Here is a 71,916-nt window from a genome sequence, read left to right as displayed (position 1 = left end):
GATGCCTATGGGAAGCCCACAAAAAAGACATGCTGTTATCCTCAGCAACTGGTATTCAGATGCATCCTGACTCTGATCCTGGAGGTAGCATATAGCCATCATGACTAGTAGCCATTGAAAGCCTTCTCCTCCATGAATGTGTTTAATCCCCTTTTAAAGCCATCTAAGTTGGTGGCTAGCACCACATCCTGTGGAAGCAAGACTGAAGCCTTCTGAAGCCTTCTTGAAACTCTGTGATAGATAGCCTTATCATAAAAGATATTTTCAATTCTTCAGGACAATATTTTTTAAGAAAACAAATTTTGCGCTCCCTTCATACTTGCTCAGCCATTTGTTTTTCCATATCTTCCTCTCCAACGATCTGGATAAAATGAATTTTTCACTTCCCATGCTAACAAAATGCTTCGTTCAAATCCATTGTGAGGCCACATCTTGGAAGGTAGCAGCATTCTTTTATGACTCTGTGAAAAAGAATGGAAGAAAAACAAACAATAAAGGTTACAGATGACATTTCATTCTCAGATATCCCTCCAAAAATCTGCTGAACATTAAAATTAATAGATATCAACTACCATAACATGATAAGAATGGTCCGAGACTTACAAGAATAAAAATGACATGCTTCCTCCAAAGTATGTCCTATATAATTTTCCAAATTAAAATTTTTATTTTCCACTGGAATGGTTGACTTTGATTTGTTTACTTTCCAGCCTTTCGTTTAGGCCATGAAATAATCATAATATATTTCATTCTTTACTGATACTTTGTGGCATGATCGTATGTATTTTTCATCCTGTATCTCAGCAACAGACAGCATGCTTTACATGATTAAAGGTTCCAGTTCAATCCCCAACTTCTCTAGTTAAGGGCCCTTATGTGATGTGTCTGGGAAAGATGGCTTGAGTCCTTAAAGAGCAGCTATCTGTCAGAAAAGATAGTGCTGCGTTGGGTGGACCAATGGCCTTACTCAGAATAAGGCAACTTAAAATATTTATATGGCCAGAACCTATACCAATACAACAGGGATGGAGAACAACAAGCCCACAGGCTGAATGCTGCAGCTGGGCGTTCCCCATTGGCCCAGCAGGCCTCTTTTTGCCATTATATCCCAGGCGATTAACCTTTAAATACCCAGCAAAGAACTGAGGTGTGCATTTGGCAGCCCAGAATGCTGTTGCAATGAACTGAGGTATGCATTGCAGGCTTGAGAGGTGTTGCCCTGGGGCTTAGAGAGACTTAGAGAGCAACCCTATGCATGTTTAGACAGAAAAAAGGTCCTACAACTCCCAGTATTCCCCAGCCAGCAAAGCCCTTTTCACTCAGCTCCTCTTCCACATATATACTGAATATACTTCCGCATATATACTGAGAGGAGGAGCAGAAGCTGGCCTCACCCTCGACCTTTGTGCAAATGTGCAGGAGGTTTCTACATGCACGGTCGGGGTTCCCCATTGCATGAAGGAGCAGCCTACAACTGTTCCTAGATATAATATTGAGCATATACTTTCATAAGGAACATGGAAGCTGCCTTATATCAGCTCATGGCCTGCCCAAGACAGTTCGCTGCTTGAGGTGAAGAACAAGATGGAGCCCCCTTTACGTATACAAAGATTGGAGTGAATGGTTTCTCAGCACTGGTGATGGGACAGTGTCCTCCCCTGCACCTGATGGCAGCAGGCTAGCTTAGGGGGCACTGGGCAGGTTGTATGGCGCACTCTCTACTTTAGAAGCTTGCTGCCACCTCCCAGAATGTGCTGCCTGAGGCAACTGCTTTACTCTGCCTGGTGGTAGGGCTGGCCCTATACCAGGTCAGAATATTAGTTGATCTAAGCCAGTATTATCTACATGAGATGGCAACGACTCTCCAGGGTCTCAGTCGTTCATGTCTGTGTGAAGGTTGGAGGAAGGGCCGGCAAGCATGATACTGCCCCCTTCCATGCTTTCAGTGCATGTATATGTGCAGGGGGAAGTGGGAAAGGGTTGCAGGAAGGATTATATTTGGAAATACGGGTACATTGCTTCAAACATGAAGTAATAAATCACAGAATTCTCAAGAGGTATGGCTTTTAATATGTGTTCAAACTAGGATTAGTTTTGGTATGTTGGTTTAGCTTTGTCTGTGAGGTTTACTTACACCTTTTAATGTTCTGTAAAGCAGAATCTTGCTTTTCATATCTGTCTTCAAACATAGCACACAAGACAGGCATTTCACAGCTGAAGGATGCTTTCCACCACAGAGAGAAATAATAAGCACAGCTTTTAATGCTATAAACTTTTGGATGAATATGTGTGCCAAAATGTTGTTGTTCAGTCGTTAAGTTGTGTCCGACTCTTCGTGACCCCATGGACCATAGCACGCCAGGCCTTCCTGTCCTCCGCTCTCTCCCGGAGTGTGCTCAAGTTCATATTCATTGCGTCGGTGATGCTATCTAGCCATCTCATCCTCTGCCACCCCCTTCTCCTTTTGCCTTCAGTCTTTCCCAGCATCAGGGTCTTTTCCAGGGAGTTTTCTCTTCGCATTAGGTGGCCAAAATATTGGAGCTTCATCTTCAGTATCTGTCCTTCCAATGAGCACTCAGGGTTGATTTCCTTTAGGATGGACTGATTTGACCTGCTTGCAGTCCAGGGGACTCGTAAGAGTCTTCTCCAGCACCACAGTTTGGTGCCAAAATAGGTTCTCATTAAAAATGTGCCACGTATTTGTACTTCCTGGGCAAGATACCTGATTTACACCATCACAATTTGAAGCACTTCCTAAAAGGGTCCACCACTCCTGCACAGGGGGATTGTTGCTGTCAATCTAAATCTCACCAGGAGGCTGTCTGATCATGGCAATGGGGTCGCATTAACCTCCCACACCATGAAACCACCAAAATCCTGATCAATCAAAAATACTAGGTGCAAATTATATCCTGTAATTATAATATAGAGGCAGTGATGTGTTGTGACAGCCCAATGAATGTCATGGCAGGCATGGCGTTCCACGTTGGCCCTATTAAAGCAGCCTCTGTGCGAATGTTGAGATTCCCCATAACAATAACCCCAGTGGTTGTTGATACCATGACTAAAACTACTTCTGTCAGCTTTGGTAGGAAGACTGAAGGGCAGTGGGTTGCTGGTATACCAGCAGAATCTCCAGTCTCAGGCTTAGCACCTGGTACTCAAGATCAGAATAGCAAGGGAAGGGACATGGATTCCCTAGAGATGGGAATCCACCACCGTCACAACTCTCCAGTCTAAGTTGCTGTGGCACAGGCTATCCCAGGGGACAAAACTAAAAGAGATCAACTTCCCCCAGCTATCCACCCAGACCTCAATACTATATTCCATTTCAGCCCCCTCATTCACAACCAGGTTATGGATGGTAGATGTTTTATTATGGACTGACTTGGTATTATAAAGCAGCATCTCAAGACCCTAGGTAACAGGGCAACCCAAATCTGTTGGATAAGGAGAGGACTGGAAAAGTGGATAACTCTTAGACCATGGAATCATGGAATAGTAGGGTTGGAAGGGGCCTACAAGACCACTGAGTCCACCCCCCTGCTCAATGCAGGAATCCAAGTCAGAGCATCCCCGACAGAAGGCTGTTCAGCCTCGTCTTGAATGCCTCCAGTGTGGGAGAGCCCACCACCTCCCTAGGGAATTGGTTCCATTGTTGTACTGCTCTAACAGTCAGGAAGTTTTTCCTGATGTTCAGCCGGAATCTGGCTCCCTGTAACTTGAGTCCATTATTCCATGTCCTGCATTCTGGGATGATCGAGATCCTGGCCTTCCTCTCTGTGACAACCTTTCAAGTACTTGAAGAGCGCTATCATATCTCCTCTCAGTCTTCTCTTCTCAAGGCTAAACATGCCCAGTTCTTTCAGTCTCTCCTCACAGGGCTTTGTTTCCAGTCCCCTGATCATCTTCGTTGCCCTCCTCTGAACCCTCTCCAGCTTATCTGCATCCTTCTTAAAGTGTGGTGCTGAGAACTGGACACAGTACTCCAGATGAGGCCTAACCAGTGCTGATACCTAACTAGTACTTCCCAGGATTTGGAAACTATGCTTCTATTAATGCAGCTCAAAATAACATTTGCCTTTTTTGCAGCCACATCACATTGTTGGCTCATATTCGGCTTGTGATCGACAACGATTCCAAGATCCTTCTCACTTGTAGTGTTGTTGAGCCACGTATCCCCCATCTTGTAACTGTGCATTTGGTTTCTTTTTCCTAGGTGCAGGACTTGGCATTTATCCCTATTAAATGTCATTCTGTTGTTTTCTGCCCAGCGCTCCAGTCTATCCAGATCGCTTTGAATGTTGTTTCTGTCTTCCAAAGTATTCGCCATCCCGCCCAATTTTGTGTCATCTGCAAATTTGATCAGCATTCCCTGCACCTCCTCCGCCAAGTCATTAATAAAGATGTTGAAGAGCACTGGGCCCAGGACTGAGCCCTGCGGTACCCCACTCATTACCTCTCCCCAGTTTGAGAAGGTCCCATTGATAACCACTCTTTGAGTCCGATTCTGTAGCCAACCGTGGATCCACCAGATCGTTGTTTCATGTAGCCCACTTTGAGCTAGTTTGCTCATCAGGATATCATGGGGCACTTTGTCGAAAGCTTTGCTGAAGTCGAGGTAGATGTCTCTCTGCCCTTCTCCTCACCTGGCTCATCCAATCTGTTCCGGCCATTACTTCTGTCATGACCTTGAGACTGTAAGGGCACAATCCTATAGAGATAGACAGGCGCCTCCAACCTCCCCTGAAGTCAGAGGCAACTGCCTATCCAATGCAGGGCGGAAGCAGAGCGGAGGAGAGGATCTCCTCCGTGCTGCAGCCACCCTGCACTTTCGTGCATCTAAGTGCGGCTTCAGGGAGGGGGCAGGAATGGGGCTGGAGACCACATAGGAAGCTGCCTAAAAGAGCTTCCGTAGTCTCCTCCCATCCCTGCCCCTAGGAGTGCCCGTTTTTCACCCTCCGTGCTCCATGTTATGAGCATGGAGGTGGCAATGCGGTTCTCTCCACGTGAGCTATAAGGGGGCGCAGGAGAGGGCGTAGAGTGTGGTTTCCTGGCTATGAACTCATAGCACTGTCTACGTGCTACGCAGCTGGGAAACCGAAAAATCCTGTCTTCCCCCAGATGCTGTCTAGGGGACGTAGGATTGCTCTCTAAAAGAAGTAGGACAAATGAAGTGCTACATGTTCTGAAAATTATTACTATTTTGAACATGAGAAACAAGCAAAAGGAAAAAAGGGTTCGTTTGCAAATTTTACCTGAAAAAGCCATTACTTTAAAAATACAAAAATAGACACCCAAGAAAAGTATCCTTAATGAATATTAGTTCAACCAGTTTAGATTAGAGAATGGTTTTCTCACTGAGTTTTGGACCTCCCTCACTGGAAATGTTAAAGTTCAACCATACAAATTACCACTCCAATATACAGAACAGAAACTATTTTTGCTTGTGTCAAAAAGATGGATTAAGTAATTTAATGGGTTTCCCCCCTATCCTTAATATCTACCATTATGATCCTGCAATCACATAAATGTTATAGTCAAAGATGCTGTACTGAATCATAGAATCATAGAATAGTAGGATTAACTCTGTGCTGGTGGGTGGGGGGGTATTCGGTGGTCCAACACACCCAGTTTGTGATACTGTTCTCGTTACCTCTAGGTTCCACATTGTAATTGCTTGTATTGTGGAAATCAGTTTCTTCTTTCCCCATTGCAATGGTCTGAACAGCCCCATAGGCTGTGCTTCTCTGCAGCCTGTAATTTTAGTAGCCACAAAGACTACATGATGGATGCATTTTCTTTTTTGTTTTTTTACAAATCGATTTCCACAAAAAATGGAAAACATTGATGATATCACTGATATTCAGGACAAAAGCTGCCCATCAAGGCATGGATATTAGAGAAAAATAGATTTCTTTTCATCCTAGAAGCCTTGGCACTCTTGTTTAATGTACTCTTCTTCTGGCATCTTGTGTCTTCCTAAGATACTTGCCATTTGAGCAACTTGCTGTCTAACGATCTTTACCTTATGACCTTCAGTGAACGGTTGCCCATATGCTGCAGGAGATATTAACAGAAAATATGAACATATGACTTTCATCCTCATTTTAGCTTAGTACATTCTAGTTAACCTCTGCCTGTTTCCAGCACCCACCAATTCTTCATTAGCTGTTGTTCTACAACTTAATATTTGCAAGCCAGTGACAAAGAAAATTAGACTTTGCTCACTTGCATTTCAGCATCTCAGTCACTATCTCTCTCAGAAGAAGTAAGGAGAGAAAACAATGGCTTTAATAAGAGCCATTGTTTCAATGGAAGAGCTAGTTAGTTTTTGAAAATCATATTCTGGTTTATGATGCTGAAATGAATGCAGATGAAGGGGAATAATTTGAGAAATAGAATTCTGACCAATTAATAATAATGCTAACCCAGAGATACTAGATTCAGAGGAAATAAACTTAAATATAATCTAAGGTTGCCCATGCCTTGATTGGGGAACCTTTTGTTTGGAAATGCTGACATGAAAATAAAGTAAACACTTTAAAATTATAATCTGAAGCTTAAACTGTTCATTGTTAAGAGATGATGTTCAAAGACCCTTTTCAGGGTAATGATTTCTGGCAAACTCATGAGGTTTCTAGATATGAAAATAATGGTCAGTGCCCAGAAATTGTAGGAAATGTAACATCCTCTTCTCTGTCTTGACTTCTCTTCTCCTTCTGGAAAGGTAGAAAGATCTTCTGGGCAAAATTTTTTATTTAAAGACATGCTCCTGTCAGGAACTGTTGACCACTGTCCCATGTGGTGAGCCGTATCACTGTAGTTTCTCAGTAAAGTGTCAGGACTGACTCTGCCTGGGGCTCCTTCACACTGGGCTTTTATCCTGCAATTGACGTTGCTCCTTCACACGGACGTTTGCGGGCTCTCTACATGACGCAGTGATCATACCAAGCATCTCCTGCACTAAATGCCCTTTGTTCCATTTTAAAATAGATCTTGAATAACAAGCTCTCAAATTACCCGTTGTGTTCCCCTTCAGTTCCCTCTGTCAAAAGAGTTAAAGCGGCAAGAAGAGGAGCGAGATCAGTGAAAGATCATGGAAGACCCAGATACGGGGAGAAGGGGGGGAAGGAAGCACTTGAAAAAGGGAGTCGTCATGATCCTGCATTTAAAACGGAAGCAGAAAGCCCTGTTTGAAATGCAGGATTTCAGGCTGGAGTAGAGATGCCCCTAGACTGGCCATTGGCTCCTCCTGGGCAGGAAGAAGTATAAAGGGACTTGAGCAACAAAGTCTACCTGAGTTCTGGTGTGTTTTTATTTATTTTATTTATTAAATTTCTTAATCACCCATCTGGCCGGTCACCCGGCCACTCTTGTGTTACTGGTCTTGCTCTTTGGTCTATACTCCTGGCTTGTTCTCTGGTTTTGCATTCTGGTTTGCCCTCCAATTGCTCTTTTGTGCTGACTTTCTGCAGACTGCTGCACGCTACATCCCCGCTCTGACAGCTCCTTAACATTCTTCAACATCCTTAGGAATTTTTTGAAATGTTTTTTCTTGCTAAGCTTTTCAGAATTGTATGAGTATGTTGTGCTCTTATGAATAATATATTATATTGTGTAAATATTATTTATTTCATTTGATTTCTATACCGCTCAATAGCCGAAGCTGTCTGGGCGGTTCACAAAAATTAAAACCAAAGTGCACACAATAAAACAATACAAAATATATAAAACATTAAAACCACAGTAAACAATACAACAAGAATAAAACCAGAATAAAACCTAGCAGCAGTGCAGGGACTTAAAATACAGATTTAAAACAGCAAAGCTAAAAGTCTAAAGAGCTAAAATGCTGAAATGCCTGGGAAAATAGAAAAGTCCAAAGGTTCTTGCACACAATAGCAGGCTGTGCATAGCTTACAGTCTGTAAAGATGTGAGCATATTTATGGCCCTTCCCCAACAAACACAAGTGGATGGGTGATACTGTGCACTTTAACAAGGCCAGTCACCTGTTGGGGGTGGGGGAAAGGGAATGGTGTGTGTGTGTGTGTGTGTGTGTGTTGGACTCTGGTTCTGCACTGCCCAGCCAAAAGAGGCCAACATACATTTCCAAATAGAATTGGAAATATATAACTATTCAGTAAACCAGACATCTAAGTTTGGGGCCAGAAATTCAACCAAAGCAGAAGTCTCTACTCAGAAGAAATGGTTGAAACTTGAGCCTGAATTCTTTCCTGTTAACAAGGCAAGGATGGGGATTATATGGTATGAGGCTTCTTCTCCCTCAAATGTCACCACCAGCAGCCATTCCGGTAAGCTGTCCTGATGGAAATGAGAGCAGGAAGCAGGGCTATTCCACCAGCCTAGCTGAATGACTTAATCCCCCACTTCCTTCCCTATTCCTTCTTCCTTCTGTGATGTGTCCTTTTAGATTGGAAGCCTACTGGCAGGGACTGTCCTGTTTTACTAATTATATGTAAGCCACTCTGGGAGCCTTTTTGGCTGGAATAAAAGTATTTTAAACAAATAACTAATAATAAATAAACAGGGGGATCCCAAATCCACATTTGCCTCCTAAATCCATGTAGCCATTCCCCCACTCCCCTCATTCTCTTCACAACCCCTCCCTCTGGAGGAGGGATTGCAGAGCAGAACTGATGGGCAGGGGAAGGAGTTAGCACTTCCTCTGGCCCACTGATTCCCCCTGCAAATGACACCCCTATACTAACATTAACCAGCAAATAGTGAAACTGTTATTCCAGTGTGGTGTAGTGGTTAGAGTGTTGGACTGGGACTCAGGAAATCTTGGTTCTAGTCCCCACTCATCCAAGAAGCTCATTGGGTGACTTTGGACCAGGCACTGACTCTTAGCCTAACCTACCTCACAGGGTTGTTGTGAGGATAAAATGGAGAAGTATGTAAGCTGCCTTGGGTTCCCCGCAAGAGGAAAAAAGGATAAAAATGTAATAATCATATTTTTTTTTAAAAAATAACATGTTTCTGTTCAAAGGCCTTTTTGTCTGTTCTGGTTTTAGATAGGTGGGCTTACAGATGAGCAAGTGTGAGGTTATTTTAAGTCAAGATAGAGTTTTAAGGGAACAGGCTCCTGGGATACTCTCCTGTGAAATCCCCACTGAAATGAACAGGAGCTAAACAAGATCACCATGTTTTGGTGTTGTGCAGCTCTCATTCATTTCAACGGGGTTTGCACGGAAGAATTTCCCTCGGGATTGTACCTCGCATATTGTACACTTCAGTGCGGCCTTCTCCAGCCAGGTGTCTACCAGGTTTATTGGACCATATCTTCTTATCCTCCACTTGCTATTGATTAATCGATGTGAACTCCTTGTCTGTCACATCCGAAGAAATCAGGGTGGGTCACAACCTCAGTCACAATCCTACAGCGGCATCAGTCCACGTAAGCAGACTTCTCCAAGCAGGTGCCCTCCAAACGTGTTGGACCACAACTCCCAGAATTCCCAGTCAGCAAGGCCAATGACCATACTCATTCACACACACATGGAATGTATGAAGACTGAACACATGGAGGAGAGCAGGACTGTGCCTGCTATTCTTACTGCCAACCTCCACGGTTTGATTGGCTCTGTGTAGACAGAGGCTAGACCCGTATAAATTCTATGCATCTAGACACTTTCTGCATGAAGGGGAACACTGTACAGTGATGGTAAGAAATTCATTGGGTTCACACTGTAATGCCACCCAAACCTAAACGTGAACCAGAATGCAGATGATGATGATGATCATTTCTATACCACCCCATAACTGAAGCTCTCTGGGCCATTCACAACAAGTTTACCACTGAAACCTGTACATTTCTGTAGTTTGCAATACTGTCTGCGAAAACAAATATGCACAACAATGCTGTATTTGTTGGAAAATAGTTTTTAAAATACATACATTAGTACAGGTGTGCACAAAAGGCAAACATTTTAAAAATGCATAGAAAATTTTGTATTTTTTTAAATGTGCACAAAAATCTGTACACATTTTTGTGCGGATGAAAAATAATTCAAAATCCAATGCCGAAATGAGAGAGGATGAACTTAAAGTGAAAAAATGAGAACCTGAGCTTGATACCTATCCCTCATTGCCTGCATGATCCCAGACGGTATATATAAACCTGTTATTTTCTATTGCAGCATTGCACTGGATATTTTCTTTGCAAAGCTGAGAAGGTGCTAATTTTGTTCTTGATCCAACAAAGAAAGTAACAGGTGCCCAGCTCCCACATCTGTTAAATGCCTCCATTTTTCCACCAGCCAAGATGAGAGCAGTATTTACTGCTGCATCATCTGGATATGCAGCAATATTCAGGTCTCTTTAGTAATGACATTTATTAATGGATATTTATCCCAGTCTTTCCCAGACAGAAAGATGATGTGTGCTGTGATCTGTTTTTACTGGACAAATTTAAATCAAATATTGGCTAGTTTGTCTTTTTTTAAAACATCTGGCAAAATCCAAGGTGCCTGTACGTTGCACATTCCTTCCTTAATTACATTCCAGTAAGGTTGTCTCATGAATTAGATGTTTTGTGGGGAACCAAAACAGTTAGTGCTTTGATGAGGAGAAGGAATGGCTTTGGGGCGTGGGATATATGTGAGATGTGTAAGACGCTGTTCCTGCGTTTGGAGACTTTCAAAAATATTTAATGATCCGTGTTGTTTACCAAGATGCTATATTTCCTTGCACCTACCTGTGCTGCTATGTGGAAAGAAATAGCAAAATACAGAGACACCATGCAATCCATCCGAAAATTCAGCTGTACTCTTTTAAGCTGGCGTTGCTGTTTTTCACAGCTTGCAATTCAGACCCTAGGGATATCAATGTAGAGGCCATTGAAATGAGAGTACGTTTTAATGTATTTTATAGATTTGTTTTTTAAATCCCATTTTCCTTTGAATGAAAATAAAGGTGGCAGATCCTAAAAGCACAATAAAGAGCATCAGCCACTTAAAAATAAGTGATCACAAAACTGGGGGGCGGGGGGGGGGAGCTATCTGGAAGGCTTCTCTAAACTAAAATGTTTTAAATTTAATTAATTAATTAACTAACTAACGTTTTTCTGGAAGGCTGAAGCACCCGGGATTCATTAGCGGAGGGAGTTCTTGCTAGTATGAGGTCACTGTTGAGAAGGCCCTGCTCCAAATCCTGACAGATGTTATCTATTATTGTTTAGTCCAGCTGCTGACATTGGGAATAACTGGCTGAAATCCTCGCACTGCAGTTTAACTGGGCAGTGGATCAGGCTCTTACTACTGGGTAACCTACTCCCCACCCCCTCCCTCCTACTGGCACCTTTGCTATTTGGAGTTGCAAGACTGGTGATCCGAGTAGGATCAAGTCACATGGACCTAGGGGGATGAGATGAACATCGAAAGCAAGGACCTAATAACGAACCACATGGAGTATCTGCCATTTAAACTTATTTGATTGATTGATCCCACCTTTCTTCCATGGGGGAACCCATGGGGGAACATGTGGTTCCCAGGTGGTCTCCCCTCCAAGCACTGACCAGACCCAGCCCTGCTTAGCTTCAGCAAGGTGGCTGCCTCGTGTGCCTTCAGACTATGCCCTGGGACCTAAACATGACCTAACCAGTTGAGATTCGTAAGCATACTACACCCTACTGCACATGTCATAATGGATTGCAATGCATTCTAGAAGAGAGAAACCTTTGTGGATCCTGCTTAGCAGCAAAAATCCTAGGTCAAGGTGCAGAAAGTCTTTCAGCTCAAGGTCTGAATTCCATTTCGGAGAAGTTCTTGGGGGCCACATTTCGATGGTGGGTGGGGCTGAAGGGAAAAGGGGTGGGGCCAAAAATACCCGCATATTTTAACTTAAAGCTCTTTCTGCCAGTTTCTAAGCCTTCGGAGAGGCATTTCAGCCTTTTGGAATGCGGGGAAATGGTACAAAAGCCAAAACCACCAAAAGATTGGTGTTTGGGGGGAAAGGGGGTGGGGCCAAGGAAAGGGGGTGGGGCCTTTTGGAAACCCCCAAACTGCCAGATAAGGACCCTGGCTATAAGGCTGTGCATCCCTGTCCTAGATAGCATTGTGAGGGGTGGGCAAGAGAGGGTTCATGGGCTAACTTTGGTCAAACTGGCTGGCTGCGCACATCCATTTGTTAGGCGATCTGCATGAGAAATGTTGCTGTTGGAACAAAATGGTTAACCAATTGCTTCTTTAAACAGGACCATTTGGGGAATTTTCCGAATAGGAAAAACTCATCAGTGAAGGGGCCAGAACTTCCCCCCTCCCAGCAAAGTGCAAGGTAATCCAAGTGTCTGTGACAATAATAATAGGCAATTTGAGTTAGGCAGAGACAAAGAGTTTGAGACCACTTCCAGATGGTGGGCTCCTCGCGTGACCTATCAGAAGGCATTGTGCAGCCATTCCATTTTTTTCCCCTTAACATCCGCGGTCAGAAAAAAGATGGAAGAAGTGGTGGGGAAACATAGGAGGTTTACAAGTGGAAGAGGATGAGGATGAGTATAATTGACTATTATACTTCCAGACCTAATTTTCCACCATACCTGGGTACGCTGTATTAGGACCCTGGCACTTCTCAATGCTCAGAGAAGTGGGATGAGCAGAATGATACAGCTTCAACTACTGTAAGGGCTCATGGGACGATTTCAGATACATCTCTCCCTCCCTCCCCCTCCCTCTCATCAGAGACCATGGAGAAAAATGGTATTGAAAATGTGTTACTTAGTCTTAATGTTCTAGCGGTAACATACAGACAGCTTTGTTTTCTGGCTTGTCACTTATAATAATTATGGGAAAGGCAAACATTTAATAAGAAGATCCATCATGAGTATATTTCCATGAAGGAAATCTGGTGGAAGTTCCCATGGATATCACTGATGCAGCAGCATGAAAAGTGGTTATTTTTACAACCTTTATAAACAGCAGAAAAGATGCATGGAGCAGAATTCCAGAGAATCAATGAAGCAGATAATTCTTCCCTGAGAGAAGGAAGCACTTTGATTTTTACAGCTTTTGTACGAACGCACATAAGCTTTATGTGTACATTTAAGACCAACTTCCCAAACTAAATGAAAACTGCTGTTTCTCTTTTGTTGTTTCTCTAGAAGACATCAGTATGCCAAATAGAAGTAGGCTGTTTCCTCACACTGAAGTTTCCTTTTCACAGGGATGCTCATGTTTTTCTTGTGGAATTCTGAGGGGAATAAAAGACAACCAGGAAATGGGAAAAGAAAATATCTGATGTCCATAGAGAGATTTCACAGAAAGATTCATTTCTTTATAATTAAGTATTATAATTCAAATGTCATTTCAGTATTATCAGAAGTCCTATGATTCATAGCCAAAATACACAATATCAGAGAATTAACTATCAAACTTCCAAACCTAACTTTCCACAATATCTACAACCAAAATGGCTTTAATAACCTGATCAGCTAGAATCACAGATTAATGACCCAAGGGTGGTGAATCTGCTCTGGGTTTCAGTCACAACCACTCAGAACTCTAAAGGAGCTAGCCAAAGTGCTTCTAACTGGTTCTGACTGAAACGCAGAGTGGATGCATCACCCCACTGATATTGGAGCCACCAGCCTCCACTGATGTCAATAATATATACCACGTTAATATACATGTCCAGAGATCCAGTGTGCCTAAACAGCCTCTGTAATATCAGCTAGAACCCTGGCAACTGCATTTTGGGCCAATTGAAGCTGCCAGACCATCTTCAAAGGCAGCCCCACTTAGGGCGCATTACGGCAGTCTATGTTGGAGGAGAATATGGCATGAATGACCGAGGCCATGGCTGCTAATTCTGTTTCTGCTAGTTATGGGAAGAACAAAGAACTCTGCAGTTTATGTCCAACATCTGTCTTCTCCAGCTTCTGAATTTTCACCAAGCAATATGTACAAATCTTCAATTCTGCTAATAAGTGAGAAAGGGGTGAGGGAGAGAGGGGAAAATGACAATTTTTTTGGAATGCTGAATTTATCCCCAGTAGCACATTCCATGCATGTATCAGTCAATTATGATATCCCTGGGGAAGGTAACGGCAACCCACCCCAGTATTCTTGCCGTGAAAACTAAATGGATCAGTACAACCAGAGCTATGTCGGTATACCATTGGAAGATGGGACTCCGAGGTCAGAAGATGGTCAAAATGCTACTGGGGAGGAACAGAGGATAAGTTCAACTAGCCCCAGATGTGATGACGCAGCTAGCTCAAAGCCGAAAGGACGTCTGGCAGCCGATGGTGCTGGTGGTGAACGACGAATCCAATGTTCTAAAGATCAACACACCATAGGAACCTGGAATGTAAGATCTATGAGCCAGGGCAAATGGGATGTGGTTATTGGGGAGATGTCAAGATTAAATATAGACATTTTGGGTGTCAGTGAACTGAAATGGACTGGAATGGGCCACTTCACATCAGATGACCACCAGCTCTACTACTGTGGACAAGAGGACCACAGAAGAAATGGAGTAGCCTTCATAATTAATAATAAAGTGGCTAAAGCAGTGCTTGGATACAATCCAAACAATGATAGAATGATCTCAATTCGAATTCAGGGTAAGCCATTTAACATCACAGTGATCCAAATATACGCCCCAACCACAGATGCTGAAGAAGCAGAAGTAGATCAGTTCTATGAGGATCTGTGGCACCTACTGGATAATACGCCAAAAAGAGATGTTATTTTCATTACAGGAGACTGGAATGCTAAGGTGGGTAGTCAAACGACACTTGGAATTACAGGCAAGCATGGTCTGGGAGAGCAAAATGAAGTGGGACATAGGCTGATAGAATTTTGCCAAGACAACTCACTGTGCATAACAAACACTCTCTTCCAACAACCTAAAAGATGACTTTATATATGGACTTCACCAGATGGTCAACACCGAAATCAGATTGACTACATCTTTTGTAGCCAAAGGTGGTGGACATCTATACAGTCAGAAAAAAACAAGACCTGGAGCTGACTGTAGTTCAGATCACAAACTTCTTATTGCACCATTTAGAATCAGACTAAAGAAAATAGGGAAGATCCACAGATCAGTTAGATATGAGCTCACTAATATTCCTAATGAATATGCAGTGGAGGTGAAGAATAGATTTAAGGGACTAGATTTAGTAGATAGGGTCCCAGAAGAACTATGGACAGAAGTTCACAACATTGTTCAGCAGGTGGCAAAAAAAAGTCCCAAAGAAAAAGAAAACTAAGAAGGCAAGATGGCTGTCTGCTGAGACACTGGAAGCAGCCCAAGAAAGATGGAAAGCCAAAGGGAACAGTGATTGGGGGAGATATGCCCAATTAAATGCAGAATTTCAGAGGTTAGCCAGAAGAGATAAGGAATTATTTTTAAACAAGCAATGCGTGGAAGTGGAAGAAGATAATAGAACAGGAGGACAAGAGACCTCTTCCAGAAAATCAGAAACATTGGAGGTAAATTCTGGGCAGAAATGGGTGTGATCAAAAACAAAGATGACAAGGACCTAACAGAAGCAGAAGAGAACAAGAAAAGGTGGCAAGAATATATGGAAGATCTGTATAGGAAGGATAATAATATTGGGGATAGATTTGACGGTGTGGTCAGTGATTTAGAGCCAGACATCCTGAAGAGTGAGGTTGAATGGGCCTTAAGAAGCATTGCTAATAACAAGGCAGCAGGAGATGATGGTATCCCAGCTGAACTGTTTAAAATCTTGCAAGATGATGCTGTCAAGGTGATGCATGCCATATGCCAGCAAATTTGGAAAACACAAGAATGGCCAACAGACTGGAAAAAATGAACTTATATCCCCATACCAAAAAAGGGAAACACTAAAGAATGTTCAAACTATCGAACAGTGGCACTTATTTCACATGCCAGGAAAGTAATGCTCAAGATCTTGCAAGGTAGACTCCAGCAATTCATGGAACGAGAATTGCCAGATGTACAAGCTGGGTTTAGAAAAGGCGGAGGAACTAGAGACCAAATTGCCAATATCCGCTGGATAATGGAGAAAGCCAGGGAGTTTCAGAAAAACATCTATTTCTGTTTTATTGACTATTCTAAAGCCTTTGACTGTGTGGATCATCACAAATTGTGGCAAGTTCTTGGTGGTATGGGGATACCAAGTCATCTTGTCTGCCTCCTGAGGATTCTGTATAATGACCAAGTAGCAATGGTAAGAACAGACCACGGAACAACGGACTGGTTTAAGATTGGGAAAGGAGTACGGCAGGGTTGTATACTCTCACCCTACCTATTCAACCTGTATGCAGAACACATCATGGAACGTGCTGGGCTTGATGAATCCAAGGCTGGAGTTAAGTTCTAGGGATGGCGGAGAATTTCTCCACGAATCTTCGGGAGGCCAAGTGCCGACGCATTCGGCCCCCCCGAAAGTATTGGGGAAATTCTCCGCCGGCCCCCCGCCCTCCCCCGGGATGGGACTTACCTTCGGCGAATGTCCCTCTCGGCGGCGGGTCCCGGTGGCGTTTCGACGGCGTTTCGTCGGGGGTGGGGGTGGTGGCTGGTCTCCTGACCGGCTGCTGCCACCGCCATTACAAAATAAAAAAGTAAAAAAAACCACACACACACACCCGTGATAGGCTACGTGACGATTTACTTAGCCTATCACGGCTAGATTTCCAAAGTCAGCCGTGATAGGCTACGTAAATCGTCATGTAGCCTATCACGGGTGACTTTGGGGGGGGAAAAAAAAAGCACGTACGCAAATGGCGGTGCCCCATGGGCACCGCCATTTGCGTTCCTTATTTTGGCACGTCTAGTCTACGTAAAGATTTACGTAGACCACGGCGAAAATAAGGGAATGCTATTTGCTATTTGTGAGAGCCAGTGTGGTGTAGTGGCAAGAGTATTGGACTGGGAGCTGGGAGATCCGGGTTCTAGTCCCCACTTGGCCATGGAAGCTCACTGGGTGACTTTGGGCCAGTCACACACTCTCAGCCCAACCTACCTCACAGGGTTGTTGTTGTGAGGATAAAATGGAGAGGAGGAGGATAATGTAAGCTGCCTTGGGTTCCTTGCAAGAGGAATAAAGGCGGGATATAAATGCAATAATAAATAAATAAATAAATAAATATCACGGCTGACTTTGGAAATCTAGCCGTGATAGGCTACGCAAATCGTTACGTAGCCTATCACGGGTGTGTGTTTTTTGTTTACTTTTTTTTCGCGGCCGGGGAGACGGGGTGCTCCTCCCCGGCCTGAATTTTGCCGGCGAGGGATGGGGCGCCTCCCCACCCTTGCCTGAACTTCGGGGGGAGAACCGAAGCGCCTCCCCCCCACCGCGAAGCAAGCTGCGGGACAAGGTAAGTCCCTTTCGTCCATCCCTAAAAATTGCCAGAAGAAACATTAACAATCTCAGATATGCAGATGATACCACTTTGATGGCTGAAAGCGAGGAGGAGCTGAGGAACCTTATGACGAAGGTGAAAGAAGAAAGTGCAAAAGCTGGGTTGCAGCTAAACCTAAAAAAAACACCAAGTTTATGGCAACCAGCTTGATTGAGAACTGGCAAATAGAGGGAGAAAACGTGGAGGCAGTGACAGACTTTGTCTTTCTAGGTGCAAAGATTACTGCAGACGCTGACTGCATCCAGGAAATCAGAAAACGTTTACTTCTTGGGAGGAGAGTAATGACAAATCTTGATAAAATAGTTAATAGCAGAGACATCACGCTGTCAACAAAGGTCCGCATAGTTCAAGCAATGGTATTCCCCGTAGTAACCTATGGCTGCGAGAGCTGGACCATAAGGAAGGCTGAGCGAAGGAAGATAGATGCTTTCGAACTGTGGTGATGAAGGAAAATTCTGAGAGTGCCTTGGACTGCAAGAAGATCAAACCAGTCCACACTCCAGGAAATAAAGCCAGACTGCTCACTTGAGGGAAGGATATTAAAGGCAAAACTGAAGTACTTTGGCCACATAATGAGAAGACAGGATACCCTGGAGAAGGTGCTGATGCTAGGGCAAGTGGAAGGCAAAAGGAAGAGGAGCCGACCGAGGGCAAGATGGATGGATGATATTCTGGAGGTGACGGGCTCGACCTTGGGGGAGCTGGGGGTGGCGACGGCTGACAGGAAGCTCTGGCATGGGCTGGTCCATGAAGTCATGAAGAGTCAGAAGTGACTGAGCGAATAAACAACAAATGATCTTTTAAGGAGAGAGGATTTGTTTTCAATACATTTTGAAATAAATTATTATTACTATTATTATTAAAATCCCAGTAAGCATATTATGCTTAGTTGCTCATAGAGCCAAATCTCATTCATCATGTGCATGCAAAACACTGATGAAGGGATGGTTTTGATTGCAGTGTGGCAAATGAGCATCTGCTAGTTGTTTACATTTGTTCCAAATGCCATAGTGATAGATAGGAATAGCAATGGCAGAGCCTGGCGATTTTTTAAAAAAATACAATGCATGACAAAAAAGAATAATAAGTATTCCAACCCAATCCATTATTTTGGGGGAGGGGAAAATATTACAGTAAATTTCCAAGGATGGGGGGATATAAATACCATGATTGTAATATCTTAAAATGTCACATTTGAGTTTGCATATAAAGATGTTCAGTGCTTTAGTCCTAAAAATGAGAGGTTCTGAGGCTCAAGTCTGCCAGAAAGCCACAACATCTGCCCCAGAGATGCTGCTCTTTAATACCTGTTCTCTGTTTGTAGCTTCTACTGTAGAATCAGTTTTGCATGCCCAGTTCAGCCTTGGAACATGGAAAGTAATGAGAGACCACTTCTGAGCACATGCTGGTTGTATTTTCATTACCAGTGAGAGGCCACAGCCCGCCTCTATCCACATGGGGCAGGCACAATGCCCAGGTCAGATGGCATGTGGGTTCTAGCACCCTGTCATCAGAAATTGCCCATACCCTTTTGTATGGGAAGTTCCATCTGAGTGAAAGACTATCCCAGGTGACCTGGATAATGTTTAAAAAGGAAAAGGTGTCCCCAACCAGTCGTGTCCGACTCTAGGGTGTGGTGCTTATCTCCATTTCTAAGCTGAAGAGCCAGCGCTATCCAAAGACGCTTCCATGGTCATGTGGCCGGCATGACCGAACACCGAGGTGCACGGAACACTGTTACCTTTCCCGCCGAAGTGGTACCTATTTATCTACTTGCAATTTCTTGCTTTCGAACTGCTCCCAACTTTTGGGGGTGGGGGTGGTGATAGTGGTGTAAGCTTCTTGGCTTGGATCTGAGGATAAATGGATTCAAGGAAGTGAATGGAAAACAGTTTTACGTCCCTTCTTCCCCTCTGAATCCATCTGAACCCCACAAAAGCCTCTCCACAGGGAGGGTGTGTTCTGGGCACACTTCCAGACCATATCGGACAATTCTCCCCTCTTCCTAGCATCCTCCTACACCACATCCCACAGTGTTCAGGAGGGGCTCCTGACCCTCTGGAGTTTGGGGGGGGGGTACAGGTGGATGCAGGGTGTAGAAAGGGATGAGGAACTCCTTAAGGGCACAGTCCTTTGCATGTTTAGACAGAAAAAAGTCCTACGACTCCTAGCATTCCCCAGCTAGCATAGTTAACTTAAATTAACTTATCTTAGAATGCAACCCCTTGTCTCTGTACTTTCAGGCAGGCCACATTCAGCCACCACATTCCTAATCCCTGGCTTGGAAGATCAGGAACAAGCAATGAGCTTCAGTTCTCCCTCCTCCTTCCCTCCTCCCTTGCACCTTAACAGAAAGTTAACAGAAGACTTCCTGAGTTTCTCACTCTACAGTTTCCCATGATATCCTAACTGGCAAACTGTGGTTTGCGTGTTCCCTCCAAGCCAAGGTGACAAACCAGGATCAAACTGTGGTTTGCTGTTCTCGTATGGAGGGATCGCTTTGGATGGTTCAGTCCTCATGGCAAACTCTGGTAGGAGGGAACCCGGAAGACTTCTGTTAAGGTGCAAGAGGACAGACTCTTATGACCCTAGAGTCAGATCCTGCTGACATGGATGAAGTCGGAAGACTGGGTTCAGATGCCATGCCTAGAGAGAGTCTTGGAAATACCTGCCTTATTGGGCCCTCCCATGAGATCCCCTTGCCCAAGACCAAATACTGCCAGCATCTATGTTGCTTGAGGAGGTAGACCTTCTCCCCCTCTCCTGACTCAGATTTCCCAGAATGCTCTGCAGTGCAAAAGGGGCACCCTGCCACTACCACCCTGTAGCCAGGTGCAGCACACCTGGCTACAGGGTGGTAGTGGCAGGATGCCCCTTTTGAACAACTTTCACCCAGTCTCGAATTTTTGGGCAAGATCATTGAGCGGGTGGTGGCGATGCAGTTGAAGGCACACTTGGAAGAAGCAGATTATCTAGATCCATTTCAGTCGGGCTTCAGGCCTGGGCATGGGACAGAAACGGCCTTGGTCGCTTTGGTGGATGATATGAGGAGAGCTTTGGATAGGGGCGAATGCTCCTTCCTTGTTCTCCTTGACCTCTCAGCTGCTTTTGATACCGTTGACCACGGTATCCTCTTGGACCACCTGGAGAGGATGGGCATTGGAGACATCGTATTACGGTGGTTCCGGTCCTTCCTCTCTGGCAGGTGCCAGAGGGTAGCACTGGGAAAGGAGGTTTCAGACCCATGGCCACTCACATGTGGGGTGCCACAGGGTTCCATCCTCTCCCCGATGCTATTTAACATATATGTAAAGCCACTGGGGACTATCATCAGGAGGTTTGGGGTGCAGTGTCATCATATACGGATGACATGCAGCTCTACCTCTCATTCAAATCTTCACCAGAGTTGGCTGTGGAATGTCTGGAGACGGTGAGTGGCTGGATGGGGAGGAATAAGCTGAAGCTGAACCCTGACAAGACCGAGGTACTTCTGGTGGGAGACAAGAGGAGGTTGGGGGATGTTGACCTGGTGTTGAATGGGGTACGGCTACCCTTGAAAGACCAGGTCCGCATCCTGGGGGTCATTTTAGATTCCCAGCTGTCCATGGAGGCTCAGGTGCCAGCCGTGAGCTGGACAGTGTTGTACCAACTCCATCTGATACGGCAGCTGCACCCCTACCTTCCCGACCATCTGCTCCCATCGGTAGTACATGCCCTGGTCTCCTCTCGTCTAGACTATTGTAATGCACTCTACATGGGGTTACCCTTGAAGACGGTTTGGAAGCTGCAGCTGGTGCAGAATGTGGAGGCTCGCCTGATTAAAGGCAGCCACCAGCGTGATCACATCACTCCAGTGCTGAAGGAGTTGCCCAGGTTACCAGTTGTTTTCCGGGCCAAATTCAAGGTGTTGGTTTTGACCTTTAAAACCCTATGTGGTTCTGGCCCAGCCTATCTCAAGGAGCACCTTCAGCAACACCAGACAAGCCGCTTAACAAAATCACCCTCAGATGACCTTCTGTCTGTCCTGTCAGCCAGGACAGCTAGACTGGTGAGGACGAAGGAGAGGGCCTTCTCTGTGGTGGCCCCCACTCTGTGGAACTCCCTCCCTAGGGAACTCTGCCATGCTCCCTCTTTAATGAGCTTCTGCCACGCACTGAAAACTTGGTTATTCAGGCAGGCATTTGGGGTGAGTTAGGGTATTTTTAAATAATGTTTTAATGTATAATTTTACTGTTTGAAATTGTACCACTGTACATCACCCAGCATGGCCGGGTAACAGGCCAGATGGGCGATTAATAAATTTAATAAATAAATAAATAAATATAATAGCAAGAGGCACCCCATCCCCACTGGACGAACGACCTGAGAGGCCCTTCTCACTTGCCCACCTTTGAGGATCATTAAGTGGGCAAATACGTGAGAGAGGGCCTTTCCCACAGTGGCCCCACACCTCTGCACTGAGTTGACCTCTGGGCCTGTCATGCCTCATCATTGCAAGCTTATAGGAAGGCCTTGAAGACTTACCTGTTTTCTCTGGCCTTTCCTTGAGTATGTTTTGCTCGGCTGCTCTGGGTTTTGAGCTGCAATTGTGTTTGAGGCTTTGGTACTCTCTGGGCTACATGTTTTATTGCTGGTGTGTGTTGATTTTATGATTTTTGCTGTTTTATCATTATGTGGGATTTTATTGTGAAAGCCACCTTAGAGGGCTTTTGCCCTCAAAGGCAGCTTAGAAATATTTGAAACAAACAAACAAACAAATAAAGGGACGTGGACAGTTCTTTAGCAGCAGGACTAGTAAAGGTCATAGTTGGCTCTGGAACAATTGCTTGAGCAGTAGTATCCTTAGCACGCTGTTTGAGTTGCCCAGTATCCAGCCTCTGATACTTGTGTCACAGGGAGGTGACCGGGGTCCTGATTTCCTGCTACTGCCTAGAAGCCTTCCCTCCTACTAGGGTCCCAGCTTGCAACAGGATAGCAGGAGGAAAGTGGGAAGGGTCAGGAGTGGGAGCACACAGGCTCATTGCTCATTCCCGAGCCTCCGTGGTCTGGAGGATCAGAATGGGCACGCCTGAATACAGGCAGAGAGAGTTAAAACTGTAACCATACTATTTCCCAGTACAAAAGAGCCTGGGCTGCCAAGGTTGCTGTGTGGCAATAATAGCTGCTTGAAGATGCTGGAATGGTGGGCCCAGGGTATTTATTTATTTATTTTTAAAATTTATTTATTAGATTTATTAATTGCTCATCTGGCTGGTCACCCAGCCAGAGTAATGAACTGAGAAGAATAAACTGGTTTGTTATACTATTTATGAGTGTAAGCTGTAAGCCAGGAAGTCCTTAGCTCAAATCTCATGACAGCCACGAACTCACTGTGGCCATAGGCAAGCTGTTATTGCCTTAACCCTCCACCTGCAATAGGAAATAACAGCAACAACAACAACAACAACATAATAATAATGATGATGACGACAACAACTCTTAACACAGGGGTGGGGAACCTTGTGTGGCATCACCTTGAATACACAATAACCCTCAGTCCACCCCCAATTTAAGGGTTTACAATTTGTTGACGGCTTTACTGCCACAAACAGTAAAATTGTCCAACTTTGGCCTCTGCTTAAGTGGTATCCCAGGTTGTTGTCCAAAGCAGGTCATTGCCCTGCTTCATCAAGAGGCCAAATGTAGTTACTGACTGAACTGGGGTAATTCGTTTTTGGCTGAATGGGGGAAGGAGTGGCTGTCTTAACTGTACATAAGTGGGGCATTCATTATCTGCCGGAATGATGTATTTAACTAATCAGGCTTAGTTTTTGCAGTTGGTTGGCTGCTTAAGGCCGTGGACATCAGGGCTGCATCAGGGGCAACAGTCTGATGTGAGCCAGTAGCCATGGTGCAAAGCCACAGGACCAAAGCTTAACTCAGTGGCAAGGAACAAACAAAGTCAGGTCAAGCAGCAGGCCAGAAGTCAGGCCTGATAGGCAAGTCAGAACCAGAGGACAAACCAGGAAGCGAGACTGAAGGACAACCAAAGGAGCAGGAAAACACCAGAGCTCAGGAAGACTGTGTCACTCGAGGCGTAGCTGGAGCAGGAAGCCCTTTTATACTTCTTCCTGCCCAGGAGGATTCAGTGGCCAGTCCAGGGCCTGGAGGTACTTCACAGAGAAGCTTCCACCTGTAGTTCAGTGGTTCACCACAGCGAGCCATGGCACATGGATCCAGCAGGTTCTGACAATGCAAGAGCTGTGTCCCCCTCCCATAGAGAACCAAGAGTAGTGCATTCCATATAAAACAGATGGAAAGAATGTCCATCAAATACCATTACAATCTAACCTTCTTACAGGTAAGAGAAATGTGAGGCTATTGTCATCCATTAATGTGTAAATTGGTACATGCCATATAGCTTATAACAACTGTAGATAATAAAGGAGACGGTAAATAGTTGCTGATACAATTTACTTAATGGCAAATGATGAACTTCACCCATCACCAAATAATAAATACATGTCTATGCATGTCTTTTAAACTGTGGGTGGAATCCAGTTAAGACATTCCACTGACAGAGCTGCTTCTGTCAGAAGAACAGGGAGGGAGGTGATTCCCACCCCCCATTGCAGCCCCTGATGTCCTCAAAGTCTGTCAACCCCCTGGAGCAGGTTTTGGGGGACATGGGGGGTGGGGCCGCAGTGGGGAGGAAGAGAAGTCCTGTTGTGTGAGCAGATGTCCACTCTTGCGATGTTGGATTTTGCCCTCTGAATTGTTAAGATGTATTTTCCTTGATGTAAGAACTTCAAGGAAAGTTGCTGGAGAAGACTCTTATGAGTCCCCTGGACTGCAAAGAGGTCAAATCAGTCAATCCTAAAGGAAATCAACCCTGAGTGCTCATTGGAAGGACAGATACTGAAGCTGAAGCTCAAATATTTTGGCCACCTAATGCGAAGAGAAAACTCTCTGGAAAAGACCCTGATGCTGGGAAAGACTGAAGGCAAAAGGAGAAGGGGATGGCAGAGGATGAGATGGCTAGATAGCATCACCGATGCAATGAATATGAACTTGAGCACGCTCCGGGAGAAAGCGCAGGACAGGAAGGCCTGGCGTGCTATGGTCCATGGGGTCACGAAGAGTCGGACACGACTGAATGACTGAACAACAAGAACTTCACAAGAAGCAGTTAGTGATGTTCACACATAGCTGTCATAAGGAAAGAAAAACAGTTTCAAAGAGTTCAGATAGAAAATGGACGGACCCGAAGAAGCCTCCATGGTTGGGAAGCAGAAGCTTTTGAAAGTCTAAAAACAGGGGTGGGGAACCTGTTCTGCCCCAGAAGTTGTTGGACTCCAGTTCCCATCAGCCCCAGCCAGAAATGGCCAATTATTGGGGTGATGGGAGTTGTAATACAACAATATCTGGAGGGCTACAGGTTCCCCACCACTGCTCTAAGGTCTTAACGCTGTGGTCAAAATGAAGACTTCCTTCCTGTCAAGTTTGTAATGGCAACGGTTGTGTAATGCATTTTATTTGCCCAATAATTCTAAGGACATCTTATTCATCTAAGGTCAAGAAAAAATTAGATATGTCCATCAAGGAGGGATAGAAGAAATGGAACAATTTAAGTGATACCTTCTTGCAGAATTTTTGCACTGGCTAGCGAATCCATACCTGCTTTCAGGTGAAGTTGTTATTGTTTCAATTTACAGAAGCGGTAAGCAGCCATGGTATGTGGAACAGAGTAACAGTACAAATGATAGTTTAGGGCTGTTTCTACATGAGGCATTTATTGTGCTCTCGTGATTGGCTACACAGAGAAGTTTGCAGGTCTATTACATGGCGTCAGCAACCTCCAAAATGTTTCCCGCTCTTTCCCCAGGTAATCATCCCATAAAGAAACCCAGAAATAAGCTGGAAGTAAAAAAAAAAAAAGGTGGGGGCTTTCGGCAGCCGCTAGATAGTGCTATTCCATTATAAACAATGAGAAGCCCAGTGTGGTCACTGGGAAATGACATTTTCACTTCTGTCTTGTGAAAATGCACACTCTCATTGCACCAAGGGAACAGAAGCAAAAAGCCCTGGTAAGGCTGTGGAATTTCTTTTAATGCAGAGAAACCCATAATATAAGAGAAATATCTTGCTGCTCTAATTCAGGAAGTCACATTCTATCAGAAGCTGGTAGCTGCAGAAGACATGACCTGGTAGAACCAGCAGACCAGGCAGACTGGCCTGGTTGGCTGAACAACAATGAATGAATGAATGCTCCCTTGTGACGTCTTTCAGGCTACGCCCCCAGGATCTGCCTGTGTTCTCAGTAAGAAGAGTTAAAAAATTATACAGTTAAAACATATAAATAGAAATACACAAAGTTAAAAATATAATTAAATCATCAACAATATGATGACATATGAATGGGAGGTGTATGCAGGAAGCCTTTACACAACTTGAGTATAGATGGTGAGCACACCACAGTCCATAAAGAGGAATTGTGTATTTCTGAAGGTGGGGAGCAGGTGAGTAACGTATGAGAGTACATCATGAGGTCTCTGGCCATTAACCAAGGCATGTCGAGAAAAGAAAAAAGCATTTACAAACCACATCACAACACAAGTATTTGATTGATTTATTCAGTTCGAAGGTGAACATCCCACTTTAGACCGAAAGATCCTCAAGACAGCGTACAACAGATTGAAATAATACAAGACAAACCATCCCATGCATACAAACATCCAACACAGTGGCCCTGTGTCCATACAGAGGCTGCTTCAGACGGTTTTCTGTTGAGGCAGCTAGAAGAAGCTCCGCAATGTTCACACTCTAGCAAAAGCTTTCATGCAAAATTGACAAAATGTTGTTAGGCTTCAGAAATGTCCATCCCCAACTAACAGCCTTATCCTTGCGATTGCAAGAACAGCAGATGTACAGAGTGGGATGTCATTCAGCTCAGGGATGTCACGAGGGCAACTTCCAACTAAGAACAGCTTCGTAGAATCCAAACATAGCAGATGCATCTGCAGGCAGGAGAAACGAGTGAGATGCAGCACCAGACATCAAGTAGGGAGTTGGTACCTGAAAGATTGCTGGGCGCCCTTGGGATTGGAATTCGGGAAGCTTAGAGGCAAGGGGGAAATGATGGATGCCCCACCTAGACTCCAGAATTCCCTCCCTCTTGCTGTTTCTGTAATGGCCTTCTGCCACATGGCTAAAACCTTCCTGTTTAGGAGGGCAGGGCTTGGGGCAGATTTTGGTTGAATGTCAGGAAAAACTTCCTAACAGTCAGAGCAGTCAGACAACAGAACCAACTGCCTAAGGAAGTGGCGGGCTCTCCCTCACTGGAGGTATTGAAGCAGGGACTGGACAGCCATCTGTTAGGGATGATTTAAACTGGATTCCTGCAGTGAGGCAGACACCATCTAAATGGCCCTTTCCAACTCTAGGCAGTCCCAGTATTGGGAAAAGGCAGGATATAAATATAATAATAATGCTGCTGCTGCTGCTAATAATAGGTGTTCCTAGGCATTCCTCCTGCAGATGTCCATGGCTAATCCGTGGATACCATGCAAAGTCTTTTGCAGGAGCCCTCAAAGGTTTGATAAGACTTGGAATGGTGTAACTGGTTCCATGCATTCTTACATTGTCCCCACACTGTGCCTCCAGATGAATTCAAAGAAAATGTGGGGGTTCTTTCTGAGCTAAAAACATCTGTGGAATTTCAAGGGAAGCAAAAAAAGGGGGGGTTCAACAAGAGAAATAACATTTCTCACTGGGGTTTTGCACATCCAGATGTTTAAGTATTTGGATCAATGTGGCATGAGCATATGTATATTTTATATACCAACCTGGCTGGGGGATGCTGGGAGTTGTAGTCCAACACATCTGGGAGGCACCAGGTTGAGGAAGGCTGTTATTTGCTATCTTTTGGCGGGGTGGTCGTGGTAAGGAAACAAGGAAGGAGTTGGTTTTCCATTGTTGTTGTCTATGGATTATGTGAGTTTTATGGAATCAAATAACCCCCAGTGGTTAAGGAGGATCCTTATATAAATGATGAAACAATGAGCTTGGAAAGAAATGCTAATAATTGCTTACACGTGTCACTACAGGAAGAATATTATTTCAGCACAGCTGTCTTCTGAAGAAACAGTGCTTAAAAGGGACCGTGTGCTCCAGGCTTGTTGCCATTCACTCTTTTGCTAGACCTTTGGAGCTTATTTTTAGCCTTTGGGAGTCATAGGAGCTTGAACATAGAATCATAGAATCATAGACTAGTAGGGTTGGAAGGGGCCTATAAGACCATCGAGTCCAACCCCCAGCTCAGTGCAGGAATCTAAGTCAAAGTTTTGAGGAGCATCAGGGGATTTGAACCCCTAACTAGAGGCATGCCTGGAGACCACCAGTAGCAGAGTCATTACTGGCTCTGCCACTGGGGCTGATGTTTTCATCCCTCAAAATTTGGAGTAAGGCCAGTCTCTTATGAGCATGCGATGTTATTCCGAAGAAGTGCCTTTAACAAAAGAGAGCAAGAGAGAAGCATCCATCCACCTGCAACTCCAAGCATCAGAAGGAGTTTCCAGTCCAGCTGAGTCGAGTTGTGTCTCAGGCAAGGTGTTTTGCCATCCTTAGCGGGTTCAAGCTAGTTGGGTGTGTAGTGAGCTCTGGATCAGCTGGAACAAGGATACAGGATCTGTGTCTGTCAGTACAATGTTGCCCATAAAGTGTCTTAGAACAACTTGCTTTGCTGTCAGTCTAGTCATTAATCTAATTATCAGATTTACTCTATTTCCTTTGCTGATAGCTTCTTACTAGCGTGCCTGAAAGCCTGGGGATGAGAGAGAGGGATCTCTGTATGTTTTTTTCAGTTTTGCTCCCAAAGCTACTGGTACTGCTCCCAAAGCTAGATTCCTGGCCTTGTTATATATATGCCCTCCATATAGCACAAGCAATAACCTCATTTTTAGTGCACACACTTTTGCAGAGATTGGAGTTGCTGCTACCTGTACTTTTTGACCTTGCATCACACATTTTGTCAGTTTATACACTTGAAAGTTGCCGTCAACTTTTGGAGATGGAGTTTTGTTTTGCGCTTTAAATGCTTTTTATGTTCTGGCTGCGTTTGAGAATGTGCATGCAATATGTGACCAGCCCCTAAGAGGAAGACTGCATAGAATTAGGAGCTATGATAGCCCTTGAAGACTGCCTGACTCACAAGCTATGGTGCCTCTTGACATTTTGGGTTCTTCCAGACAAAGCTTTTATTATGCAATCTCCCTGTGGGGGTGCAGTCAGGGCCAGCCCTAGGATAAATAGTGATAACTAGTGGGCAAGGACTGCCTTTGGTGCCTCCCCCCGCCCCTCCATCCCCATAGTAAGTTTTGCAGGGCCACCCAGAGGATTTATGGGGCCTGGTGCAGGTGTGATGTCCATTGAGAATGACATTGCTCAAAACCTTGATCTCTCCACTGGTGTGCTAGAGTTTGCACAAGCCACAGTTCGAAAAGCCACATTCTGAGCAATGGCAGTGCACTATGCAACACAGCAGAACTATCACAGGTTTTACTTATAATGATTTTTGCTTTGTGGCAGTTCCTACCTTTTGATAAGCATTCTTTATTTTAGAATACCCATTATTTTTATCTTTAAAAATAAAGAAAAGTTATAAATAAAAAAGGTATCCAGCTGACCTCTTATAGCTAATGGCTTAATTTTATTATTATTTATTTAGTGCTTATAGGGTTTACAGTATTTGAAGTGCTTAAGTGCTCAGGAACATTGTCTCAAAGTAAAACTGCATTCCACTGATTTTTACCCAGTTCAGATGATATCAAAGTGGAAACTGAAAAAGAAATATTTTTTAAAGCAAATTAAAGGAGGATTTTTTTTAGTTAGTACACAAACAACCTGTAGACCCTCGAAAGAAAGGTTACAGACACTTCCTTTTTACCACTCTAGCTCACTGCAGACAGTAGATTCAGAAAGCACAGCCTGACACCCGCCCCCCCAGCTCAGCTTGGCATGCTCTCAGCTCGTCCATCCCTAAGGCCAGCCCTGGGTGCCGTCTGAGAGAAGAGCTTGAGAGATTGCATGAAGGGCCCAACTATGTAATCAATAAAATAAACTAGATGAAACATGTTGCATAAGAAGAGCCACGCTGGATTGGGATGGATGGATTCACCTGCATCCACGCTCGCCAAGCCCTCGCTGCCACCCGCCCCTGGCCCCTTGACGGCCTGGTGAGCTCTGTGTAGCTGCCTCGTCCCCTAGCAAGCCACCATCTTGCATAAAAATGGTGGCTCATTATTCTATGTAAAAGGCATCTTATGCAAATGGCGGCTGTAAAGCTGCCATTTACACAAGATTAGAGATGTGAATGGACCATTAAATGTCAAGGGGATGGGCTCCCCAATTAAACATGGAAAGGTACAGATGCTGATAAAAAAGAATATGGATGTTATCTTTTTAGAAGAAACACATGATTTAAAAAATCAGAAAGACTTATTGCTAAAGGGGGTAGGGATTAGGGAATCTTTTGCTGCGGAAGGAAACTCATGTGGGGTGATAGCAATAATGAACAAATGTGAAATGACAGTCTCAGACACATCAGACACTAGAGGGTGATATGTATTTGCTAACGGCACTTTAAGAGGTCAAAAGATAACCTTAGGATGCATTTACTCACCAAATTCTGGCCAAACTCAGCTTCTGAGAGACACAACCTTGGAGAACTCGAAGGAAGGAACAGTGGTTATTGTGGGGTATCTGAACGTAGTAGACCCATACCTAGACAGGAGTGGAAGTAGGGGGCATAAAAAGCCGAGCTGGAGGAGGGAGGCCAGACAGTGCATAGGAAGCGTCGTAACAACGCTTTGGCGTTCTCCTCCTCTCCCTGCTCCAGGAATGCTCCCTTTTCGCCCTCTCCACACTGCTCTTGTGAAGGCAGAGCCAGGGACGAACCGCGCAGCCTATGAGGTGGCAGGGGAGGGAGCAGGGAGTCGGGTTTCTGGGACCTGAGCCCAGAGCACTGGCTCTGAGCTCAGTTCCTGGAAACCAAAAAATCCTATGACTGTCTAGATGCTGTCTAGCGGCCATAGGATTGTGCCCGAATGCACTGGAAGATCAGCATAAGAAAACAGGTAGTTATCACACTCTAAAACAACCGACAAGTGAAAAAGCTGAATTGCAAACTCTAGATTTATATAAAATTACAATGAATTTAAACTATGTTGATAAAAAATATGAATTTGGCTACCAATCATCTAACTTCTAGCAAGTTATATCAGAAAAAAACAAAACTAAAATATAATACGCTCAGTTACAGATAGCAATGGCAAAAGAGTTTTTATTCCATTCCAAGTCATTGAAATATTCAGCAAATACTTTAAGGAGCTATACACTTTGGTTAATCTTGACAAAAAATGGAATCAAATCACTCTTAAATCACTTTTAATTTCTCAAATATCATCAGCACATAAGAACTTTTTAAATAAAGAAATCACACAAGAGGAAATTCATTTAGCCATTAAAAAACTAAAGAAAAATAAGACTCTAGGGACAGACAGCTTCACTGGAGGTTTTTATAAAACCTTTGAGCCTTTACTAACACCATTCTTGTTGAAGTTATTCAATGACCCATCCCGGAGACATGGAAAACCTCCAGGTTAGTTTTATTGCCTAAGGGTGCAGTCCTATGGGGATGGTCGGCAGCCTCCAAACTTGGAGGTGACTGACTATCCAATGCAGGGCAGATGAAGTGCGGAAGGGATCTTCTCCTCCATGCTCTGGCTGCCCTGCATTTGCGTCTAGATGGCCAATTTCAGCTGTCTAGCCAGGGTGCCGCAAATTGGGGGGGGGGGAGCTGGAGGCCACATAGGAAACGTTGTAACAGTGCTTCTGCCGTTCCCTCCCCTCCCCACCCCCAGTTATGACCCCTTTTCGGCTGCTCCACACTGCTCTTACAAGCACAGGGCTGGGGACAAACTGCACCGCCTAAGAGGGAGTTGATTTTCTGGGGTCGGCTCCAAGCTCAGTTCCCAGAAAATGAAAAATCCTATGGCTATCTAGAGGCTGTCTAGTGGCCATAGGATTGCACCCTAAACCAAATAACAACATAGAGGAAGTAGAAAATTATAGACCAATTTCATTGCTCAACCAAGATTATAAATTGTTTAAAGGAAATTTGGCTTTGAGATTAAATGAAATTGCATCTAAATATATTAAGGAAGATCGGTCTGGGTTCATCAAGGGCAAAGAGGTCTCTGATCCCACACAAAGGCTGTCAAATGTGATTTTTCATTGTTCTCAAAATAAGAATAGACCCTGCGCCATTGTCTTCCTCAACACATCAATTTTTTTTTTTACAAATTGGAGTGGGGGTTCATTCATGAATTGGGGGAGGCTATGGGGCTGGGTTTAAAATTTACAAACACTTTGAAATCCTTATACTGTTCCAGTTACACACTAGTCAGAATAAATGATCTGAACTCATCACCAATCTCAATACATCAAGGCACCAAGCAGGGCTGTCCCTTATCACCCCTCTTATTTGCTTTACCCATAGAATTATTGGCCAATCTTACAAGAAACGGTAACACAATTGAAGGAATCCAAATTAAGGGGGGGAAGATTCTTGCTCATTTATATGCAGATGATTTGGCCCTAACCCTTTTGAGCCCATTAAGGGACATTAAAAAGAAGATACTGAAAATCATTGCTGAATATAGCAGCATGTTAGAGCTGACAATCAGTTTAAAAAATCTAATATCTCTGAATCTATCTAAAGCAACTAAAGATGAACTCATGAGAATTATTGGAATCCCAGCAAATGCCAAGAGTAGGGATACAGCTGCCAAAACCAATACAAAATATGATCAAACTAAATTTTAAACCTTTATATACGCAAGTTTTAGGTTATTTTAAGAACTGGGAAAAATTAAAACTTTCATTCTTAGGAAAAATTGCTGCTGTAAAGATTATTACTCTTCCAAAAAATACATATCTATTTCAGACCTTGCCCCCCCCTCTCTCAGTGAAATACTTAAACAGATAGCAATCACACATAATGGATTTTATTCATGACAAGAAAGCAAGATTGTCAAAACAGGTTCTCCAGATTAGGTGGCTTGGACATTCCTGAGTTGGTATCATATTATGATGCACAGACAGTTCAGGTATTGATCAACTAACCCCAAAACACATGGATTGGATTGGAGTCAAGCAATAACAAATTAATAGAGCTAAGAGTGTTACCATTCAGACCAGACAAATGGAAACATTTGCAGGCAATAGTTAACCCATTTCTATAGACAGCTATGGAAACTTGGAAAAGATGGCACAAGTTCCATTCTCCTGAGCCTTCCGTAATTATTCCATTCCTTCATCATCTATTGTTTTTTGATTCAGATAAATTGGCAGGGTTTCAGGACTGGGATCAGACTGGGTTGTATAGAAGGAAGGACGGATTTGTGGACACTTGCCCTAGATTTGGTCACAACTCAGAGATATGCTTCAGGACAGAAACAAATTGGTTTCAAATTTCCTCCTTTACAGCAAAACCTCAGGTGAAAGTACAAGTAGCTGCTGACTTTGAATCTATTATTTCACAAAGTTAGATGCTAAAGGGCTGGTTTCAAAGCTATATAATATGCTAATTGATATTAAATATGGATCCTGTGAACGTGTCAGAGCAGCTTGGGAAAAAGACCTGGGCAGACTTATGGAATAATCTTGCTGGAACAGGATTTGGACTACTGCCCCATTTAAATCTGTTTCTGTCAAAATAAAAGAGAACTCTATTAAATTACTGTATCGATGGTACCTCACCCCAGTGAAATTAAGTCATATCAGTAGCTCAACATCCCCAGAATGTTGGAGAGGATGTGATGAACCTACTTTCATATGTGGTGGCTTTGCCCCTTGGTAAACCAGTTCTGGAGAAATGTCTTCAAATAGGCTGAAAAGATTATGCAACAAAAAATGGACTCCCCCCCCCCCAGCTGTATTAGGGCACAGTCCTATGGGCTGCACCCTGGGTACCTGTAAGCCCCTGAACTCAGAGGCTCACGCGTATCCTATGCAGAGAGGGAGGCGCCTGGCACCTCCCGCGCGGCATTTAAGGTAGATGGATGATTTTGCCTATCTAGCAGAGGCTTTGGGGACAGGGAGAGAAGGAAGCTGGAGTAGTGATAGAAAAAGGCATAAGACAGCCACCCTGGTCTCCTCCCCTCCCCTCCCCTCCCCTCCCCCAGGAATGCCACCTTTGCCCTGTCCCCACACTCTGTTTACCAAGCAGGAAGAGGTAACCACCATGGTTCTCTCTGCACCAGCTATTAGAGGGAGGGGAAAGGGAGCGTGGTTTTCTGGCTATGAGGTTGGAGCCCTGTCTCCGACCTTGTATCCAGGAAACTGAAGAATCCTATGTCCCCCAGATGCTGGCTGTGGAGTAGGATTAAACCATGCACCTAAGGAACTTCTTAGTTTCATGTGGGTGATTGCTAGGCTGATAGCATCTTCATGGGAAAAAGAACACTCAGCATCCCTTACTGTATGGAGAAATAAACTTTGATCTGTGGCATTGATGGAAAAGCTAACAAAACAGGTCAAGCAGTATAGATCTAAGTCATACATTGATAATTTTATGGAATCTGGGAGTCATTTATTAACTATGCTAATACAATAAGGACATTACTGCAACTCCATCAACTCATGGAACATGCTGGAAAGACCTGTAAGGAAAAAACTCTGGGAAAAAATGTTTTGAAATATTTTCCTCTAGATTTGAGTATATACAATTACAGTCAGTACGGTGTCTCCTAATTAACTTGGTTCGATGTTGATTTTGTGTCTCAAGTGTATCCCATGTCTGATCATTGTGTTATGTTTGATGTGATTGGATGTTACATCCTTGTGTTATAAATGTAAACTTCAATAAAAATATTTTAAAATTAAAAATAAATAAATCTCAAGTTCTTTTCATCAGATTTATAAAGAAATGTGTGAATTCTAGTGAGTTCTTATCAAAAAGTCGACCAAATGAAATTCTCACCCATCCCTAGGTAAGGCTTTTTGGAAATAGTTATGTTACAGAAATTGATTGCTTGGCTTAGAATCATGATAGATTATTTCGAAGTAGTACATTTAAATGTTCACCAAGATGTGACCATTCAAAATCCAAATGAATGGGAGGATTCTGGTTGAAAGAGGAAGTAGTTTTTGCAAGGAGGGGGATCTGTGATTTTGCTAGAAATAAAACTGGGATAGGCTAAGACGGCAATCATATCCACATTTACTTAGGCATAAACCGCACTGAACATTATGGGGCTTCCTTGTGAGTGAACATTAGGGAAGTATGGTTTTTGTTAAATCCATGCCCTGTTTTTTGCTGATTGTCAAATGTCTTTTGTTCTATCATCAGTTCATTCATTGACAGAACTGGATTTTTTAAGAGATGTATGAGAATTTCGTTACATTTGCACTAATGCCCATTAGTACTAATTTGTACGTGTGATAATTCACATGTGTGATAATTCATACATGTGATAATGTGCATTAACCCTATTTCACATTAGCACAAGTGCACATTCACACGAATCCCCCCAAAAGTAAAAATCAGTCCGCAAGTCTGCAGAATCCACGCAACTTGGAAAAAGCTGGTCCACTGCGTAATCATTGACATCTGAACCCATTTGAATCTGTTGAGGATTTCTCCAGCATCCCTAACAAACAAGCGTAGGGTTGGTCTGCTCATCATTAAAGGGGAAATGCTTGAGAATCCATGTGAATAAATTACGATTCCACAAAGGAGTTCATTTTAAAATGACAAGATTTGGATGATGCCTTGCTTTATTGTTGGGCACAGAAAGCAGGAAATGCCCCAGACTTTTCAGGACCCCAGTGAACGTTAGGATGTACCACTCCTCAGAGCCCTAAAGACCTGCAAATCCCATTGAACAGGGAAGGGTTTCTGCTGACTTAGCAGCTGAAGATCAAAGACTTAATCAATGAACCCTTTATGAGACAGGGTGTCAGTAAGCATTTGGAACCGTGCATCTCTAATCTTAATCAGTGGCCAAGGCAACAAGTAAACAGTATAGAAACAGCTGGCTTAATAAATCTTAAAATTATCCATTAAGGTTATGACACATGGCAAATTATGTTGCAATCAATCACAGCAGGTCACACTAACAGCATCAGACAGTGCTTGGAAGTGATGCAACATCAATTTTATTTATTTATTTATTAAATTTATTACTCGCCCATCTGGCTGGTCACCCAGCCACTCTGGGTGATATACAACATATAATAAAACAGTTTAAAACAATAAAATTCTACAATAAAAACATTTTCTAAAATACCCTAACCCACCCCAAATGCATGCCTGAACAACCACGTTTTTAATGCATGGCGGAAGCTCATTAAAGAGCTTTATCAATACAGCTATTGATTTAATATCAATACAGATATAAACAACGGAGGATGCACGCATCCAGGTTGTTTTAAAAGGCTGTGTGTGTGCATGCGCACACATGTGTATACATGCACTTGAGGGCCTTTACAAGCATAGTATAGACCTTTTACCTCGATGATAGCTTAGCAAAGCATTCAAGGACAGACAGATGATGGAAAAACAATTACAGTGGGTGTTAACATGCAGAGAAAACAGGGAAGTGAATTGCTGAAACAGACAGGCTGTTGTGAATGATGGCCCTTTAAGAAGAAAAGGAGATGGTATTGGGAAGTGATCATAAATTTCTGCACAAATACTTTTGCAAACCACAAGAGGCAGTTACAAGAGCGTAGGAAGAAGCCACAATGCCACTACTGGAGATCCTATTTAACTTTCTATGGTAGGAGTGAATGGAGAGAATTGAAATAACACTGAGGCGGCAATCCTGCCTGAGAGTAAGGTCCACTGAACTCAGTGGGATTTAGTTCTGTGTAGACAGGTATAGGACTGTGTTGTTAAGAGCATTGGAGCAGATCCCGGAGTCCTGGGCCCCAACTACATGGGGGTTTTACTCCAGTTCTACTCCACCCCCAAATCGATAGTGTCAGATGACGTACGCTGCTCTCCGTAGCTAGCCCAGCATTTCTTGCCCTAAATCCATTTTTTTTCCAAACTCATTTTGTGTCAGATTTTCTTGTCGCAGAAGCTTCAGTGCTGTTCAGGAGTCCGTGTGGCCTCAGCTGGCTTTGACACAGGCTGGTGGAAGCAGCGCTGATTGGCGGAAGGAAAAGTAGCAGGGGGCAGGGGCATGGGAAGAGCAGAGGGGTGACCATGTCTACCCAGACGTCACTCATTGCCTTCAGTTCCACATTGCTGCCTCTCACTTTAGATAGTCAAGCCTGGGAGTGGGGGCGGGGGAGCACAGCTGAGAAATGGTGGCTCACCGCCTCTCGCTTTAAATCATCATTCAGCTTGGCAGTGGAGAAGGGAGCCAGCCCTGCTGTTTTGAAACTGTGCAGCTACGAAGCAGCACAGCTGAGAAACGGTGGACGCCTGTTGATTCGAAGCTCTGCAGCTCAGAAAGGGTGGATGCCAAGGTGGATGACTTTCACAAACATGTACTCAGAAGCACTACATTGAGCCCATGTTTGGGGGTTGGGGGGAGCCTGTTGATTGAGCAATTAATATACATCAAAGACAACACGCTAGTCGCTCTCCCTCCTCACCAGCTCCGTGCTCTCTGTTCTCAGTGCCTCTTGCACTCCTGTTCATTCTGCTGAGGCTCTGGGTGGCAGGGGCTACCTGCTTCCTGCCCACCTCAAAAATGTGTGTGTGTATGTGGGGTTTGTCATGAATGTCTACTCATAAATAAGTCCTGCATTGCACTTGGTTGAACAAGCGAGGGAGGGGGAGCAAACCTCTGCTCATTGGCTGCCCCGCACCTATGCAATTGCCGATGTCCATTTCTACTTGTGGCGGGACTCACCCACCCCACCCCAACTAATGCAGCTTCAGTTCCCATATACACTTAAAAAGCAGAGGAATACAGCACTGCGTGTTCCGTGGAAAGAGTGAATTCGATTATGTGAAAATGTGGATTTTGCCCAAATCATTTCACAAAGCGTTTCATTTTATATTGGCCCCAGCAAGCAAAAGTGATTGTTTTAGCAGTAAAGGGAGAGCCTGTAGGAGAAACCCTACTTCTATTTTTTTTTTTTTTAATCTAAAGCAGTTTCTATTAGAGTGAGTGGCTCCTTTGGAAATCTAAGCTCAGAGTAGATCAGAGGAGTAGAAACTATGAAATCGGATGTAATATATTTTGCAAAAATAAGATTATTAATTCCTGCTGCCTCTGGACACATCTACACATTAGTCTTTTTGAGTTCTGGATGTCACAGGCACTATCCAAGTGTGACACCTGAACAGTCACTCTGCACTTGGCTACTGCAATGGTAATTGTAGGGGGAGAAGGAGAAGATACCATTGGACCAGCAATGCAAACGTGCCCTTTAAGTCCAGAGCAGAGACATGACTGAATGCATGGGTGGGGGGGAAACCTTCCCACCTACCCCAGCCTCTGTTTTCCTCCCCTTCCTCTGTTGCCTCCTATCCTTTATATTGATTTTTATATTGTAAACCTCTTGGGGCAGGGACATAGATGACATGCTAAATGAATGGCAAAATGCCAACAAAAACAATAATAAGTGAGATCTGCAACAAAATGGCGGAGTATGGAGTGCTTCTGTTCAGGATTCCAGCCACTTCATCTCCCCTGCCCCGCTCCCTTGTGGTTCCATTTCTTTACCCAACACTCAGCCACCTATTCTGTGGCCACTGAGCATGCTCAGTCCTGTTTTGGGGACTCAGTCCCTAGGTATTTTTTTTCCTAAAAATAAATAAATAAATCAGTATTTCTACGAACCTTGGGATATCCTCATCCTTCCTCTTGTCCTCAGCCTAAAAATTCTGCAGCAGCACACAGATGCCCTGCCCATATTGCCAGGTGGACTGGAGGATCCTGTTGGCTGATTCTGTGGGATTCAAATCTGAAACCTTTTAGGCACATCATTAAGACTGCTGTACTCTACTCATCTGGAAGCAAGACCCATTGAATCCAATGGGATGTAGATCTGAGTAGCCCTGTATAGGACTGTGCTGCCTGTAAGCCCCCTTTAACCACTTTGCTACAGTGTATTTATTCCCATTCTTCACATTTGGCATAGAAAATAGTCTAATGGGGAAAGAGTGCAATAGAGATCCAATGGGCCATAAAATACTAAAAACCAAAATCTGAATCTGTGAAAGCCTAATGGGAAAACGTCGCCTTCACACTTGGCATTTAGACACAGGGGCTGTCTCCAATTTATCAGTCCAAACCTTTAAAGCACCATTTGCTAGTGGAAAGGGTGTTTCACAAAGCACAACGTAATGTGGCAGAAAAATCCCATTAAAAATCCAACACCTATTTTTCTCTGACTGCTAGTTTTTGTCCGCTGCTCCAGGCAAACACTGTGCTGCCGCTGAAATGTCAGCTTCTCTCAGCAGTGTGACCCCAGAGCAGCAGGACTGAGTGGCCATAGAGCTCCTATAGGGAGACAACACCACGGATTCATCAGCTGGCATAATCTTGTCATGACAGCAGCTTTAACACAAAACAGCTCTATCTGGTAAGTGTAAATAATGGTTGCCAACATCTGGCCCCAAAGGGACTCTGGGGCATCTTTGAATTGCATTGATGGGGAAATTGCATGAGTACTCCCATCAAGGTGAGGTTGATGGGAGAAGCAGCACGAGTCCCAATTTCTCTCTGCCATCCATGATGTTTATTGATAAAAGAAGGTATACCGTTCAAAGCCACATGCTGGAAACTCTACACACTGCAAGGCTTTCCTACTGAGATCTATTTTGCCCTTGCCATTGCTGTGCTGCTAGCGCAGGGGTGTTGAACCTCTTTCAGCCTGAGGGTTGAATTCCATTTTGGGAGCCGCATTCCTGTGGTGGCAGTGGCCAAAGGCAAAAGAGGTGGGACCAAAGGCAGAAGACCTATCCCTGATGCTGTTTAATAGCTACACGAAACCGCTGGGAGAGATAATCAGGGGCTGGGTGTTATTATGCAGATGACACCCAAATCTATTTATCGGCAAGATCTTAATCCAAGGAAGGTATGACTCCTCTGAATGACTGCCTGAACTTGGTAATGGACTGGATGAGGGAGAACAAACTGAAGTTGAGTCCAGGCAAGACAGAGGTGCTCATCGTGAAGGGTCCTAATTCAGGTATTGAGGCATGTCAACCAGATCTGGATGGGGTTGCACTCCCCCTGAAGGAGCAAAGTTGTAGCTTGGGAGTGCTTCTTGACCCAACCCTGCTCCTGCCACCCCAGGTGGAGGCAATGGTGAGAAGAGCCTGTTATCAACTTCGGCCAATATGTCAGCTACGCCCATTCCTGGAATATGTGGGCCTGGTAACAGTGATGCACGCACTGGAACCTCTAAGCTTGATTCCCCTAATGCGCTTTACTTGGGGTTGCCTGTATATCTAGTTTGGAAACTCCAACTGGTACAAAATATGGCAGCCAGGTTGGGCTCTGGGACATCCCATGGAGACCATATTACACCGGTTTTGAAATCTTTATGCTGGCTGCCAATTTGTTTATGGGTAAGATATAAAGTGCTGGTTCTTACGTTTAAGGCCTTACATGGCCTAGGTCCAGGGTACCTCAGAGAGAGCCTCCTCCCCTACGTCCAGCCCGCCACCTAAGGTCCTCTGAGGGCTCTCTGCTGCGGCTGCCTAATGTGAGACTGGCAGCCACATGCAAGAGGACCTTTTCCTTTGCCGCCCCTCAGCTGTGGATGACCTGCCGGTTGAAATGCGCCTGCTGACCTCTTTGAAGATTTTTAAGCAGGCCTGTAAAGACTATTATTCCGGCAGGCCTTCCCGTCTTAGAATCCTTATTTCTCTTTGCTGATGGTTATATATTATTTGTAGGCTGTATTGTGTTTTATTTGTTTGTGTGTGTGTAATTTTCTTTTTAACTCTGTATGCCGCCTAGAGTATTTTGTAGATAGGCTAGTTAGAAACTGAGTTAACAACAACAACAACAGGAGGTGGGGCCAGAAAAACCAGCACATCGCTTAAAGCTCTTAGAGAGCAATTCTATGGCCCTTAGATAGCATCTGGGAGGCCATAGGATAGTTTGGGGTCCTGGATCTGAGGCTGGAGACAGTGCTCTGACGTTGGACCCAGGGGTCTGAGCTCCCCGGCCCCTCCTCCTTGCATCTGGCATGGAGAGAACCACGCCAGATGCCTCTCCGAGGTTGCAAAGGTGACCTTGGAGAGGAGGGAAAGGGGGAGGTCCTGTGGGCAGAGAGGGGAGAGAAAGGGGGAAGTGGGGATACAAGCTATCCCCAGCCCTCCCTATCCTCCTTCCCTCCCCCTCGGCAGAACCCTAGCTAGATGGGCAAAAACGCCCATCTAGCAAAAAACGCAGAGTGGGAGAAGCGCTGAAGCAAATATTGCCTCCGCCGCTCCCCCTGCTCTGCATAGGATGCTCGTCAGCCTCCAAGTTTGGAGGCTGACGGGCATCTGAATAGGCTTGCATCCTTAATGTCAGTAACTAAGCTTTAGGAGAGGCCTTTCAACATTTTAGAATGGGAGAAAAATGGCACAGAAGGTGGGAAAACATCAAACGATTGGTGGTTGGGGGGAAAGGAGCAGGGCCCACTGGGGAACTCTGGAGGGCCTGATTAGGACCCCAAGAAGGCCAGATTTGGCCCCCAGGCCTGATGTTCTGCACCCCTATGCTTATGTCTACAAGGACCAGTTGCAAAATCCTATTTTCCCCCACAACAGAGCTTTATAAACAGGTAGGGATGTTTCCCATGATTCTGCTACTGCACCTGTGGCAAGCACTGAATATGGAACTTGGGTGATATATTGAATAACTAGGAGCACCTAAGGCAGATTCATTGCTGAAGACAAGCAGCTATGGACCAGGCCTATATTTTGGATGGGAAACTATGGTAAGCCCCATGTAAGAGTGAGATATAGGTAAAATAAGTATTTTTAAAACATATATTGGTACTAAGCTCAGAATTCTGCTCACTGGGTGACTTTGGGCCAGTCACAGACTCTCAGCCCAACCTACCTCACAGGGTTGTTGTTGTGAGGATAAAAGGGAGAGGAGGAGGATCATGTAAGCCGCCTTGGGTTCCTTGCAAGAGGGAAAAAGGCGGGATATAAATGCAGTAAATAAATAAAATAAATAAATAAAAGGGCCAACCAGTGGTCAGAGGGCATCCCTCCCCATGACAGCTGAAAGTAGAAGAAACAATGCCAAGTAAACAAATGTGGGAGAATTAGCTTAATTTGCAAAATTAGACAGATGACAATTTTAACTTTGAATGGTACAGAATGTGGGTTACCACAGTATGAGTTCTTTTTAGAGCACAGTATATACAGAGTGGCCGCGGTGGCTTAGTGGTTAAGATGCTGAACTGCAGACTGGAAGGTCGGCAGGTCAGCAGTTCGAGACCCGAGTGAGCTCCCGTCTTCAGTCCCAGCTTCTGCCAACCTAGCAGTTCGAAAGCAAGAAATTGCAAGTAGATAAATTTGCCTCGGCGGGAAAGGTAACAGTGTTCCGTGCACCTCAGTGTTCAGTCATGCCGGCCACATGACCACGGAAGTGTCTTCGGACAGCGCTGGCTCTTCGGCTTAGAAACGGGGATGAGCACCGCACCCTAGAGTCGGACACGACCGGTTGGGGACACCTTTACCTTTACCTTTTTATATACAGAGTCATGTTTTAGCGATCTATTGAGTCATAAAGCCATCCTCTCCAGGGTGAAAGCATTATTCAAGTAGAGGAGTATTCCCCCACAGGGGAAGAACCAACTAATCACTCACTGGTGTTTCAAGTAACAGAGATTAGATAACCTTTCACTGGGAGCAACTAAATGTTCTAGCTGTGGAAAAATACTCCCATCTAATGTTTAGAAAGGAGATAGCAAAGAAGGAATAGCAAAGCCCTCTTAGATATAAGCTTATATGAGGACTATTTTTTCCTATCATATCTGAAAAAGGAACCTTTTGCCCTAAGCGGAATATTTCCCAGCATAGAACAGGGATCACAACCAAACTATCGTGAGGTTTTAAAAAAATGTTTGTGATGATAGCATAGTACATTGAGCACAATGGCACTTACTCTCAGCTTTGTGTTCATACCGGCTTTCCCCAACCCGGTAACCTTCAGATGTGTTGGACTATAAATCCCATCACCCCAGACATGGGGGTGATGGGGGTTGTAACCCACCACCTTAGGAGGGTGTCAGTTTGGGGAAAGGTGGTGCAGAAGATTGCAGCCTTAATGGACTTTGTTGTCTCAGTCTGCTAGCAAGTTCCATTGCAGTGGGGAGATCCATGTTTGCTCATCTTTTTTGATTACCCACATCCATCCATCTCCAGTATCAGCAGTTCAGTTAACCCTTGCAATGATTCCTCCCCTTGACTTTTCCTCAACTGGCCCCATCATTTAGGCACTAGCTCCCTTATGACACAGAATTACGTACAAGATTCTGAAAGGATCACAAGCAGAGCCGCATACTTGTTTAGAGCACAGTCCTATGCATGGTTAGACATTAAAAAAGCCCTACAACTCCCAGCATTCCCCAGCATTCCCCATCTTATATTGTCATAATGGGGAAGCAGTCAGTAGTCCAGGACATTGGTTACAGCTCTCCCGCCTTCAATAACATACTAGAATGTCCTCCTTATTAATGTCTGTGACTGATGAGAAATTGCCTGGTGTGAGTAGAGCCCTCAGTTGGGGTGGGGTGGCTCATGGAAAGAGACTCAGAGTGTCCAGCCATCTTGGCTGATGTTTATATGACAACTACAGTGATCCTGTGGTGGCCAGCTTAGTTGCTCCTCGCACCAGCACTGGGAAATGGTTAGGCATTTATTATTTTCTAAGGAGGAATAAATGTATGCATACAGGAACACAACCTCTGGTTTATCACCACTAATACAGGCATTGCTAACTGTACTTTATTCAGTATCATATTCTTCCAGTATTTTTAAAAATCTATCCATCTGACAGCTCCAGTCATTCTCAGATAAAATGTCTTGCAATTCTAGAAATGGGTTTTAAATCGTCTTTCGCCAGTGGCCCTTTCAGCAAACCATTCCAATGCTCAATGCAGTAAAAGGAGCAGACCTTGCAAGCTTTATTCTCCACTCCCTCCTGCATGGCACTTTACCATTTGCGGTTCTCAAAACAAGTATTACCCAGCCCTCACAACTGTCTTCTGAGATAGATTAGTTTTATTATACTTTACAAAAGCTAAGACGCTTTTGATGTAGATGATCATGGTTCCTGGTTACTAGACCAGGATTACTCAGCACAGTGTACTTTTGAATTTAATTTCAAGGAAGGAAATTTGGAGTGAAAATATCCCGTTTATTCATGCTTTTGTAGCTGTTCACGTGCTTAGCCATGCCTCCATTCCCCCAATCCTCTGTTGTATGCCTGGGCCTATTTTAGATTGTAAGGGACATATCATACCTGTTCTTTGTAAAGCAACATGTACATTGGAGTGGGGAACATGTGGCTCTCCAGATGTTGCTGGACTGCAACTCCCATCACCTCTCACTATTGGCTATGCCAACTAGGACTGATGGGAGTTGTAGTCCATCAATATCTGAAGGGCCACTCTTTCACCACTCCTGATATAGACTGTGTTATATAAATAATACTGTCACTCCAAGAACCCTTCCATTCACATGTAAACTTGATTAAGCTTCTGGAATGCGATAAGAGATCCTCATTTCATCAGCCCTTGGGTTAGTTCTCTTCATATTTTCCTTAGCAGTACCTCAGCTCTGCTCCAACAGCACAAGTGGATGTGGAGTACCGAACTCTCGTTAGGATCAGCCACTAAATTCTCCCACACTTATACAGGTGAATGCAAAGATTGAACACATACTTGAATACTTGTATAGATGTACTTCACTCCTGAACTATTCATGAGTACAGAAGCTGATGAACTCGCATTATGTAAAGAGCAAGATTGCTTCCACATGTAGCTCTCTGGTACAGCACATGCCTAGCATGGATGAGGGCCCAGCATCAAGCCACTCAGTGGTAGCAAGAGCTGAGACAGACTTTATGCAGAGATTCGACAGACCTCCCAGCAGCCGTACTAGACTCCCTGAACCCACTGTCCAGCTCAGTTTACAGTAGCTCCTTGTTATTTTTGCCTCCACTTATCAGATGCACAGAAGAAGTGGTGAAGGGCACTCATCACAGTGTTTAAGTCTTTGTATGAACACAGCCTATAAAAGTATTTTATTTCGTAGTGGAATGACATGAGAGAGATATGAATCAAGAGGCAAACTGCAAGTTAGTTCTCATGTTCCTGACTGTAAATATCTAGACTTTAGAATAAATCTATCACGTAACTCCACTCTTGGCGTCACATAACGCATGAGGTTTGGAACGGTCACTTCTCTCCTTTTTCAAATTGTTTTTCCAAAATCACCCATGTCACCTTTTGAGCAGATCATTAAGGGGGAAAAAATGTAATATTCAGTTATGAACTAATAGACAATGTAACATGTTCATTCAAACCTGCACCAAGACTTCTCAGCATACCAGCCTAATATTCTTTCTACTATGTTCATCGAAATGATTCCTTCAGTGCAGGTAAAGGACACGTTTGTAAAGTTTCCAAGTCTGATGGGAAAGATTTTATTTTTATGCTTCTGAGCAGGACTGTGTTCGGGTAATTAAGAAGTACAAAATTAGCCCACAATAGATTGTGGTACATGAATCTTGAGATGTTTGTTGATATGCCAAAATATTGGTAATAGTGATAATTGTCTATGAAAGTCTCTGTTCAGTCAGCTTATTCTAATAGCTTTGGATGTTCAATCCGTGTAATTGTCCAGTCTGGTTTCACGCCTTGTGTAAATTCTCTTTGGAACCTTGGGGGGAGAAAAAAATAAAACAAAAAATGAAGACAGTAACGGAAGCCAAGCAGTAAAAGCTCCCTAAAACCTTTATAAAATCATTAGCACTATTGCAAATACAAGACTGAGCTGATTAATAAATTGTCGTTTGGCACTGAGTATAGGTTCAGATTTGGCTGCCTAAGTCCCTTAGGCAGAGAACTACGATTTCCAATGTATGTCAACAGCAAGAGAAATACCTCACAAAGACTTCATGGAATGGTCTTAAAAACATAGCGAATTTTATTTGGATACTTTCATCAACAGATGAGCTCACTGGAATTCTGCAAAAATCTAGAGGCTCATGCAAGTTAATAATTATTGAAGACAAGACTCTGCATAGTGTAACCCCAAGAAATTGCAAACCCCTATGCTCACATAGTAAAACTGAGTTTTCAATATGTTTGGAAGAGATATAGGAAAAGGGACAGACTCAAGGGAACAGCACAGAATAAAGTCAGCCAATTTTCTAAAGGCAGAGTATTGCCATTTGATCTTTCTTGTCAGCAGCTCCAATTGTTGATTCTGCCTGCCACATACATTTAAATAAAAAGCCAGCAGCAAAAGTGGCAGGGAAGGCAAAATGAGAGGTCACCCTCAAGCTGGTGTTGCCAAATGAGGGATTTATTAGAATGAATAAAAATGTTCATGGAAGTTCCACATTTCTTAAGAGGCAGCAAGTTCTTATGTTCCCCTTCAAGAGTAATACTTTGCCAGAGTTAATCAGCTTGAATAATTCTTTCCAGCTGGAAGTTTACATGGTTTAGCCTTCCTTAATTATTTTGCCAAAAAGGGTTCTCATATTTTCCCCAAATGCATTTTTTAAAAACCTATTTAAAAAAGAAAGTCACAGCTGGAACTCTGTATGAATGTGCAGAAACAAATACACAATGCTGACTCTATCCAAGATAGAGTCAGGAAAGAAAAACGAAGTGATGGAGAGCCCCACCTATTTTTATTTTCCTGTTCTTTAGATGTGGAACTTTGCACAGTCTTCTTATATTTTGAGTGCCACTCTTTCTTAACTTCTGCTTCCCTTTTACAAGTCAAGAGAAATCTATTCCCAGTTGTCTTGCTGAGAAACCACCCTGATATTAGCACAGATATATAAAAAAGCCAGTTTCTGAGTTCTATCCCACACTATAGCATGACCAAGAAACAGAACACTGGGAAAAGGAAAAGCCTGATCCCTCCAAGTACAATGGTAATCAGGGTAGGCTTAGCCCACACCCCAATACTGTCCCCAGGTATACACTTTTATTTTCTCTGAACTAAGTGAATGGAAGACCTATAGCAAGAAAGTAAACTCTGCACTTGAGGACACTATGCAGTGGGACCTAATACGAAGTGCCCTCTACTGACAGATATCTCAAGGATAGGCAGGCAGGCGTGCGCGTGCACACACACACACTTGTGTGGACAGCCAACAAACACTTTGCCCCATCAAAAATTCCTGAAAATGTAGGACCTCTCTCCCCTCCCCAGTCACCATACGGAGGGGTATATTATATGAGGTTCTGCTTCTGCAGGGAAGCATTTGATGTTTTGTGGGCTCCATCCAGTGTCACATGAGTGGACTTCTGCTCACCCATCAGGATTACCCCTTCCTCTCCCCTCACTGCAATCCTTCCTATGTCCCCCAAATCTGCTTCAGAGATTTGAACGCTAGTCCCCTAGCGTTCAACAGCAGATTTGGGGGGGGGGGGCAATCTGCCAGTAGTGTCCATTCTACTGGCAGATGGACACCACTGGATACAACCCAGTGAACTTTGGCTCTGGTTGCAAGACTTACTCATGTTTTTACAACAGAAGGGTGGGGAATAAATACTTTTATTAAAAACTGAACTATCTTATTATATAATAAATCAGTTCAATCTTAATGTCTCCCTATAGTTACTTTAGCAAGCCAATTACAATGCTTTTTCTTTTACAGGAGAACAGCTTAATCCCCCTAATTATGGCCTCCTGTATTATTTGCCATTGATTCACATTTTATGGCTTGTGCTGTTCTCCTCCCCAACAGGACTTAGAGCAGGTGATAAGATTCATCTTCTTCATCCTTATACCCACTTCACTATTATTCCCACTTTAGGAGAGAACATACTGAAGTAAATTAATTCATTTTACATTATTTTTAGGTTGCCTTTAAGAGCAGAACCCTTGTCCAAGGCGTACTCAAATGAGCTTTCTTAATAAGCAGTTGTCTAGGAAGATGTATTCGCCTCTTGTGAGCGAAGAGAGGCAGTATTAACTCCAATATCCTTTCCAGTTAGTTTATAGCAACAGTGGGCAACTTGTGGAGTTCCAGATGTTTTGGCTTACAACTCCCATCAGCCCTAGCCAGCATAGTCTATGGTGAAGGATCTCGGGAGTTGTAGGCCAAAACATCCAGCGGCAGCATTGCTCTCAAGGCACGGGACCACTGCATTGGGTTCTTCATGAAAAGGGACCCTTGATGAAAATACACTGATTTAACTGAAGTTTCTTTATATCCGGAATACAAAGCTATGGTCATGCAGAAAATCAGTGACAGGCTTACTCATAATTTGCTGTTAAGAGACGTTTTGTTTCCTTTGTTGTTCCATCCCCAAACACAACCTGGAATACTTTGGTTCCATCTGGAGTCTCATCAGGGAGGTCAACACTAGTCAGATACCAGAAACGCATCAGGATGCTAACAAACTTCCTTCCTGTTTGCAGGATGAGAGAAATAGCGGAAACAGAAAATTTATTCCATAATCCTAGATGTATGGATTGGTGCAAAAAGAACAGGGCAGACAGATGCCTCATTTAAATACATAATGCACTGTCCTATATGTAAGACAGTCACACACACACTCCTGCTTGAAAAAGAAGAAAGCTAGTTGCAAGGAAGGTGGTGGGGTGAGCCACCAGCCTCTTTGAGAGGCACAGGACTTATTTCTACCCAGTTCCTCCATGATTCCTGGTTGCCTCTATGACATGGAGAGCCACAGAGTTCCTTCCTCTGCCTTTCACATGTGGCTCTTCAACCATGGCCCGTGTCCATTTCCAGGCTCTCTTGCCTTGCTCATGAGTAAGCTTTTACTCCCAAGTAAGCTCAGGCTCAAGGGAACTGAGCAAACACTGAATTGGAGGAAACACTGAAATTACTATTTGTCAAGTTATTGGTGGGGCTTGAATGCAATGTTAGAATAACCAGGCCTACTTATGCCAGTTATCCTCCTTCAGGAGAGAAATAAGCTGTGTCAGGGGCTTCCTTATACTGAGTCAGACCATTGCTGCATCTAGTCCAATGTTGTCCTCTTGAGAGCTGCTGCCAGTGGTCAGAGGTCTCAGGCACCGGCCTTTCCCAGCTCTGTAATTGGAGATACCAGAAATTGAGCCCGGGGGTCTCTGTATGGAAGGTATGTGTCCTGCCACTAAGCTATGTGTCCTCCCAAGCAAGACTGGCAAACTGATTTGGCTACTAGCTAGGAGCTGAATTAAAATCCCTTCTCAGCCACTGTCTGCCTTCCTTGTTTTAGAAAAGACACCTAGACTTTGCTTTCGTTTGACATAATGGTAGATAGTGTGGCAAGGATATACATAAGTGACAGACAAACATATATAGATTCCCAAGTAAGATGGTGGCCTTCTATCTATAGCACTGGAATTCTACAGCACTGGAATTGAGTGGAAAGAAAAGGCACTTTAAACAGTATTACAAAGTAGTCCCTTTCTGCAACAGCATTTAAAGGACTCAAAGTAAAGCATTTTGACATGGATGCATACCGCTGTCATCGTAGTAAATGCCAACATCTCCTGCTGTTGTGTACATTATTTCATCCATGTCAGCAGCTAGGGCGCTTTTGTGGTTTTCAGACAGTGAAGAAAGCTTCTCCTTTAGTAGCTGAACCATCTGATTTAAAAGTGGAATTGTTAACATTAGTCCTGTAGCTAACCAGAGCCTTGAAATCTACTAACTTAGCTAGCCAGCTGTTTAATGCTGATATAAGACAGATATAGAAGTATTATGCCACCTACCCCATCTGCCAACTCAAAATCCAAGCAAATCCCAAAAGCCCAACCACACAGGTAATCCCAGTGATACCCCATTAGTTCTCTTGCTTCCTATTCAGTTTCAGTTATCACTATCAAACAGATATCTCAGCTATTGCTGATCTCATTTGTGAGAGTTCTGAGCATCCACCAACTACTGACAACTGTTGTTCTCCCTGCCAAGCATGTCAAACAGAGAGATGTTGCAGTATGTTATGCACAATGAGCACACATTTTGAATGAAGCCTGAGGTTTTCTAGGGGTCAAATTGAAGGAAGGGAAAGATGGAGTCCTAGCACACCAGTGAATCTTGATTTTGTTGGTATGCTCCATTGTGTTTCCCCTCTCCTCCTTTTCATACTGTGCTTGAGAGGTTTCAGGGCTGACCCCTACTGGGAAGTTATAGTCTCTGACTTGGAATTCCTTCTTCCAACAAGTGACTGCTGGTGGAGATTGCTCACTGATGAGAAGAAAAAGCACTCTACATGGCACTCATAGGCACTCTTCTTAGTACTACTACAGATCTTTCAGGAGCATGTCTTCCCAATGAAAGAGGTTCTGGAACAGTGCCCTAAAAAGCTCTGACTCAAATTAAATCCTGCTTGTAGAGATGGTAGCAGAACGGAGAGAGCCAAATTGGAGGAAAAAACAAGTTCAAATGATGGGAATAATGAAGTGAGTAAGAGGTGATAGTGACTAGGTTACAAACAGCAGCATACATGGGAGAGAGGAGAGAACCTGTTCTTGCCCTCTTCCAATCCTCACGATGCCAGTCTGGTTTTAAGATGGTAGAGGCTACCTCTAGTTAAGCACTAACTGAGAACAAATATGACCCAAACAATATCTTCTAATCTTAATTAGCCTCTTTTGCCCTCTGTTAAGAATCATCAGATTCAGGAACAGTGGAAAGAATCTCATTTTCACCGTAACAATGGACATTAACTTTTTTTTACCTCTTTTGACACAAGTTCCTCCAGTAGATCATATTTGCATTGAGAAATTAGGCTTGAAACAAGAGCAAAGGCCTAGAAAACAAGACAGACAAAAACAATTGTTTATTCAGAAGTAAGAGCTTCTGAATTCAATGGTATTTACTCCCTGTGTGTATAGGATTGCAGCCTAAACCACGGTAGTGTATCAGTACAATTTTTTGCCCCTCCACTCTTTCAGTGTGTGTTTATATTGAAGTAAGCTTCTCAGACAAAGCAACTGCAAATGCCAGGGAGTGAGAACTGTTGCAGGTTAAGTAGCCTGGAATGCAATACAATGTTGTTTTGTTTGTGCAGGCTGGAAAAGAAAGGTGGTGCACTCTTAGATGATGCAAAGTGCAGGAAAGAGGAAAAGGGGCTTGCATTTTCTACACAGCAACTGATGGTGCAGTAGAAAAAGGACAGAAGAATTCCTAGCAACTGGGAAGTCAGAGTTAAGGTTGCCACTTCTTCCCCCCACCCCCTTAGCTAGGTTCTGAAGCCTTTAACTGCAACCTGAAAGTTAGAAAAGGAATAGCTGCAGCACCCCTATCACTATAACTCCAAGGGGTGGGGAAGCAGAAAAACAGAGCCAAAGTCCTGCTGGAGCAGATCAAGGATCCATCTTATCTAGCATCTTATCCTGTGTTCAATAGCAGACAGCCTACCATCATTTGATCCTGGCAATTAGTATTCAGTTTAGACCTGGCAACTGGTACTGCCTTTGGACCTGGAGGTGCCGTTTAACCACCAGTTTGAAGCAGCCGTTGACAAACCATTGATTTAGCCTATTTTAAAGACAGAAGGCCTGCTGCCCGAATTGTGGGGAGAAGATTTATGAGTATGAAGTAGGGTGGCTGCTTACAAATTGCCAAAAAAGAGGAAACACATCACCCCAAAAGAGGAGAAAAGAGATCAGCAATTTGCATATGCAAATGTATATGTGTGGGTGCAAATTTAGAAATAATAATAATCTAAGTAGAAATACATTGCGAAGAAGACTGACTAGGTGATCTGTGTGCCTGCTCAGTCTACTGTCAGGTGCTAACTGCTGATGGTCAACCTTAAGGCCAAACCAAGAAAAGGGAATGTATGTATACCTTGACACACAACTTTAAGGTTCCTGGCTGCTTTCCCTCCTTATGGTTCTTTGACCTTAATCCAGACTTTGACTGGACACCTTCAAACAGAGGCCTGTCCTCGGCCAGCTCTCCAAAACAGAGGGCAGCCCGCTGCCAAGTAGGGCACCCGGCCACCCTAGCGTGAACCTACGTTAGCAAATAAGGAGACGCCTCACCTGCTTGGCCCCCTGCGTGAACTCGTGGATGCTGAACTCCTGGTCGAAGTAGGCGCGGATGAGGAAGAAGTAGAGGCGGGTGCGCAGCCACAGCAGAGGCTTGGGGACTTCCACGACCACCACGCTCCGCTGCCGCCGCCCGCCTCGCCCGGGGTCGCTGCTGTAGGAGCGCGCGGGGGGCGACCACGGCCAGGGCGGCGGCGAGGACGAGGCAGCTGTGCGGGGAGAGGGAGGCGAGGAGAGCCCGACCCAGCCGGGCTTGGCCTGAGGCGCGACCGCCAGGAGCAAGAAGGAGCGCTGAGGGTGGACGGGGGAGAGCCGCAGCTGCCAGGGGCACCGGCTGCAACAGGCCCCCACGGGCAGCGCCATCAGCCCCCGCCTCAGCCCCCCCGCCATCCCACGGCGGTCCGGCAGCCAAAGCGATCCGGGTGGAAACAGAGAGCCGCGCGAAGGGTTCCCCTTGCATGAATGCGGGGGGCGTCGGTGCGGGGTGGAGATACTGCGGCCTCCCCTCTCGCGTCCTCCTCCCGCTTCCTCGCAGTTAGAACAGCGGCATCCTGGGGCGGGCGAGGATGTGCAAACCATGGACGTGGTAGGGAAACCGCTGGGAAGGACCCACGGAAAGAGGAAAACTTCCGCCGCGTTATCTCGCCGAGGACTCCGAGGCTGAGCGTCTGGGGCCCAGCGGCCTGCTTCCCAGGTTTAGTCCAGCCTTCCCCGTCTGGAGAGGACCAGACGGGGGAAAGCTGGGCTAGGCAGCCTGTCACGGGTGGGGCTCGGTACGGAGCAAGGAGAAACATCTGCCCCCGTCCTTCCCGCGAGCGCCTCGGTGTGACGGCCGTGGCAGGGCGAGAAGAGCGCGTCCGAGGCGGCCTGTGCTCCGCGGCGTCTCCGCTGATCTTCCAGCGCACATGCGGGCGCTTCTCTATCCCCGCCTGCGATGGGGAAAAGCGAGCAGGCGGGCCGCTTCCTTGGCGAGTGTGGTTGCCGGGAGGAAGAAATGAGAGCAGGACACACGGGAGGGAATGATACGGGGGACGCTATGGAGAGGCAACGAGTCACCCCCCTGGCTCAGTGCACCGGAGTCACTCGGGAGCGCTTCTTGAAGGACATCTATCCTCTGGTAGGTAACGCCTGGATATTCAGGGGGATGTTCGTCGCACCTTCGTTTCCCAGCGCCACTTGTAAAGTAATGCCTTCTTGCAGAACACCGAACATCCCATAGAACAGACTTCCCCAACCTCGAGATGTTTCGGACTTTAACTCCCGTCAGCCCCAGCCAGCATCGCCAATGGGCAGGTATGCTGGGAGTTGTAGTCCAAAACATCTGGAGGGCACCAGATTGGAGAAGGCTGCTATATAACATAATGGGGTGCCCCTTGTTTCTACACACAAAGGAAGAACCATCTAGGACCCTTCTAGCCTATAATTTAATCCAAAGCTCAGTTAGGTTCCCGTCCCAAAGCCCTGCCCTCAGCGAGCCTCTGAGCACTTGCTTTTAAAGCCAATTGACAGTGCAATCATATGCATGTCTACTCAGAATTAAATCACACTGAGTTCTGCGTGGCTTGCTCCCAGGTAAGTGGGTATAGGGTTGCAACCTTTGGCCTCTGCCTTTCAACAGCTGAAGCTCTTCAACAGAAAACTATAGCACTAAATACTGATTTATTTGTTTATTTTCTATAATGTTTCATAGACCTTGTTTGCACGATCAATGCAGCCCACTGTGGCTCATTTACGCCATGGTGGGTTGCAGCGCGCACAGGTGCCAGGTTGCCAATTCATGGCCTCCAGCCCCCCACCACCACTTTTTGTTTCATCTGAACCGGGTGAGGGTGGCTTGTTGGGGTGGTTAACAAACCACCCCATAACCCTACAATAGGCCATGGGTTCTGGATGGTTTGTTAGCACCCTAACAAGCCACTCTCACTGGGTACAGATGTGAGAAGCTGTGCCTGGTGAGGGTAGTTAGGGAAATGAACCAGAATGCTGGGGAGTGGTTAACAAGCCACCATGGTTTATTAAATACTCTTGTGGCCTGTGAACCAGGCCATAAAGTCATATTGTAAAATCAAAGTACATCCATGATGCCTATAAAAAGCAGTGAAATAATTCCCCATTTTCTAATACTCTGGTGTAATTAACCTAAATACCTATAACTCAGCCTTCCCCAACCTGGTGCCCTCCAGATGTTTTGGACTACAACTCACATCAGCCCCAGCCAACATAGCTAATGATCATAGATGATGGCAGCTGTCATCCAAAATATCTGAAGGGCATTAACTGAGGAAGGCTGCTATAACTGAAATAAATGCACAATCCTGTTTACCTGTACCTTCCCTTCCTTTCCCTTCCCTTGATTCCTGTGTTAAATAATGGACTGTAAGGACCTAGGGGTAGAGACTTGTAAAGCACCATGCACATTGATGGTGTTATATAAATAAACAGAAGAGTGTAAAACTGAGTCAAGAGTTATTTTTGGGTGCAATTGTATGGCTGCTAGTCAGCAGCTATATGGCCATAGGATTTGTCGGTTCCCAGGAACTGACCTCGGAGCCTGCGCTCTGAACTCAGGTCCCTGAGGACCGACCTCCACCCCCTCTCGTGTTGCCTCATAGACAGGGTGGATTGGCCCCACATTCCAGGCTCTGAAGAGCAGCGCAGAGCAGGGAAACAGGGTGTTCCTGGGGGCAGGGCGGGGAGGTTGGAAGTGCCGGTACGACACTTCCTGTGTCATTTGGCCACCTCTCCCCATGCTCCAAGTTCTCGCAGCTAGACATCCGAGATCGGCTGTCTAACTGCAAAAGCTGGGCAGCAGGAGCGTGGAGGAGCTGTGCTCCTCACCACTACTCCCGTCCTGCAGTGGATAGGTGGTCGCCCCTGGGGTCGAAGGCAACTGTCAATCCGCATAGGATTGCTCTCTCCAAAAATCAGTTCTGCTGATTTTTTTAACCAAACGTTCCTCATTAGCAGTGCCTCTAGATTATCGAAACATAACACAGATTAACCAAGCATTCCTCATTAGCATAGCCTCTCTGAAAGTCCAGGAAATGGAAAAATGCACCTCCTGGAACATAGAATGGTTTAACTGGGGCGCCACTACTCGGAAGACTTGAGGTCATATAGTCACCCACTTCAGCTTGCAAGAGCGCCTCTAAAAGGTTATCCTCCAAAAACCTCAAGGTCTGGGGAGGGACATACAGGAGGATATACTTACTTTCTCAGAAAAAGCAGGACCCAGACTACGTAGGTGTTTAAAGGTCTCAAAATCAGTTGGAATAGTGCTCAGAAACCCACTGATAATCGATTGAATAAGGATCAGCATTATGTGGTTCCTGCAGCCAGATCTACTCGGGGTTCTGCCTGCTGTATTTTGGATCTGCTGTAGTTTTCATTGCATTAACCCAGTTTCTGAGTATATCAGTTTAGCTGGAGAAATTTTGAATCGACATTTCAGTTGTGCCACTTGGATTCCCCTGCTCACTTCTTCCAGCTCTTTGAAGGGCAATATTAATTTGGACCTACAAGACCCAAACTAAGGCTACAGTCCTATATGCACTTACCTGAGAGTAAGTTCTGTTGAAGCTAGTGGGACTTGCTTTGAAGTAGATATGCTATGAATGGCCTACACAATTCTACTAACTTGGCCATGAACTCACCAGACGTTGTAGCCTAGTGACTACACCGTCTTGTTGCCAGGATAGGGATAATAATAATGTATGTCACAGGGCTGCTGTGGCAGGTAAACCCCTAAAATTACAATATAAGTGATGCTGTTATTTGACAGTAACATACTAATACAGTATCTTTAAGTGGAAGCTCCATTTAAGAGGCTATACACTCAATTTCTCTTGATAAGTAACATTGCATTAATTTGTTCTTCAGTTTGTAATAACTTGGTACTGTGTGATTGGCAGGTGGTGGGAGAAGGTAGTAAAATGGCAATATGTTGTGCAATAATTGTTTTTTCTTCAATTCTCAGAGAAAGCCAGTAGTGCTGAAAGGAATGGATTTGGGCCCTTGCGTGACCAAATGGACAGTGGATTACCTCAGTCAAGCATCAGGAAATAAAGAAGTAAAGGTTCATGTTTCCACTGTACCACAGATGGACTTCCTCAGTAAGAACTTTGTTTATAGGTATTCCATTCCAAGCCTTATTCTTCTTTAGCAAAATGCTGCTAACTTTTAGAGACTTTATACTTCTGCATTAGATAAGATTAATGCGTTCACTTTGACAATTGTGTTCACATTTCCAGTTGCTATCTTGCCCTGATTTGGAGTTTTACGTTTTCTTCCAGGAACAGCTGTCATACTCTTTTGCACATTGCGAGCACTGTTCTGTGAACTCTCCTTCTCATTTTAGTACACTTTCCATAACGCACCAGATCAACAGTAGCCCACTGGCTATGTATGGCAGCCCACAAGGGGCTTCGTAAATGTCCTGTTTTTGTGTCTGAGACTATAAAAGCAGGGGGAGGGTTAAGCATCTGACAGGGTATTTGTACATGGCTGATAGGCTGCTTATGGCTTGATATGTCACAAGATGTACAGACCAGTCTTAGCATAATAAAATGCAGGGGCGTGCAACTTGTGGCCCTCCAGGTGTTGTTCGACTGCAATTCCTATCATTCCTCACCATTGGCTCTGCTGGTCAACAACATCTGAAGTTGCCCACCCTTGATATAGTGTCAGCTCTTTGACCCCTCTTTGCAGACCTGTCAGCATCTGTAATGCATGGACTTAACATTCAGTGTATGATCACAGAATTATTTATTTATTCACGTGTTCAGAAAAATTCTGATTTCATGGCAATACCAATGGAATACCATTATTGATGTAAGAGTGTGTGGGCTGTTAACTTTCAGTTTTGCCTGATGAACAGTTATATCTTATTCTTAGAAATGTACTTCCTGAAACAAATATCTAAGCCACTTCATTTAGACGTTGAGCTGCCCTAATTATAAAAATATTAAGCACTTTAACATTCGAAATACTAATCAATAGAGAATTGTAGGTTGCTGTGAATATCCCCAAAGCCAAATCTTTCTTCAGTCCTGGCCCTTTCATTCTAATTTCTAGGCAGGCACAATTTCTTATGGTGTCCCATTTGGGGTGTGTGTGCGTGTGTGTGTGTGTGTATGTTTATACTTAGAGCTGCCTTCCCCAACCTGATGCTCTCCAGATCTTTGGAGTTCAGCTTGCATTAGCCCCAGCCAGCATAGCCAGTGGTCTGGAATCTTGGAATTGGTAGTCTAAAACATCTGGCATGCAGGCTGTGTATCTTCTCCTCTCCCCTACAAATCCAGCCTCAGAACCCTTAAATTAGGAAGAAAAGGCAGGCTAGTCTGCTCTTCTCTGTAGTAGGGAGTCTAGTCAATTTCACTGCACTGCAGGCTTCAATTATACTACTTTAGCCTTTGAGAAGCCCTCCACCCCGCAAAGCCAATGACAAATACATCAGCACAGCTACACCCCTACAGAAATTCCTCTCCATTTTCAGATCCTTTTCCCTCTATATAAACTATGTTAATTCTTGCAAGTGCTGGGCCAGCTTTATTTTATTAAGGAGTGGTGAACAATAATACCATGATTCTTCCCCGTCAGCAAGTCTGTGTCTTGTGATTAGGTTACTTGTGAGAATATTGCACTAGGGTTAAAATGTGAATGGACTTCTTTTCTTTGACTATATGAAAAATCCCTGAGAAATCATCCTTCTCTAAATTTTGGAAGTCATCAGTATTTGCAAATGAAACAACTTTGGGAAAACAGATTTGAATGCTGTAATGTAAAGGCTCTAAAAAAAGGAAATATAATATTGGCTTAATTCTTGATGTTTGAATTTCTCCATGGATTTTGATCTAAGGCTCAATCTGGTTCTTGCTCTTTGTGGTGACTTTTGAGCAGAGAGACCTGAATTTCAGAAGACATCTGAAGCCATGCAAGTTGGATTTTTATTTAATGCTCTTGAATTTGGGCTATTTGCCAAATCCTAAATTTGTACATATTTCTGTACTCATGCTTTCAGTGCTGTCAATCCCTTGCAGATTTTCCCTGTGAATTGTTGGAACTGTTTTCCAAGACCTAATTGTCTTATTCTTACCTCCTTTTGCTGTGGCTGTGAATAATTGTGCCATCTTTACTAGTGAACCAAGCAGGATGTCATCATCAAAATTCAGCTCATCTGATTGTCCATTATCATTAGTCTGTGAAATTCCTACGTCTTCTACAGCTCCTTTCCTCATGACCCACTGAGTGACCCATTCAAACATCAGTGGGGACATTATGTACTCTTGCTTACATTCCAGACTGATCTACATAAAAGAACATGAAGGCATTTATTTTTGCATAACACTTCAAGCATGAATGAAAACCACATTCGTGGATGCTTGTAATTAGTTCCATTGAAATCAGTGGAACTAGTGGCCAGATCTTAAGGGAATGTACTTGGAAGTAAACCCATGGGATTCAGTGTGACATACTTCCTCGCCAGTATTAACATAGCACAATTACTATCATAAAAAAGCATAAAAACACTGGGTTGGTCCCCTGCTAGTGGGAGCACTGCTTGGGTTCTGCTCAGGATGCTCTGGCTGGTAGAAAGTGCGTGTGGGGAGGAGAAAGAGATGATCTCCACTGATTTCCCCTCTCTAGCCTGCAGGACCTCCTCCTCTCATGCTGTTCTAGAGAGTTCCCCCAACCCTCTGGAGCAGATTTTTGGGAGACATAGGGGACTGAGGAGGAGGGGGCAATAACTGAAAATCTCCTCCATTCTGCCAGTGGAGATGCTCCGCTTGATCAGAAGCCTTTTGTGGACAGAAGGAGTCCTTATGTCTGTGGGAGGCTAATGTGGGATCCAACCCACTGATTATTATTATTATTAATTACATTTCTATACCGCCCCATAGCCGAAGCTCTCTGGGCGGTTTACAGAAGTGAACCGCCCAGAGCTGATATTACACAAAGCTTAAAATATAAATTGACAACCAATATAATTTAAGCCAGTTACCCAATCTGCAGTCTGATCCGAAGCATATTTACTTGGAAGTACGTTCTGTTGATATCAGTGATACTTCAGTCCTAGTAAGCGTGTTTGGAACAGCAGTCTAGCAGTCTTAACCAAGAGAATTAAATCCAAAGATGCTGGCATAACTTTTTAAAATGTTTCGTAATTTTGTGAGTTCAATTTTTAAAAAATTGAAGCAAATGGTTTGGAATGATTATTGGCATGGTTTCTCTTACGTGTTAGAAGTCCTCTTTCATGTAAAACTTCTGGATAGTTTTTAATTGTATGTTTCATTTTTAAAAATTTCAGAACATTGCCTTTTGATGTATTTGTAAGGAGAGCAGCTGAAGCCAAACATACAGAGTACTTTATTTCAGAGGTAATTGTATGATTTGATTACATGTACCGTAATTACATTAAAAGCAAAGGTAACCATGTTGGCCATGAGAAGCATTCCCAAATCCGTATTAGTGAATACCTTTATTAGGCCAACAAAAGGATCACAGAAAATGTGCAAGCTTTTGAGATCTACAGATCCCTCATCAGGCAAGATGTAACAAAAAGCAGGTTGGGGGAGCAGGGAAGAAGCTGACTTGATGTTTAAATCATTGTGTCTGCACGATCACAACCTTGGGAAGGAATGGGGGAAGAAGGGTGTGTGGACATTTAAATACGGCACAAGCAGGTGATGTGGTGGCGCTGCATGTCCCCAACAACCCACTGGTTTTTAAACCAATTTGTCATTGTTACATGCGAACTGTTCCACTGGGTTGACAAGCCATTTTATACTGTGAGGGTATTGGCTGCATTAAGCAGAGGTGCACTTTGCTCTTTGTTACAACTCAACCATTGAACCATTAAAATGATAGTGACCTGTCAACATGTGTTATACAGTGATCTTTGAGACAATGTTTTTTCTCAGCTAATCAACAAAACAAATATTTTGCTAATCAGCTTAAACATATTGGCTCTTTCTCCATGCTAAGGCTGCAACCCTAAACGCACTTGCTAGGGAGTAAGCCCCACTGAAAACAGTGGGACTTATTCAAGGCACCACACAGCCAGGTTGTGTGTACACAGTGCACATGCCTCTTTTGCTTCACTCTGCAAGCCATGGTTGGCTAAGCAACCCACAAGTGGCTCCTGCTGAGCGTGATGTCTGAACCCAGACTGCTGGGTTGTTAGGTGCTAAACATCCCAGTGCTTAACCTAACAACAAGCCATGGGTTAACCACTGGGTTGTTTAGTCCCTAAACAACCCAGCGGTCTGGGTTTGGACTTTGTACTTACCCAATCGTGGGTTGCTGAGTAAAAGCGGAAGAGGCGGGTGCGCTGAAGGCAGTGTGCCACTCTCTCCCACTTATGCACAACCTATTGGTTTTTAAACTGATGGGTTGTCCCTACATGCAAACCAGGTCAGTATGTATTTTTTTTAAATAATGTCTGATGAAAAGGATGTCCAGTTAAAAGAACCAGATAGCAGGTGGGGCTGTTCACACAACACTCTAACCCACACTCAGTGGTTGAGTGTGGGTTGCTGTTGAACTGTGGGGTAGTGTATTATCTGAACCTAGGACATTTTCTGCAGTGTGACTTGTTAACCAGCCTGAACAACCCATGGCTTCTCAAGGTGGCTTGTCTGAGAAAAGTAAGCCACACTACATTACTGCATTTACCTGCAGAAAATGTCCTGGGTTCAGACAACACGCTAACCCACAGTTCAGCAGACAACCCACAGCTCAACAACAACTCACACTCAAGCACTGAGTATGGATGAATGTGTTGTGCAAACCCAGTCAATGATGAAGACTTCTGCCAGAGACCCTGGAGAGCTACTGCCAGTCACAGTACCAGGCTGGATGGACTGGCTTGGTATAAGGTAGCTTCCTATGTTCCTTGGTTTAGGCTGGTCTTAGGGGCTCATCATTAAGTCAAGAAAGAGTGGGGAATGTGAGCAAACCTCATTAGATTTTATTCTGTTCTGCTGTGTTGTTTGCTTTCATTACCTGTCCCCAGACTTCAGGATTGGGTAGGCTTTAAATCTAAATGAATAAATCATCATCCAGCACTTACGTTTGGAGTTTCCTTACATTGACTCATGTTACGTTTTATAAACGTTTGTTTTCTTCAGTGAACAACAGAAATGGATGTTAGCAAATTAGATGGAATTTGACGAGCTATTTTATCTAAATGCCATTGCTTTCTTAGATTAGCAAGACATTTATGTGTTTGTTCATCTCAATGACTTTTTTGCGGGATTGTGTTTTCAAGGATGAAAAGTATTATTTGCGTTCCTTGGGAGAAGACCCACGAAAGGTGAGTAATGGTGTAATGGAATGGCTCATCTTAACGAGTGTTGGTCTGTTGCTTTGCTATCCTGTATTCACCTCGTCTGAGTATGGACTTTAACCTCTGGTGTTTGAAAACATCAGCTTAATTAGAATGGAATAGGGCAGCATGAATCTGATGGGAGGACCTTCTTAAGGGATTCGAAGTTGATGATAGAACTGTTAGTTTCTGAGATGAAGGTGGCAGCAGATGTAACACTTGATGCAAGATACATTTTTCCTTCCCTAAGCTCATAGGGTTTTGGAGATAGATTTGAAAATATTCATACAGTGTTTGCCAAAGGCTCTGCTACTCATGGAGATTCCGGGCCCAATCATGTTCTCCTATATGAACTTCAACCGCATTACCTAACCATACAACAAAACTGCTCCTAATGTATTTATACCTTTTGTGCCTACCTTGCTAAAACAAACTCCAATTTCATCAGGGTTTGGAACTGAATGCAAGGCGTTGAATTTTTAAAAATGCAAAATGTATGCAAAATAACCATATGTGCATATATTGTGCTGTGTCTTACTTGAGCCTTCTTGGTGTAGAACATGAACAGCCCTGGGTGCCTTGAGAACTCTGATTATCCTTGGCTTACTAAGGGACCAATCCTATGGCCCCTAGTCAGCATCTGGGGAGCCATAGGATACGTCAGATTCCTGAAACTGAGGTCAGAGACACTGCTTCAGCCTCAGTGCCAGGAATCTGCACTCCCCACCCCCTCGCAGCCGGTGTGGAGAGAACTGTGCCAGCTGCTTCTCAGAGGCTGGAAAAGCAACGTTGGAGAGTCAGTAAAGGGAGTGTTCTGGCAGATGAGGAGGGGACTGGAGAGGCTCAGATATGAGCTATCCTGAGGCTTCCCCACCTTCCTTCTCTCCCCCTTCGAAGTGCCCCAGCTAGACGGGCAAAAAAGTCTGTCTAGCTAAACTGCATAACAGGAGGACAGGGAGGCGACAATTCCCTATAGTGAGAGCGCCTCTCACTCTGCATTTAGATAATTGCAAGCCTCCGACTTCGGAGGCTTATGATCATCAGTGGCGGAAGTCATAGTATTGAGCCCTAAATACCTTGTTAGCAGCCCATGAGAATTAACGTCTCGAGTCCAGGAGGAACTAGAGCAGCACCCAAATAGTCCAAGGTTTTGCAGTTAATATGGGAGGAGAAATACTGATGGACCTGCTCCTATATGATTCTTATCTGCCACGGAGGAATGAGGTCCTGCCTATGTGTAGAGTTATATCATAGAATCATACCACAGCATCTTATCATAGAACAGTAGGGTTGGAAGGGGCCTACAAGACCATCGAGTCCAACCCCCTGCACAATGCAGGAAGCCTGATTCCCAGGCGGTCTCCCATCCAAGTACTAACCAGGGCTGAACCTGCTTAGCTTATGAGATCAGACGAGATCAGGTGCATCCAGTCCTTTCCTTTCTCTTCCAAAGGATTTGGCACTATATAGAAAATCAGAACATTGTCTTTTTTGTTTCAGGATATTGCAGATCTCCGAAAACAGTTTCCTCTGTTGGCAGATGATATTTGGATCCCAGAATACTTTCAAAAGGAGCAGTTCTTCTCCACTGTCTTCCGCATAAGCTCAGCGGGACTACAGCTTTGGACACATTATGATGTACGTAATACGCCTCTAGGCATTTGTTAACAAAGTGAGATGCCAAGCTCATCTTGCTCTTTATGGGCAGACAAGGATGAGGGATTTTTCGAAAGCAGGACTAGTTGGGGTGGGGGGAGGGGTGGTTGTGGCTGATAGGGAGGGTTTAATGGTAGAGGTTGTGAGCGGAGCGTGTGTGTGTTCAAGCACTGCAGAATTATGGTGCTAGGGAAGGCCTTTTGGTATACATGAGAATTTTGGCAAGCAATCAGTGGCCCGTAGCAAGGGGATTAGATGATACGGTTTAGAGAGGCAGTTGGGTTGATGGGTAATGTGATGTTGACTAGGTTCCCATGTAATGACAACCCAGAGCATGGGTTGAGTATAGGTTGGCATTGAATTGTGGATTGTCGTTGAATTGTGGGTGGTTGCTACATACAAGCCCTGCACTATGTTTTAACTATGGATTGTTAACCATGAACAACCTAGAGTTCACAACCCAACAAACAACCAGGGGTTCTCTTCCTGGGTTGTTCATGGTTAACAGCTCATAGTTAAACCATAGTGCAGGGTTTGCACATAATAACAACCCACAATTCAATGACAACCCATACTCTGGGTTGTTGTTACATGAGAACCAGGCTGGAATGCCTCTTCCTGAGATCTCCTCTTCCCCTGCTCGTGGCATGATATTGTAATGGTAGTATTGTGTGAAGAAATGCAGGCATTTCTGTTCTGTTCTTTCCTGGCATGAACTTGACTTGGGGGTGATGTTTTGTGTGTAAGTTTATGTGGCTATTTTGATATTGTTTCTAAAGGAAGACAGATACAGTCATGCCTTCCCACACCCAGTCAGACAATAAGTAGGGGTGGGGAGAAGCAGGAGCTGCGCAGTGTTGCACATGGAACATAATCCTTTGACTCAAGTCTTTTTCCTGCTGCTTGTATATTTCTTCTCCTTTCCCTACTACTACAAGCAAAAGGGTGGTGGGTGGTGGGTGGGTAATCTGTTAGACCTCAGGAAGGAAACTTGTAACAGTGAGTCCCCTTTTAAAGCCATCTCTCTTGACTGCCTGGTCTCTACCTTAGGCAACTACTAGATATGACATTAGGTCTTCTGCCTGTCAGGAGGTTCACATGCTTTTAAGACAGGGGTGTGGAACCTCTTTCAGCCTGAAGGCCAAATCCCATTTTGGAGACGCTCTTTGGGGCTGTCTTCCAGTGGTGGGTGTGGCCAAAGGCAAAAAGGGCAAAGCCAAAATCACAAAATGCTAGCATATTCTTGCTTAAAGCTGTTCTTGCCAATAACAAAGCCCTCAGGAGAGGCATTTCAACCTTTGAGAATGGGGAAATCACTGCACAAAAGCTGGGAAGCCACCAAACCATCAGTGGTCAGAGGAGAAGGGGTAGGGCCAGGGGAAGGGGTCATGGCTCTATGGAGATCCTCAGAGGGTCACATTAGAACTCCAAGAGGGCTGGATTTGACCCCTGCTTTAAGACTTGAGACAAAACGGAGATGACTGACATAGGGGCACTCAATCATATTCTTGGCCTACTGGCAGGATCCTGGTCCCCAGATTACTGGGAATTAGAGCAATAAATGCATTGTTCCCCAACCCCCCAAATGGGGAATTCTCTTCTTGGCCTAACACCACCCAATGAGGCGGGGAGCAAGGAGAACACAACCTACTTTGCTGCCAGAATTGCAGTCATGTAGGTGCCCATTTGGGGTGGGGGGCGTAGGTTCTCTCTCTCCTAATCCCTGCATGTAGTGTGGATGTGCCCAGGAAACAGGCTAACAAAAGCGGAGGGAAACTGCAATGATGTGACGTTGCTGAGCGTTTTGTGCCATCTGCTGCTCATCCGTGTATGAAGTCGAAGCTGTGCTCCTCTCTGACGTGGGCCAGACTTAATGAACCCCTACCGGTGACTTTCAATGTAATTGCAAAAGGCAATGATTGTTGCCTTTATGTAATTTGCTTAGTATGGCTGCAATAATACTGAAATATTTCTCTGGCCACATGCCAAATAATGCTTGATTGTCTTCATATTTGTAGGTAATGGATAACTTCTTAATTCAGGTGACGGGAAAGAAACAAGTTATACTCTACAGTCCCCGTGATGCACCATATTTATATTTATCAGGTAGGGATGGGCCATTTTGTTTAGGAGTAGTCAACTTAGTACTTAGGGCACAGCTCGTAGGGTTGTACGGAGCCCTCTGCCTATCGTATGCCCTGCCAGCAAGAACCAGGCAGGGCAGGAGGAGGACAGAGGTGATTTTGCCTCCATTTCTCCGTTTAAAATGCAAAAAGCAGCTAGACAGGCCTCTGAGCCCCTCTAGCTTACTTACCTTTTGGTGGGTGAGGAGGGGCCTGGAGAGCTCATAGGATATTGCCTGTCACACCCTGTGCTCTCCCCTCCCACCAGCATATACCTATTTCTGTCTCCCTTTCTGACTTCTCTTACAAGGTCACAGTTGTGGCCTTGTAAGAGAAGCTTTCCACTGTGGCTGGGAGGGGGTGGGGCAGGAAAAATCTGTGATCAGATCTCCTCCTCCATGCTCGTAGCTTGCTGTCTAGGTGCTATAGGGTTGCTTTCTTAAGAATTTGCCCCAATGTGTATCACTTTACGATTATTTACATGGAATTTCCTTTGGTATTTTGTTGCCCATTTACCCAGTTTGGAAAAATCTTTTGGGAGCTCTTCACAATCTGCTCGGCTTTCACCATCTCAAATAACTTGGTGTCGTTTGCGAACTTGGTCACTCCAGTTCTCACCCCTAGGTCTGGATCCTTTATGAATAAGTTAAAAAGCACCAGGCCAAACCAGATCCTTCAGGGAATTCTATTTCCCTCTTGTGAAAACTGTCCCTTTACTTCTACTGTCCATTTTGTGTTCTTTAACGAAGTACTAATCCACGCTGCCTCCCATGCCCTCATCATTTTTGCTTTCAGTCAGCTTTAATCACCAATCCAGGAACATCCTGTTCCCGGGTTGTTTAATGTGATGTCCAAACCCAGACCTCTGGATTGTTGTAGGGTTAAACAACCCAGACTTTAACCCAACAGTAACCCATGGGTTGGTTGATTAAAGCTGATTCAAAATGGAAGTGGCGAGCACGTAAGGGAACAACCATGGGTTGTTATGTGCAAACCGGGTCCAAGTCTACCCAATCACCCTACATGCTTGTTGACACTTCCAAAGAACTCGAGTAAATGAGACAAGACTTCTCCTTAGAGAAGCCATTCTGATTCTTCTTTGAAAAGACTTGTTCTTCTGTGTGCTTGATTTTATGTTTAGTAATAGTTTCCACCAATTTACTCAGAACAGGCATTAAGTTAACTGGCCCATTGTTTCCTGGATGCCTTTTCAAAAATCGTTATTACCCATTATTGGGGAGTGTAGCACTCTTTCTAAACATCCACACATTGTGGTTATTGCCTCCATGCTTTTTTTTTTTCTTTAAAGGAATAAAAAATACAGCAAAGGAGACAAACCCAGCTCTTTCCCCCATTGAGATTGCTAGTCAGAGTAGATGACCCGCTAATGAGGTGCAAATTGCTAGAGATCAATCGACAGTTACTCTGAATGGCACTGTTCGCATCTTAGATGAGACTGGGTTGCTGTTCAGAAATAAAGTTGCGCATACGAACAAGCTTAATGGAAATCATTGAGTGGGGGAATCTAACAGGACCCTGATGTGCTTTAATATCTAAGATCAGTGAAACACTGTTTCTAGTATTTCTGGAATTGTAAGGAGAGACTGTTTTGCTCATTCTGAAGAATTCTACACTTTAATCACACCATGGTTGAATGTGGCTCAGTAATATCTGATAGCTGCAAATATTAATGGTCAGGTGTGAACCCGTTGGCAGCCTAGAGGTCAAAGGTGCAGTCGCGCAGGAAGGGATAGTGTGCTCTCCCTCTGCTTTCTCCCCAGCGGGAGGCCTGAATAGTGTGTTGGTGCTTTGATGCTACTGCTACTTAACTGAAGCAATAACGTCCACTGAAATCTTCATTAGGCACAAAGTCTGAGGTGCTAGATGTGGACAAGCCAGACTTGAAGAAATATCCTCTCTTTGTAAAGGCCAGACGTTATGAATGCCAGCTGGAGGCAGGAGATGTCTTGTTCATTCCGGGTAAGAAGAAGACACTTTTCTTTCCTTCTTGGATTACTATTCAGGGGCTATATATGTATAAATGAAACTTGTGTACCATTTGGCCTGATCCACTTCAGAGCTCAAAACAGCCACTGCGAGGACCCATTCCTCTTTCACAACAACTTTCTATTCATGGGGTAAGTTGCATGTCTGAAAGCATGGGAAAACTCACACCTTAGGGGTGCAGAATCTCAGGCCCAGGGGCCAAATCCAGTCCTCCTTGAGTCCCAATCTCACCTTGGGTTCCCCAGAGGGCCCCACCCTCTTTTCCCCAACCACCAATCATTTGATGGTTTCCTGGCTTTGGGGCAGGTTTTTCCCCTTCCTAAGAGGCTGAAATGCCTCTCGTCAGGCTTGGTTACTGGCAGGAAGAGCTGTAAGCTACAACAGGCTGGTACTTCTGGTATTTTGGCTCTGTCCCCTTTTGGATCTTACAAAGGAATAATTTCAAAAAGATCTGGATGCATTTAGACTTTTTTGTTTGTTTGTAGTAATATGACCAGACAAGGTTGCATATGCACCAATGCACACCTCCTCGAGCCATCTTCTTTAAGCTCCTACACTTTACGATCAAGGAAGACCTGATGCAGTGTGCAAGGGCCATGGTGTGTGGGCTCCCTGGTACATCCATCACAAGTTGGGTTTGTGCCTAGGTGCCAGGGTTCTTTCCTGAACATCTTCCCCAGGCCTTCTTCTATCGTTGGATGAAAAGAAGGCGTCCGATAGAATCTGTTGTAGTTTCTTAATGGCTACAACATGGAGGATGGGTTTCCCAGATGAATGTATTGCTTGGATTGCGGTCTGTACAAATCCAGCCAACACCAGGGAGGTCCCAAAAAGCAAGTGACAGAGGATCATGCAGATGCCAGTTTATTTTGTGCCAACTTTCCCAGCATTTTGGAGAATGTATCAGGTGTATTAGGCTGCAACTCCCAGACTGCAGCCAGCATGGCCATGGGGGGCGCCAGGGGTGGCTGGTCTAGATGTTACTTGGAACATGCTATGTGGGAAATGGTGTGTATTACAAAAGAGGGGGACAGGGGGATGTAAACAGGTAGGGGATAGAGGGAGAGGAGAAATGGGCATTGTTATAAACCCATTTCAATAAAATGTTAACAACAACAAACAAAGCACAACCCAAAGACTGCTTCTCAATGGGATCTTCTCAAACTGGGGAGAGGTAACAAGTGGGTTACCGCAGGGCTCAGTCCTGGGCCCAGTGCTCTTCAACATCTTTATTAATGACTTGGAGGAGGAGGTGCAGGGAATGCTGATCAAATTTGCAGATGACACAAAATTGGATGGGATAGCTAATACCTTGGAAGACAGAAACTAAATTCAAAGTGATCTTGATAGACTGGAGTGCTGGGCAGAAAACAACAGAATGAAATTTGATAGGGATAAATGCCAAGTTCTGCACCTAGGAAAAATAAACCAAATGCAGAGTTACAAGATGGGGGATACGTGGCTCAACAACACTACAGGCGAGAAGGATCTTCCAATTGTCGATCACAAGCTGAATATGAGCCAACAATGTGATGTGGCTGCAAAAAAGGCAAATGCTATCTTGGGCTGCATTAATAGAGGCATAGCTTCCAAATTGGGGGAAGTACTAGTTCCCCTCTACTCAGCACTGGTTAGGTCTCATCTGGAGTACTGTGTCCAGTTCTCAGCACCACATTTTAAGAAGGATGCAGACAAGTTGGAGTGGGTTCAGAGGAGGCAACAAAGATGATCAGGGAACTGGAAACAAAGCCCTATGAAGAGAGACTGAAGGAAATGGGCATATTTAGCCTTGAGAAGAGAAGACTGAGGGGAGATACTATAGCGCTCTTCAAGTACTTGAAAGGTTGTCACAGAGAGGAAGGCCAGGATCTTGATCATCCCAGAATGCAGGACACGGAATAATGGGTTCAAGTTACAGGGAGCTGGATTCTGGCTGAACATCAGGAAAAACTTCCTGTTAGAGCAATACGACAATGGAACCAATTACCTGGGGAGGTGGTAGGCTCTGCCATGCTGGAGGCATTCAAGATGAGGCTGGACAGCCATCTGTCAGGGATGCTCTGACTTGGATTCCTGCATTGAGTGGGGGGTTAGACTAGATAGTCTTATAGACCCCTTCCAACCCTACTGTTCTATGATTCTTTTATTCAAATGCTGGCAGTGAAACAAAGTAGGTTTTTTGTGTGTACATACTCAGTGGTAAATGTGGTTGCATATACTTATATTTTTTGTTCTAGGTTGTACCAGATGGTCCTAGTTCATATCTGATCCTGTCAGCAGGGTTTTTACTCTTTGAATTAGCACTCAAAGCTTCTGCCACTTGAGGAAACCCTGTTTTCATTTTTGTACAAGTGTCAAATCCATTACTTTGATTCCACTTATGCAAGCCATTGAACAAGATGTTCTCCACAAATTGTTGTAGAAGGCATTGCACTATTCATTGCAACTTCATTAGGCTAGGTGTTGCTTGTACTAATTGAACTAGTTGTTTTGCCAAGTTTTGTAATTTTTCCTGTAGTGTAACGTTGGGTATAACCCTCAGAATACTGCATTTTTAATATACCGCCACCAGTACAATATAGCTTTTTGCCTTGTAACACAACATGGAATGTAAAACAATAGTAACATCCTTGAGTAAAGAAACAGTTGTCTTCATTAGACTTTGATTTGTCATGAGTGTGATTGGTTTACCCTAAATGGAAGAATGGCTGAGTTGGGCTGCTACGAACTCAGTGCTGCCACTTTCTTGGAAAAGAGAATCTGCTTTCCAATAAAACATTGGAATGCAAATGGTGGCTCAAATATAAAGTTTGTGTAAAGAAAATTTGAGGATGGCTGTGTAAGGCATAAGACTTCCCCTTAATGCCTATGGAAATCTTTACAGTCAAGCACTGCACTTCTTTTTAGGGAGTTGAACCATTTTGACAGGGATATATAGAAAAGATGTTTTTCTGTATAAAGTGAAAATCGGAATGATGTTTCCCTGAATATCTACAAAAGGCCACACCCAAATATGTTTAAGATAAGGCCTCACATGGTTGCTGGTTGAGGTTAAAATATTTCCTGTTTATTTCAACATACTATGTGTTAGTTGGATTTTTATTTCAATTTTTTGCTTAAATAAGACCAGCACAAATTATGATACAATTAAGTCAAACATAGCTTCCCAGCTATTCATGGCAGCCCCATAAGAAATTAATAAACGTCCTGTTTTTGCTACATGATGTGGACTGTGAAAACAAGGGTTGGGAGGGTGCCAACTTTGGGCATGGTTGGTTGGCTGTACTAAGTTTGGTGGGGCACACATTATATAGGCCTTCTCTGGGTGTTGTATTATTCACAAAGGGTTAGATCCAGAGTTGCACAGAGCAGAACTCCATGAACTGGATGCTTCCATAGAAATGATTTTCACTCATTATCCCTCCCCCTGAAGTGTTGAGGGATGCTCCAAAACAGTGTGGGATGTGGCACTGGGGGCTGCAGGTGAAAGGGTCCAAAATCAGCTCCCCTCCTGCCCACAGGAGTCTCCACTCGATCCAATTCACGTTTGTGAACAGAATCTGTTTGTGGAACAGCAGGCCTGGATTCAACCCCAAAGAGCCTTAGGTCTGGGTGAGTTAGAATGTAGTCATATACTGTGGTCTCAGTTGTAGAAAATCTGAAGCTCCACAGAATTTACAGAAACACTGTGCTTACAATCTACACAAAATATTGAAGGCATTTATATTGGAGCCTCTGCCAAGCTGAAATGTTCTTACAAAACAATTACTGTTAGCTTGCCATAAAAAAGCAAGTTAAGTAGTATTTTAAAGAAGAAATGGAACAGTCTTTGACTTGGAACAATACAGCAATCTCTTACAGTGAACTGTGATTTAGTATTTATAAAACATTTTTTTCAAGGCTTTCCCCTCTCCTCCTCACAGCTTTGTGGTTCCATAATGTGACTTCTGAAGAATTCGGAGTTGGAGTCAATGTTTTCTGGAAACACCTTCCTTCTGACTGCTATGATAAAACAGACACATACGGCAACAAAGATCTCGCTGCAGCTTCAAGAGCAGTACAGATTTTGGATAGGGCGCTGAAAACCCTGGAAGAGCTACCTGCGGAATACAGAGATTTCTATGGTCGAAGAATGGTTTTACGCATCCAAGAAAAAACCTATAGCGCTGATTATGAATAAAAACCATTTCCAATCTTAACAGACCTCTTGTGACTCAAGTACAAACATTGCTCATTGATACTTTTTACAACAAATATATGAGAATGTTTATAGCTGACTAGTTCACCCTTCATGTGTGTTTTGCTGGGACTTTTTGTTCTGAGTTCATACACTAGTTAAGATGGAGTATGTGGACCACTGTTGGATAGGCCCAGAGCACGTAAATGGCAATATAATTCCTCAAGGAAAGTTGTGAGGATTGAAGTATGCTAACTGGAGAAGCAATGTAGTGGTTCAAGCCTAAGGAGGTTATCAGGCTTTTAGATAACAAATGACAGCTGCAGCATTTTCAGTCTCTCTCTTTAGGTGCTCTATATTGAGTTTAGTCTCTCCTTTGCCTTCCCTCCTCAGCAAGGGGCCACAGCTTAGTGGTAGAACACAAGCTTTGCATGCAGAAAGTCCCAGGTTCAATCCCCATCTACAGGTAGAACTGGAAATATTCCTGCCGGAAGTCTGGAGAGCTGCTGCCAGTCAGTGTTAATAGATGGACCCATGGTCTGATTAAGTGTAAAGCAGTTTCCTGTGTTAAAGAACAAGGAAGGCTTGCTTTGTACATTGGTTGGGTAAAAAAGCAGGCATGGAGTTTTGTATGGTGTAGAAGAGCTGTGGTTTCAGCTCTGGTATTGAGCATGTGCTCACATGCACCTCTGCCTATCACTAACAAATTTGGGGGACTGGAGGGGAAGAGCTGTGGAAAAAATGTTATACAATTCAAGGAAGGGCAGTGGCTAGTTTCTAAAGACAGAGGTGCTTTTCTGTGGGGGGCATATGCAACCACCGTGTAGGCCGTTCCTCATTACTAGGTGTGATGAGGAGGATATATGCTGCAGTTGTTCATTAGCATTTGGAAAGGCACTTTGCACATGCCGACACTGCTCCTTAATGTTAAGAGTGAAGCAGCAGGTTGCAATTCCCTAGCAGAAGGCACTCTTGATACAGTGCTCAGCTTTTCTCCCTCATCTGTCTCCCTTCTTCAGTTCCATCTGCA

General features: G+C 44.2%; 2 protein-coding genes across 2 annotated transcripts; one reads left to right on the top strand and one right to left on the bottom strand.

The window, feature by feature from the left end:
- Window positions 1–43,243: 43,243 nt before the first annotated feature.
- Window positions 43,244–52,001, bottom strand: MAIP1 (matrix AAA peptidase interacting protein 1). The gene is made up of 5 exons (XM_084816987.1): window positions 51,593–52,001; window positions 50,281–50,352; window positions 49,061–49,187; window positions 47,847–47,997; window positions 43,244–45,283 (listed from the first exon to the last, which is right to left on the bottom strand). The coding sequence occupies exons 1-5, from the start codon at window positions 51,986–51,988 to the stop codon at window positions 45,205–45,207; spliced, it is 825 nt and encodes a 274-aa protein (XP_084673113.1). The 5' UTR covers window positions 51,989–52,001; the 3' UTR covers window positions 43,244–45,204.
- Window positions 52,002–52,054: 53 nt separating this feature from the next.
- On the top strand, window positions 52,055–70,908 carry TYW5 (tRNA-yW synthesizing protein 5). The gene is made up of 8 exons (XM_084816972.1): window positions 52,055–52,715; window positions 55,575–55,729; window positions 58,905–58,974; window positions 60,867–60,911; window positions 62,424–62,561; window positions 64,598–64,685; window positions 66,566–66,682; window positions 70,633–70,908. The coding sequence occupies exons 1-8, from the start codon at window positions 52,533–52,535 to the stop codon at window positions 70,887–70,889; spliced, it is 1,053 nt and encodes a 350-aa protein (XP_084673098.1). The 5' UTR covers window positions 52,055–52,532; the 3' UTR covers window positions 70,890–70,908.
- Window positions 70,909–71,916: the final 1,008 nt, after the last annotated feature.

Source organism: Heloderma suspectum, chromosome 1 (genome assembly GCF_057233095.1).
Source record: "Heloderma suspectum isolate Gila_16-S chromosome 1, 16-S_ref, whole genome shotgun sequence".
NCBI lineage: Eukaryota > Metazoa > Chordata > Lepidosauria > Squamata > Helodermatidae > Heloderma > Heloderma suspectum.
Note: the sequence above shows the minus strand (reverse complement) of the source record. Positions and strands in the feature narration are given on the sequence as shown.

What these genes read in the sequence shown, in the direction of transcription:
- TYW5 (XM_084816972.1), top strand. Translation starts at nt 52,533, where the DNA reads ATGGGGAAAAGCGAGCAGGCGGGCCGCTTCCTTGGCGAGTGTGGTTGC. An exon ending in AGTAAGAACTTTGTTTATAG is followed by an intron (nt 55,730 to 58,904) that starts GTATTCCATTCC and finishes TAAAAATTTCAG; the next exon opens with AACATTGCCTTTTGATGTAT. An exon ending in CAGAGTACTTTATTTCAGAG is followed by an intron (nt 58,975 to 60,866) that starts GTAATTGTATGA and finishes TGTGTTTTCAAG; the next exon opens with GATGAAAAGTATTATTTGCG.
- MAIP1 (XM_084816987.1), bottom strand. Translation starts at nt 51,988, where the DNA reads ATGGCGGGGGGGCTGAGGCGGGGGCTGATGGCGCTGCCCGTGGGGGCC. An exon ending in AGGAACTTGTGTCAAAAGAG is followed by an intron (nt 49,188 to 50,280) that starts GTAAAAAAAAGT and finishes CTTTTAAATCAG; the next exon opens with ATGGTTCAGCTACTAAAGGA. An exon ending in CATTTACTACGATGACAGCG is followed by an intron (nt 47,998 to 49,060) that starts GTATGCATCCAT and finishes TCCTGCAAACAG; the next exon opens with GAAGGAAGTTTGTTAGCATC.